This window comes from Muscardinus avellanarius (assembly GCF_963383645.1).
Source record: "Muscardinus avellanarius genome assembly, chromosome: 12".
Lineage (NCBI taxonomy): Eukaryota > Metazoa > Chordata > Mammalia > Rodentia > Gliridae > Muscardinus > Muscardinus avellanarius.
The window spans coordinates 56,721,817-56,793,905 of NC_137798.1; positions in this window are offsets into that span (position 1 = coordinate 56,721,817).

Below are 72,089 nucleotides of genomic sequence, written 5' to 3' on the forward strand. Positions count from 1 at the left end.
CATTTTTTATTCTTTATTTTGAAACAGAGTCTCACTGAGTTGCAGAGGGCCTCACTAAGTAGCTGAGGCTGTCCGAGAACCGCCATCCTCCATTCTCAGCCTTCCAAATGCTGGGATTAAAAGCATGCACCACCACGCCCTGCTTGAAGCCAGTTTTAAAGAATTATTACAGACTTTGGGGTCTCCCGGTTTCATTGCCAAAAGTAATCCTCTAGCCTTTCCTATCCATAGTACATCCCTGCTGCTAACTCTAGCACTTTTCTCTTGGGAATATACAAGTGGCAGGCTTATTAGAAACCTATACCCCTTTTAATAATCCATCTTCATCACATATGTAGACAAACATACCACAAACACTCTGCAACTTGCTCTAACTCTCTGATTTTCCTATTCTAGTCCTTTCTTTCCCATTTGGGACAATCTTTATAAACAAACAAGCATTCCACAAATGCTTTACAACTTACTTTATCCCTCTGATTTTACTATCCTGGTCCTTTTGTTTCCCATTTGGGATAATAAACCTTACAATATGCTTTCTTAGTCCTCACAAATTTTCCTTTTGTTACAAAATAACTTTACACCAGCATACTCTTCATATCTGACTATTGTTGTTACATACAAGCAAACCAAAAACCATACCATTTAATAATGTTGTTTAGATACCAGCAATTTAAAAAACACATTTACAAGACTTAAGTGAAGACATTAGGGAAATATTACTAGCACTTTAAAACCTTAATTTTGCAGAAGGAATAAAATTAACGACAATGCATCACATTTGATCATATAACTTAAGAATTATGTACTAGATTACCACAGAAACTTTCCTAAAATATTAATTCTGTCAAAGAGAAAATAACAATTTAATCACATCTCACAGAAGTCTAATTGGACAGCATTTTAGGAGTTTACATTTTTGCTAAGACTGGTTGAAATAAAAAAAAAAACAAAACTTTGAGCAATAACTTTAGTGACACCAGCAAAAAGACAAAGTTGGTTTCCTGAGAGGAGCTGAAATATGTAGTTTAACTGAGAATGGGAGAATTGGAGGTCATCCTGAAAGCTGCAGGCTGCCAGCTGAGTATTGGGTAAAAAAAAAAAAAATTGGGGGGCTGGTCTGATCTGCCTTTCACCCTAGCTAAGCTTTTGGACCTTGGGCCTGGAAAGGAGGGTAACGCCTTACCTCTGGCCTTCTGAGATCTCACTGTGATCGCCTAAGGCTCTTTAGTCTTAACTCAAGTGGTGGGAGTTGGGGGGAAATCACCGGGAACCTAGGTCTGGGGACCCCAGTTCCCTCTGGAACTGGGGGCGCTCAGCAGTTTAATTGTTCCCCTTTGCCCTGTGAGCCAGGCCTTGGAAGGCCCTTTTTGGCCTCGTGGTTGAGGGCATTTACACCCCAGATGCCCTTACTCTCCCCTCTAAAACAGACTTGAGCCTAGGCTTCTGTGCTCAGCCAGAATTTTTTTTTCATGACTTTTGCCCGTCTGTCTTTCCCTTTTCAAGTCCCTGTTAAACCGAATTGGCAGCCTGCAGTAGTAGTCTTTGTCTTAAGGATGCCCTCCCTTCCATCGGATAAAAAAATTAACAAAGACTGCCAGCACCTGTTGTTTGAGTTGGTGATGTAGCCTTACATTCAACCCTTAAGAAAGAACTGCACATGGACAGATCGAACTCTAAACCCCCCTCTCCAGGTAGTATAAGAAAGCCTGTAGACAAAACCAATTGGAGGCCAATCTGGCGGCACTAAAACCCTGAGGATCCCAGGCCACTGAAGCTAAGCCTGGGATGCTCCGGCTTTACTGTGGCCGGGCTTGAGTGCCGAAAACCCTGTTCATTTTGGGATCAAACTTTTCTCCATTTTTGGAGAATTGCATGTGAGTGGAAATCTGGCTTTCACGTTGGATTGCTGGGATCCCATTTGAGAGAGAAAGGGTGGGGTTTTAGTGGCCTGTCTGGGCAAGGTCACCCTTCCTCTCCAGAGCTTCCCAATCTAAAACCAATAACCCTAGCATTTAGGATATTGCTGGAATCTCATCTTAAGACAGAAAGAGGTCTGCATGCCCTTTCTCTGTCCAGATGAGGTTCCCTGCAGCCCTAAAGCTAGGAGCCCAGCTGGGGCATCCAGCTGGGATGACATGGAGCAGTTAAAGTGGCTTCACCTTCCGCCAGAAAGCCAGTGCAAGCTTGAAGTTTAGCCACCTCCCTTCTGTCTTGCAGCTGAGCTTTCACCCGCCTGTCCCTTCTCTCAGTGAGGTTTTCTAGCTGAAAATATTGCCATTTTCAAAAAAAAAAAATGATCTTATTAATTTTCTTCCCTGAGAATATCTTCCAATTTCTGAAGGGGTCTAAGGATCCTGAGCCACCAGCGGTCTAGAGCATGGCCTCCTCCTGTGCTTTTTCCCCTGAGGGCTTTCTTATGCAAATGGATCTGTAACTGCCTGCTGAATGCCTGACAATGCCTCCTGGGTTCGGGCCTTCACCAAGCAGGCCTGCCTGTTATCTGGTTGAAACTTTTGACTTGGGCTTTTTCTGAGCTCTTGGAGAAGCTTACCCATTCAGGCTTCCAATAGCTGCTGGGGACTACAAACTGCCATCGTTCACAGACCAGGAGTGTGCACGTGGCCGCAGTTGCTAATGGCCATGCTTCCTAGATGCTGCTGCCAAAAGCAAGCTAGCTTATCTCCCGAGAACCTGTTTCCAACTACTGAAAAAAACCTCACTACCATTTTAGAAATGGGTGCTGGCTGGCTTCTCCTGTTTGGGGAGCTTTCTGAAGGTGGGCCATGGGCATTTCTTTTTAGATTTAACTTTGTATAGGGCTTTTAAAAGTGTCCCATTTGTGATGTGGGCAGAATGAGTGGGCAATCATTGGGCCTATCAAGCCTACGCTATTTAATGGGGAATTTTCCCCTCCCCTGGAGATTCTGCCATAGCTAGTCCGTGGCAGGGGGCTTTCCACAGTTCCAGAAAGCCCGTTGGTGCAGGCAATCCATTCATCCGCCAGGATCTGGTCCCATTTGGGGGAGGGTTACTGACCTTCAGATGCAGTGGGGCCACGCTGAAGTCACCTTTGGCTAGAAAGATAGCCCCACGTGGGCACCAAAAATGTTATGGTTTTGTGAAGATGCTATGGTTTTGGGGATTGTCCCTGAGGGCCCCTGTTAGCGATCTGGACACAGTTTCCCTCAAAACACACACACACACACACACACACACACACACACACACGTACCCCAAAACAGAAAAACTGTGGGTTCTTGTCCTGAGCTAAGGATAAATACACATTAGCCCGGACTCTTGCTGAAGATTTAAAGAAGTTTATTAAAAAGGTAGAAATACAGAAGACAGTTAAAGCCTCATGCCATTCAGAAATGGTATGGGGTGGGGGGGGGGATTCGAGCGAATTCACCCACACTTGGTGTCTTATTTGGGAACCACACTCTTAATAGGACAGGGAGAACTTTTAAGCTGGATTTTTTTTATATATATAATTTCAATGACCCTACCATTACCTATAATTTTCTCTCCCTCTCTTATTTTCTCCTGCCACAAGGGATGGATGGAGCTTCTCTCTATGTCAACATGTAGAGGCTACTTTGTGAATCTGATGATGGAGAATAGTCACATGAATTAATATTATTTTAACAAGTGACGTAATTTTGTCTGATAGCTGCAAGACATATGGCTTTTTGGGTCAAATTATTCTGAAATCACTCATTAAGAGAAGTCTGACAGTTTTAAGACAAAGTGTGTTACTTAGTTTGTCTGAAACTCTATAATGCTCCTCTTTATTTAAAGCTTAGGTATAATTTCTTCTGTCTAATGTGGTTAATGGGTGTAGGACACAAAGTAGATCAATTAAAATTAATGCTTCAAGGTAAGGTGAAGACAGGTTATGAAGAGGTACACCCAATTTGGTAGGTAGTAGAGAGCCATTGGAGGTTCTTGAATAAGTGGGGTGACATTCTTAGAGTGGTACTTTAACAGCAGGGGAAATTAAACGAAAGAAATAGACACAAAAGCCTGCTGAAAGTGAAACCCATAGTACCAGGAGACCAGGGAAGGAAGAGGATCCCAGATGCCTCCGGGTCAGAGCACAGGGCTATGCTAGTGTTCCAAAAGAACAGGATGGCCAAATGTTGTTGGGGAGAAATAGAATCAACTCCATCGTAAACATAGAGAATTGAAGGTCAAAGGAAGCACCTTGAGAAAAAAATATGAGTACTATTCTATAATAAAATAATAATAGCATTTTTAAAGCATAAGGCAAGTATTTCTGTACCATTTCAGAAAGAGACAGAGCGTTCTTTGTCATGAAAATAATCTTTAGGTCTGAGAGGAAGGACCTCTGGGCAGTTGGGGAATAGGTGTCAGGCTTATTTTTCAGACTGGGCACAGGACAGAAGGCAGCCAAGAAAGGAATAAAAGTCCCATTAAGAATAGGCACAAGTCCAAAAAAAAAAAAAAAAAAAAAAAAAACAGAAAAAGGCTCCCCCTCCCACTACTGGAGTTTGAACCCAGGATATCATACAGATCAGGCAAGCGCTCTATCACAGAGGTACATCGTCTGCCCAAATGAGAGGAAGTTCAAGACATGGCCATTGGTGTCAGATGCAGTGAAGGACATGCCAACGGGGAGGGGAGGACTCAGCAAGGCCGTAACACTTGGCCAAAGGAGGGAAGTAATGGCGTCACAGAGGCGGCGTGGGAGGGCGAAGCTTGCCCTCAGAATGCAAAATCTCAACTGTGATGTTAGAGGGGAAATAGTAACACCAATAATAACAACAAAAAGCAATAACTCTCACACTTATTTCTTTCAAAATTGCCTTCCGATAGAATTTGCTATACCTCGGGGGATCGTTTCCAGTCTTCCTTGTGCACATGAATAAAGTCCAATTAAAAAAAGTCACAGTATGTTAAAGAATAGATAGTTGGCACCATCACTCTCCATATCTGTGGATTTTGCAAAGGGAAATTCCACCAACTGTGGGTTGAAGTTATGTAGAAAAAAATCTGCATCTGTACTGAACATGCACCAACTTTTTTCTATCATTATTGCGCCTGACCAATGTAGTATAAGTAGTTACATAGTATTGGCATTGTAGTGTGTATGGTGAATAATCTAAGGATGATATCAAGTATATGGAGGATGTGTAGTAGGTTATATACAAATACAGGACCATTTTATATGGGAGACCTAAGCATCCACAGATTTTGGAGGGGTGTCCAGTAACAAATCCCCTATGGATACCAAGGGAGGGCTGTATTTATAATACTAAGTAGTATGTTTGCTTTCTCTTAGAAAATTTAATAGGAATTTTCCCAAAGGAAGTACTCCAATTGTCAAGTCTATCCTGAATGGCATATTATCACACCTAGAAACTGTGTTGGTAAACATTGAAGAATATTTACTTAATGTACAACTTGCTAAATATCATGCTATATTATGCCCTACTATAATACTTATACTAGGTATAAATCAGTGATTTAATTATATATGTATATATGTGTATGAGATATTGGGGTTTAAACCAAGAGATGTTCTATCTTTGAACCATACTCCCAGCCCTTTTTATATTTTCATTTTTGAAGCATGGTCTGTATCACCTGCTACATTGCACACACACAAAAAATACATATTCATTAATTTTTAAACAGTGCTAAAAATAAAAGTAATCAGGTGTGATTGATAAAAATATAAAGGCAATATTCCTTAATATTCCTTAGTATTTTGTACCTACAGTATCAATTTATTTTCTTTCCATTAAAATTGTACTTTCTTTCAGTTAAAAACACAGGAGAATGGAAGGTGTGAGAAAAGAGACTGAACACGGAAGGTCACAAGCCTAGCTTTTGCTCCCTAGTGTTGTGACCTGTCCCTGTATCCCTCTTGCTCTGGTGCATTGGCTCATGAGCAAGGAACAGAAACCAAGTACAGCAAAAAAAAGCAGTGGAGAAGAGAAGGGAGAAAGCTCAGAGATGGGTTATAGGAATTGCTCATGAATCCAAGCAGAGGATGAAGCTGGGCCAGAAGAAGAGAGTCAGGGCTGAGCTTTTCAGGAATACCTCCTCCCTCTCAGTTTCCATCTCTGTTTCTATTGCAATGTCAGCTTAGTTCTTTTACTCATGGGCTTTCAGGAATGGATCCAATATGTGGGGGAAAGAACTAACCAGCCGAGCTTAGGAGAAGAAGCTACCCATGGACTGGCCGGCTGTAGCTATGTGGGCAAAGATTCCATAGTGTGGGGACATGGCATTTTCTGCTACACCAATCTGGGTGATGACTGAGCAGATAGAAGCAGTTCTTAGGAAAGAGGTGCTGGTGAACAAATTAAAAGTGTGTCTACAGCCGGGCGTGGTGATGCACACTTGTAATCCCCGCGCTTGGGAGGCGGAGACAGGAGGATCGCAGAGGTTCAAAGTCAGCCGCGCTGGCTTAAGAGACCCTGTTTCAAAATAAAATAATATAAAATAGGTCTGGGAGTGTAGCCCGGAGGTAGAAGGGCTTCCAGAAACCCCAGTACCACCAAAAAAAAAAAAAAAATAGTGTGTCTATATACCTGTTGTTTGATTTTCCTTTGTGCCAGCTAACTGTGACTTAAAACTAATGGTACTTGAGAAAATATGCATGTTATGTAATCTCTTTGTCTATGATCAAATAATGTATTATAAATGCCTATGTGTTTTATTGTCTACATATATCTTTCTATAAAAGCATGTCTTCAATTGTGTTTATGAGAAATTTCTAGAGGAAAAAAAGTGGTGTTCTCTGGTCGCATAAGTTCTAGAAGCACTGAGCTCTACAAAGGTTTGCAGTTTTTGTATTGAATGACTCCCCGGGGTCTTTAGTGTGCTAACAGGCATCGCACATCTCTAGAGGGATAGAGAAGAAGAGACAGACCATTAGAGTTTCCTCATATACATATACACGCATATATACAAATTTAAATTTGATGAATATGTGCAAACACCTATGTTATCTGGAATGCAATTTTGCAAATGCTGGCTAGGGTTTAAATATAAATATGAATTTTTCGCTTTGGAAAAGGGTGTTGTGGGCAAGATCATAAAACATTATTAATATAAAAGCCCAAGAGAAAAGGAAACTGGAGGACATGTGTACATAAGGGAGAGAGTCACCCAGGGGAGAGGCTAGATTCAGCCCTTGAGTTTCCTGTGAGCCTGTGAAGCCCTTGGGTGAGCTGCACACCCCGCTTCTCTACTGTAAAATGTCAGCGTTCATGGTGTATACTTCTGGGTCACCAGCTGTACTTTTTATGTTTCTTTTTTATTTATGAAATACTTTGCCTCAGAATCTCAGCCTTTGGAGTGTGTTTCTATATTAGTGTACAATCCACATATTGTTTGGAAACAGCAATAGGTCTCTATTCCTGTCTTCAATTGAAATTGTTATGTCATTGTAAGTGGAAACCGGATGTTTCAGCCTCCTCATTTCCCTTTCTCTTTCTCTGTGGTACAGTCTTTGCTTTTCACACATCAAGAAAAGGTGTGATTTTTTTTAAACCTGCTGGCCTAGTGATAAATTACCTGTCTACAACCTGAAGCCTTTGCTCTTAATGTCCTGTGAGGTCAGCCGACAATGGCTATAAAGAAATTGTAGCCCGCTTTATTACACCTTAGCAGAGTTTGTCTCTCCTCACTATACAATTCTCCATTCAACCACTATTTGTGACGCCTTATTACAGGCCTGGCTCTGTTTTAAGTGTGAGGAGTGTGGCCGTGGACAAGGCCAAGCACCACCCTCGCAGAACTTCTATCTGAGTGTGGGTGTGTGTGTAGGCTGAGTAAAAGAATAAAATATAAGGTAATGCCAAGCATATAACTACTGATAAGAAAAATAAAGTAGGCTAAAGGAAATAAGAGTGACTGAGGTGCTGTTTTGGACAAGGTGGTCCAGGAAGGTGTCTGTGTTTGGGTAAAGTTGTAGAACTCACCTGGGCTAGGTGGGGGAGTAAGTCACCAAGCTAAGCTTGGTGCAAGACTCGGGGCACTGACCTGCTGGGTGTGTTTTAGTAACAACAGGAGGCTTTGGAGCTGGAACCAGGTGAGCAATGGAGGAGAGAGGGAAAAGGAGTGAGTGCTGTGGTGGGTGAGGGTGTGTGTGTTCACAGGGATTAGGTGGGATCCCCAAGAGTCCTGTGGACTACAGGAAAAAAAAATTTTCTTTTATTTTTTTCTTTTATTCTAAGTTTCATGGGATATAATAACCAGCATAAAAATTATCGGCAGCAACAGCAATATCACCCACATTTTATTTTTTATTACTCTTTCATCTCTCAATCACTCAAAAAGCTCTTATGTAAAAGGACAAGAAACCCACGTACTATCTGGCAAGCGCTTAGGTGAAGGCCCTGGGGTACAGCAGTCCTGCGTGTGTGAGGGTCGTGATGTAAGGGCCCTGAGTGGGATGGGCATGGATGCTGATCTAGGGTTCAATTTGCTGTCTATAAATATCACTGCTAATAAAAGCTACTGGCTTGGTGACTCTATGAAGAAAGGCAAGTAGCGCCAGGTTGCCACTGCTGGATGGTGAGTCAGAATAGTTCTGTTCTCACCTGCGTGCCTCAACTGAGTGGAAAGCTCTGTAGGTGTACGGAGGCATGCTGGGGCAAGCTGGGAAGGAGCATAGATCAAGTGACATTCAAGACTTATGGTGTCAGGAGCAGAGAGAGCTTTTACTGCACCCTCAGTACCCTCAGAAATCCATTCAGATACAGAGATTAGGTCTGAGGAAGTACACAGCCCTCTGTCTTCCTGGTAACACACCTATTACAGTGAGTTCTAAGCAGGTTGCTCAGACCTAACTCCTGGGAACAACTTTCTAATGATACTTAGAAGTGGTAACATGTTCCCGGTGCCGGGGTCTGGTGATGTGCTTCCCTGGTTTCTGAATTTGAAAAAGTCAGAGAAATTTGAAATTTGAAATATTCTTTAAAAATTTCCCAGTTCTAAATTCTACCCCTGCCTTGCTCCTGGGTGACTCATTTCTATGTGTGAGTTATACTGTTTTTTTTTTAATCCCCCTCCCCTTTACTGTCTCAGATATTGAGACCAGAAAAAATCTAGGATCCAATTTTAGCTTCAAAACTCAGGAACCAGGTATCCTGATTAGCAAGTAGATGACTTCTCAGAGCCTTGGTTTCCCCATTTGCAAGGCGGGAACATTAGTGTGTACCTGTTGTAAAGTGCCCAGCAAAGAACTTGGGATTCATAAAGCACTTGGGAAATGCAGCAGAAAGGAATCTGAACCTCCTGGAATTATCACTTGGTGATGGGTTGACTTAAGGGTAGTTTTTAACATATTGTTGGTATTTGAAAAAATAAAACTTTTGTATAAAATATATACTGTCCATATTTACTCTTCAACTCAACACTCTTTCCACTCTTCCCATCCTTACAGTCTTGCCAAACCCCAGAACGGGAGAGGAACCAAGGCTGGGGTAAAAACATTTTAATATATTTTCTCGTATTATAACAATTGATTGATTGATTGATTCGTTGATTTATTTATTTGGATTGAATCCAGGGGTATTCTACCTTTGAGATATACCCCTAGTCCTACTTTTTATTTTTTTTTAACTTTGAAACAAGGTCTCGTCAAGTTGCTGACAGCCTTCCTAAGTTGCTGAGGCTGGCCTTGAATCTGCAATCCTCCTGCCATAGCTTCCCAAGTAGTAGAATTACAGGTGTGCACCACCACACCTGGCTCCTCACAATATTTTAAAGGGCTAGGAGTGTAGTTCAGTAGTAGAGCACTTACCTAGCATGTGTGAAACCCTAGGTTTGGGCCCTAGTACCAGGAAAAGAAAGAAAGAGAAAAAACTGTTAACATTTAAAGTTGTGAGTTGCTAATTTCATCCAAGGATTGAGAAAATAGGGCTCTGAAAACCTAAGAACTAAGAATTTAGCAGTGGTAAATAGAAGTGGCAGAGGCAGAGTGCCAACCGAGGTCTGCTCGAATCCCAAACCTGAATTCCTTCAGGGATCCACTGTGGTCTACTAAAGATGAATTACTATGAGCAAACATTCAGTGTTGCACTGAAAGAATGACCTGCAAATAAAACAACAAGGGGCTCAGAGGCAGGGGATTTTACTCACCTAGCCTAGTCTCTTAATCTTGTTGTACTCTGAATAATTCATGTCCTAGAATTGGGGCCAGTCCTATTACTGGTAGAGTATAAATCTATTCTTGGGCAATACTGAATAAAGATTCTTCCACTGTTTTTTAAAATCAACTCCTTCTCTGGCAATCTGTTCTGGAGTTTTACACTCCCTGTTAGATGTCCTCATGTTGAGCCTCAGATTCCCTCAAGGGAGCTGCAACCACTCCTATAACAGGTCTACCCAGGCACAAAGACAGATCTAAAATCCCACTGTACACGTCTCTTTTATTAAATAAATAGACCTAGTTCTTTTAGAGTCCTCATAAGGCCCATTTACTTTGCCTTTTAATGAATTTCACAATTCTTTTCTGGACATTTTTCAAACTTTCTACTACTTGCCAAAGTTACTGAGTCCAGAACTGGACACTTAAATCTAATAGAGCTCTATGTCTGGAACCTGATAGAGGAAGGCCCTGTAGTTCTCCATTCCCACTGTCTATTTCTGCACCCAGGGGTGTGCTCCATGGTTTGCTGCAGCACTAAAGTACTGGATCATTTTCCTTACTGGGAAGAAATGCCAACTCTGAAAAAAAAAAAAAAAAAAAAAAAAAAAAAAAAAAAAAAACAAGTGAGAATGCCAGGGCTTTTAACAGTGTCTAATAGAGCTACTGACACTAGCATCTTAATGAATTATGTCTATACATAGTCCTCGGAATGAGCACATACATAAAAAGAGCATTTCCCCACTAGAATCAAGAATTGACAAAGGATGCCAAACGGATCAATTAAATGCGCCTAATTTCTGGCCCAAGAGGGACAAAAATCCATGGTTAATAAACAATTGGGGCCAGATATGGTGGTTCATGCCTATAATCCCAGTACTTAAGAGGCTGAGACAGGATGGCAGGTTCAAAGCCAGTGTGTGGTAACTTATTGAGGCCCTCAGCAACTTAGTGACACATTATTTCAAAATAAAAAATAAAATAGGGCTAGGAGTATATTTCAGTGGTACAATAGAATGCCCTGTGTTCAATACCAGTAAACACACACACACACACACACACACACACACACACACACACACACAACCAAAAACAATTGGGAAGATACTAACAGGAAATAAGCAAATAAGCTAAGATAAAGACTTTACAGCTCAAACTATTTCAGTTTTTAAAGTAACAAGATTTGGTTTTTATTTCTAACTTTGGAGAGCTTTAGAAAGGATTACTTGGAATAAAGAAACAAGCGGCTTATTGCCTTAAAAATACAGTCTCACATACATTTAGTCAGAGGAAAACATGTTCATAACTTGATAGTTACAGGTTTAGTATTTTATTTGGTTAATTATTTTTAGAGTTATCATCACCATTACATTTAAAATATCTTTTAATTTATCTTGAGGATTAGAAGAGCTTTTAAAATTCTTACATGTGATGTTTTTGTTGCATCTTGGATCATTTTTTTTGTGTGTGTGTGTGTGTTCCCTTTGAGATTACATTTTCCAGTTTTATAGAGTCAATGGATAAATAGATTCTTCATTTATAGAAATGTTTTATTCAACAAATTGAATCAAAACAAGCAGACAGATTTGGCTACAAATCATGTCTCCCACATTGATAGGCAGTCTGACATTGGGAAAATGATTTAACTCTCTATTAAGTTTTCTGCAAATATTAATGTACATGCAGTTCTTAATATGGGCTGGAAACATGGCAACAGCTCAACATTAAAGGCCTTGAAATCTGTGCCAATTCTTTTACTTGTTTAGCTAATGTGAATTCTAATCCAGTCCTTCAAAGTATCAGTCATCTCACCATTTTAACAATCTCACCACTGAAAAAAGCCTAATATATTATTTGAACTAAATAAACCTTTTGAAACTCCATTTGAAATGATGCTTTCAAAATAAAACTATTCTCAGATGCTTTTTTGTTTTGACTTTACCTGAAGAAACCTCTATGATTTTTTTCCATGAACCTTCTTAACCTGTGACATTTCTACTCTTTAGGGCATTACGTGCATCTGTCAATGTGCTTTCAGTCACAGAGCATGCCATGGGTTCCATTTGTGACATGAGCATCCTCCAATCACATATGCCCCCTTGTTTCCCTATGGCTCCACGATAATTGTTGTTTGTATAAAAACTTCTATTTTCCTGATTTTATTTACCCATAGTATTTTTTCCTCTCACAGAGCTCGTTTTCTTCTAATAATATTCTTAAGCTAAGTGAAAACTTAAAAAATGCTGGTGTTAAGTTTGATACAAAACATGGAAGTGGGGAAATAATACCAATTCTCAATGGTAACAAAAACTGTCAGGTTCTGTGATCGACTGCTATTATAATGACCCCAGTGAGCCACAGTTCCTGGGGTTTAGACCCTGTCTAGTCTCCTCCCACATTGACTTTGAACTTGGTGGTGAAACCATCATTGGCCAAGGAGGCATGAGCATGTATGATGCAAGTGAAGCTTGATAAGTATTTGTATATTGGGGCTGGTTTTCTTGGAATGTGTGTTCTTGGGATCTGACTGACACTGTGAGATAGCCCAGGAAGCCACATGAACAGGTCTATGGGAAGCAAGACTGGTCTCTGGTCAACAGCTCTTGTTGAGGTCCCAGCTGACAGCCAGCATGAGCCCGCCAGCCTTGTGGGACAATCATGTTGAAAGTGGGACCTCCAGCTCCAGCTGAGAGGTGCCAACTGACATATGAAACAGCAACAAGCTGTCACTGCTGACCAAATTACAGAATTGTGTGCAATTAAATGATTGCTGTTGTTTTAAGCCTGGGTTTGGAGATGGTTTGTATGTTGCAACAGCTCATTGAAACACAGTCATTCTCATTCCCGACTATAAATGCAAAATCAAGAGGCACTGCAAATTGACTGAATAGTGTGTTGATGCAAGATCAACGTGAATCTTTTCCACCTAAGGCATAATTAGATATTGAGCGCAAGGCAGGGCCTGAGGCTCAGATGAGCATCAGATGGCATTTTTTTTTTCTAGTGGGGAGCAATAGTTTTATCCCTCCTCTTTCTTCTCTTTCTCCTTTTTACTTTTTGACACATATTCATGTAGTACTCACAGTCAACAAAAGAAATAGCAAGCTCTGATGGAGCTAGTTCATCTTCCTACTACTTTAATTCCTTACCAGATGTCATAACCTTTGATAGATTGAAGTCTGACTGACTTTCTTGTCCCCTACACAATGCTGGATTGTTGAAAATGGCCAGTCGTAGGCCAAGGAGGAGGAGCCACTGGGACTTTAGCCCATCTTCAAAGACAATGGTTGACACAGATGATAGGAACGGTGCTTTATATGTGCTGCCTTCATACTGAACCCATCAGTTCTCCTACAAAGATATCATTTGAACATCCAAAAGCTCTGCAGCCTCCTTTTCTCAGGCAGTGTTATCTCACACTTGAGTCTCCAGCTTTCCCTGCAGAGCAATTTCTGGCACCTTCCTGCTGAGGGCGTGGTTCTCTTCTGTACCCATCAAATTCTTGATGCCTCTCCAGATACCATGAACTCCTTGGTATGTGAGACAGTGGGTAGATTTTAGTAGCATGTAAGTCTGAAGGAATGAGACAGCTCTTGCCTTCCAGCTAAACAGCAAATAAAATGGGTGGAAGCTCCCAATTCCTTCTGTTAGGGTTTGGATAAGGAACGTCCCCAGAAAGGCTCATGTGTTGGCAACGCAGAAATGCTCAGCGTAAAAGGATGGAATCAGGGCTCTAACTCACCACTGGATAAGTTCAGAAATGGATTAATAATTTGAGTGGACTTACTGGGTGGTAACTGTAGGCTGGTAGGCGATGACTGAAAGAGGTAGGCCACTGGGAGTGTGGCCTTGGGGACCATATCTGTCCTTAGTCCCTTCCTATCTTGCTGCTTTCTGGCTGCCATGAGTAGATTTTCTCTGCCATGCCCTGCTGCCATGATATTTTTGCCTCAGAGTCCATTGACTCCGGACTGAACCTCTGAAACTGTAAGCCAAAATAGTATTTCCCCCTCCTAAATTGTCCTTGTCAGGTGTTTTGTAACAGAGATGATAAAAGCCAACTAGTTAGTATTAGCTAACTAGCTAATTGCACCTTCTATGTCAAGTAGCTAACAAAAGGAGAGGCTTTGGCAGTCCTGGGAAAAAAAAAAAGGAGAAAGTGAAAAAGAGTTTGTTACACTATAAATACAGATGGTTCCCAACTTAGGATGGTTTCAATTACTTTTTTTTACTTTATGATGATGTGAAAGTGTTAGGAATTCAGTAGAAATTGTATTTCACAGTTCGAGTTTTGATCTTTTTCTGGGCCAGTGAAATGTGGTACCTACTCTCTTGTGATGCTGCCCAACAACAGTGAGCCGTCCCTCTCAGTCATAGGCTAACAACCAGTATGGAGCATCATTGATTTCATTATTGCTCCAGAGCAGAGAGATTTCTGGTCATTTCATCAGACAGTTGAAAACCAGGCCTTTTCCTTTTAGATCTATAGAAAGACTGTGCAATGTAGTAGTTGTAATAACAGGCACTGGCGTCAGAGTGCTTGAGGTCTTAGTTATTTTCTGCCACTTACTAACCCTACAAACTTTGGTAAAATGTTTACTATCACAAATCCTCAACTGCCTAAGTCTATGAGAGGGGGAAAGTAATAGTATCTACCTAATGAGTTGCTGAAAAGAGCAAATGGACTTAGTGAATATTCAATAAGTATTACCCATTAGTATTGGCTATTAATTCTCTCCTCAAACACTTTGTATTTTCCATCCGTTAATTGAGCATATTTTTAACTGTTCAATGCAGAAAGGATCATGTTAGTTATTCCACAAGCAAACATTTTTGGAGGCGTGCCATATTTTGGAGTTCTTGCTATAAATCTAAAATCTTCTAGCTTTGGAAAACTTTTATTTGATCTAAAATATATAATAAAGCCACATCTCATGAGCTTTTTCATTTGTAAGCCTTTAAATGATCTGTGTCGTCAGGATTTTAAAGTAGTTCCTATTCCTCTCAACTCATGACAGTATGTAAGTAGGGTTTATGAGACAGCTTTGAGTCATCTCTGCCCATGGAAAGTTTTTGATCATTTATCCTTTGAAAAACACCATTCACTAGGGAGCAGTAGGATTACTGCTATTACTCTGAATCCTCAAAGTTCCATGTGAGGGTCTTTATTGTGAAGCCAGACGAGTTTATCCATATGCCTGTGAGTGAGTGTATCAACAGAGATGGACAAATACTGCACTTCTGTTCTTACCTTTCCTTTCTTAAAAATTAGTAAAAACAGTCAACATGGAGTATGGTCTTCCCAGTTAAAGTGAAAAATACAATACTGTTAAATATAATCATGCTGTTATACTGCATATCTATCTCTAAAAGTTATCTATATAGAAATTTAAGCTGGGCATGGTGGCACACTTTTTGTTGTTGTTGTTGTTGTGGGTCTGGGGATGGAACTCAGGGGCATTCGACCTCTGAGCTACACCCCCTGCCCTATTTTTTATTCTTTATTTTGAAACACGGTCTCACTAATTTGCGGAGGGCCTCACTAAGTAGTCGAGGCTGTCTGCAAACCGAGATCCTTCCGTCTCAGCCTCCCGAATGCTGGGATTATAAGCGTGCGACACCACGCCCGGCTGTGGCACACGCTTTTAATCCTAGCATTTGGGAGGCAGAGACAGGAGAATAGTGGTTCATGGATAGCCTCAGCTACTTACCGAGACCCTTTGCAACTTGGTGAGACCCTGTTTCAAAATAAAGAATTGCTGAGTGTGGTGGCGCACGCTTGTAATCCCCGCGCTTGGGAGGCGGAGACAGGAGGATCGTGCTGGCCTTGCTGGTTTAAGAGACCCTGTTTCCAAACAAAAAATATAAAATAGGTCTGGGAGTGTAACCCGGAGGTAGGAGGGTTTCCAGGAATCCCAGTAACACACACACACACACACACACACACACACACACACACACACGGGCTGTGGGAGTATCTTGAAGGTAGAATGCCTCTGGGTTCCATCCCCAGTAATGCAAAAAAAAAAAAAAAATTATACTCACTGAATAGCAACTCCCCATTTCCTCCTCCTGAAAACCATCATTTGACTCTATTTCTGAGTTTGCTTACTGTAGACACTATATATAAGTGGATTTATATCGTTTTTATTTTTCTGTGACTGACTTATTTCACTTAACAAAATGCCCTTGATTCATCCACATTTACACATATGGTGAGATTTTCTTTTCCTTTTTAAAGGTGGAATGATATCCATTATGTGTATACGCACATTTTCCTTGCCCATTCATTCATCCATTGTTGGGCATTTAGGTTATTTCCACATCTTGGTTATTGTGAATTGCAGTAAAAATGGGAATGCAGATATCGCTTTAAAATCCTGATTTCAAATTTTTGAATACATAATTTAGAAGTGGGATTGCTGTATCATATGTGAGTTCTACTTTTAACTTTGAAATCTTCATACTCTTTTTATGGAAATGTACCATTTTATATTCTACCAACAACATACAAGGGTTCCAGTTTGTCTACATCTTTTTGAATGCATCTATCTATCTCTCTATCTAATCTATCATCTATCTAACAGATGTGGGGCAGTATTTCATTCTGAATGTATTTTGCATTTTTCTGATGGTTAGTGATGTAGAGCATCTTTTCATATAATATACCATTTTATATTTTTTGTGGCATTGGAGATTGAACCTAAGGGTATTCTGATAAGTAAAATAAAAAATTAAATGCGAGTAAAATAAAAATAAGTGAGTACGGCGGAGTGTGAAAAACACGAGAGAGGTCCGGTACACGTGGCATGTAAAGTTTTAATGGCACGGCTCTCCCGGGGATCAGGGCGAGGCACTGTGGGGCCCGCGCGCCTGTCCGAAGCTTGAGGACGCGGGCTCTCCTTTTCAAGGTATGCATCTCGCGAGATGGGGGTTTACTCGTGGGAACACCCAATTCTCGCGGGGTTTCAGCCCCTCCCTTGCCCTGCAGAGGTCATGTGACACAAAGTCACATGAGTGCAGGACCCAACTTAACATTCCGGCCTTTTGATGGTAGGGATAATGGATGATGTTGGACCCTCTAGCTTCTTCCTGCTGTCAAGGGGCATCGTCAGGGGCCCCAGGCCGGGAGGGGTTGGGAGTCCAGTCCCCCAGAAGGGGGTGTAGGTGGGTGCATAGCTGCAGTGCGAATTGGAGGTTACCCTGGACAGCTTAGTGATGTGCGCTTGAGGAGGCTTGAACAGACAAGGGCCTTTTCCAAGGGCATTGTTCCAGTGGCCCTCCTGGCCACACGCCGAGCAGTCTGATTGGTAGGCGTGGCTTTGCCCCACTTGAGGCAGGCTCCTGGAGGTAGTTGTTGTTGCAGTCCTCCACACCTAGGTGGCGCTCCAGGGGGCTGAGCTGCCACCGCCAGCCGAAGGGCAGCTACCAGGGATCTGCTTTTTGGCAAAGTCGGAGTGTACGCTCCATTTCCGCCTGTTTCTCTCTGGAATTAAAACTTAGATGCCATGTTAAGGTTCTGTCAGCTGTGACGGATCTACACTCACACACAAAGAGCACGTCCCAGGGCGGGTGTCCGGCAAGAATGGCAACGCAGACTCCCCATAGGCAGACAGAGGGTGTCACCCCATCCCCGGCGTTTCCCACAGCACCTAGGGCGCGCCCACGCAGGCCGCCCAGCAAAATTGCAGTCTGGCGCGGGCCAAGATGGCGACTGTGACATCACCAGGCAGTGACTATGCGCCATCACAAAATGGCAGCTGGCGGGAAAATAAATGGAAGCTGATGGGGGAGAGCATTTGTAGGGATACCAGACCACTTAGAAAAGTTCCTAACTGTTCCTGGGCCACCGCAACCTATTTCCCAACTCGTATCAAGGCAGACAGGCTCTCAGGGCATCTGCTAGTATAAAGGTTCGACTCCCCATAATTGGTTCGCGGGCGGAAACGAAGAACAGGAAATGGGCATCCCCGATTTCCCTGCTCAATCGTTCGGAAACGGAGGTTAAGAGATAGGGAAGAACGTCTTCATTCCTTCTCAAAACCGGAGGATGACCTGGTCATCCACAGCGTGGTCCCAGTGGACCATGGGACAATGGGTCACCAAGCGCTTGGATTTTGGGGTCCCAGTGGACCAGAAGACCCAAGTCCGGAACCCGCTAACCAAGGGAAGGAGGCAGTTTACCGGAGTAAAGTGTTGCCAGCCAGCGCTGGCTGCGACAGAAGCGCTGAGAAGCTGCTGGGAGCGTGGTGGAGCTGGGGCGCGTGGATGCCGGTGGCTGGTGTGGACGGCACTGGCGGCTGGCGCAGGCAGGATCAGTGGGGGTGCGCAGGCGGCATGGCTTGCCGGGCCCGTGGCGTGGAGACAAAATGGCTTCCAGGCACGTGGCAGTCGCTGAGGCTGAGCCCCGAGGAGCACCGCCAGTGAGCCTGGCTTGGGCGGGTGAAACGGAGTAGCAGCAGCAAGTAGAGCTACGCCTGGCGCGGGTGACTGTGGCGGACACCGAAGCCGGCTGTGCGCCGCCCAATGAGCCTGGCTCGGGGCGGGCGGGGTAATCGGCCAGAGGTCCTGGTGGTGACTGGAGCGCCGAGCTGGAACGGCGGTTTTAGGAGGTCCAAGCGGCAGGCAGAGGTCCTGGCCCGTGCAGGAGGTCGGCAAGCAGAACAGGTGCCAGCATTACCCAAGGAGCCTGGCTCCGGGCGGGTGGAACTGGCAGCCTGGTGGCCGGCGGAGCCTGCACGCCCCGGCGGTGGTGGCTGCGGCCGCGGTGGCAGTGGAAGATGGCCTCCGGTGCTCCAGAAGAGAGCACATGGGCGGGAAAAGATGGCCACCGGCTCTCAGCAGAGCGCGGGGCCGAAAAGATGGCTGCGGACTCTCAGCAGAGCGCGGGGCTGAAAAGATGGCCGCGAGCTCTCAGCAGAGCTCGGGGCTGGAAAGATGGCCACCGGCTCTCAGCAGAGCTCGGGGCCGAAAAGATGGCCGTGAGCTCTCAGCAGAGCTCGTGGCTGGAACGATGGCCGCGGACTCTCAGCAGAGCCTGGGGCGGGAAGAAGGCCGCCGGCTCTCCCGGAGAGCGCGGGGCTGGGGAAGAAGGCTTACGGTCCGGGCAGGCACGGGGCAGCAGCGGCGGCAGTGGTGGGAGCAACGCCTGCAAGCGGAGTGCTGGTGTGGGACCTCACAGTCGAGCTGCTGGCGGGTCGGAGAGTCCAGGGCTCAAAAAGAGAGTAAAAATAAAAAGAGAAAAAAGGAAAAAAAAGAAAAAAAATGGGGAGGGACCCATGGTTCTCCCGGTTCGGCACCAAATGATAAGTAAAATAAAAAATTAAATGCGAGTAAAATAAAAATAATGTGCGTACAGCGGAGTGTGAAAAACATGAGAGAGGTCCGGTACACATGGCATGTAAAGTTTTATGGCACGGCTCTCCCGGGGATCAGGGCGAGGCACTGTGGGGCCCGCGCGCCTGTCCGAAGCTTGAGGACGCGGGCTCTCCTTTTCAAGGTATGCATCTCGCGAGATGGGGGTTTACTCGTGGGAACACCCAATTCTCGCGGGGTTTCAGCCCCTCCCTTGCCCTGCAGAGGTCATGTGACACAAAGTCACATGAGTGCAGGACCCAACTTAACATATTCTACCTCTTAGCTACCTCCCTCAGTCCTTTCATTTTTAATTTGAAACAGGGTCTTGATAAGTTCCTGAGGGTCTGGCTTAGTCACTTAGGCTGATCTTGAACCTGACATACTCATACCTCAACATCCCAACTGCTGGGATTACAGGTGAACTACCATTCCTGGATTATATATGTTGGATAGTAATCCCTCATCAGATGTATGATTTGCAAATATTAATTTTCATTCTATATAATGCCTTTGTATTCAGTTAAGTGTTTCTTTTTCTGTTGGGAAGCTTTGATTTTCTTTCCCATGACCTCTCTCTCTCCTTTCCCCTCCCTCCCTTCATTCCTGCCTTTTCTTCTCCACCTTCTTCTCTCTCCCTTCCTCTCATTGAGTTTTGCCTCCTTTTCCTCCTGGTATACTTTGGGGCATTAGGGCTTCTTTTGTGATTATAGAATAAATAAAAATGAAAATTAATCATGTAATCTTTAAAACTTACCCCATGCAATGAAAACTCACTCCATTAGAGCCATGTTGTAAACACTGGGGTTGAACTTTCTGGATATGTTCAATCTTGCTTTCTTTTTTAATTTAGATTATGGCACATAATAGAGCTGGTTTACTTACTTAACTTGATCTATCATAAATCTGTTTGGGAGACTTCACACCCATTGGCATGACTGCTATCCTAAAAACAAACTAAGTGCTGGTAAGGACACAGATAAATTGAAACACATAGCATTATTGGTGGGATTGTAAAATGGTGCAGCTGTTAGGAAAACAGTATGGTAATTCCTTAAAAAATTAAAAGTAGAATTGTTATAGGGTCCAGATATTCCACTTCTTGATATATACCTAAAAGAACAGGGGATCTCCAAGAGATATGTGTATATTCATATTCATAGAAGCGTCAGTCACCAAAGCTAAAGGTGGAAGCAACCCAAGTGTCCACAGAGAGATGAACGAATAAATAAAATATGTACATACAATAGAATATTATTTGACCCTAAAATGGAAGATAATTCTAACACACACTTGTAAACCTTGAAGATGCTGGGCTCTGTGAATAAGCCAGTCATAAAAGGGCAAACATATGATTCTACTTTATGAAGTATTTAGGACAGTCAACTTTATAAAAACACAAAGTAGAATGGTAGTTATGAGGAGGTGATGAGAGGGAGAATGGTGAGTTCATGTTTATTGGATACAGAGTTTTGGTTCGAGAAGATAAAAGAAGTTCTAGATATGGATGGTGTGATGGTCATACAACAGTGCTAGTGGACTTAATATAACCAAATTGAACTGTACGTTTAAATATGGTTAAGATAAGGACTGGGGATATAGCTCAGGGATATAACACTTGTTAAGCATGCATGAGATTTGGGTTCAGTTTCTATGAAAAAAGGTTAAGATGGTGAATTATATTTCATGTGTATTTTACCACATATTTAAACATTTTAAAGATAAAACTTTTTTATGGTACTGGGAATTTAACCCAGAGGCATCCTATCTCTGAACTATGTCCCCAGCTTAATTTTATTTCTTATTTGGAAACAGGAGTCTCACTATGTTGTGGAAGGCCTCACTAATTGACGAGACTGGCTTCGAACCTGTGATCCTCCTGTCTCAGCCTCCCAGGTACTGGAATTACAGTGTGCACCACCATGCCCAGCTGATAAAAACATTTTTTGAAAACCCTTTTTGGAGCCAGGCATGGTCTTGCATGCTTATAATCTCAGTACTTGCGAGGCTGAGACAAGAGGATCGTAGTTTCGTGGCCAGTCTTAGCTGTTTAGGCCCTCTGCAACCTAGTGAGACCCTATTTCTAAATAAAAAATAAAATATAGGGCTGGAGATGTAGCTTGAAGGCAGAATGCCCCCAAGTTCCATCCCTCGTACTTAAAAAACAAAAACAAAAACAAAAAAAACTAACAACCCCCTTTTTGGAAGGCCTGTTGTACTCTATTTTTCACTGGCTAGGAAATTCTGTAATCTTAGTACTCAAGTTTGACAATGTTTGTTAGTAGCTGACATAGAATGAATACTTACTTATATCATTTCATTTCATTTACTCAGCAAATTATGAAGCAGGTAATACAATTATCTTCATTTTAAAGATAAGTGTAATGTTCTTAAAAGCCCAGCCATTATATTGTTTTCTTGAGCATTCTTAAGAGAGGCATAAAGTATTGCATTTTCCTGTCAATTAGAGATATTGAACATCTTTTAATATAATATACTTGGTGACTATGTGTCTTATTTGTCTTATTTAGAGAAATATCTATTCAAATCTTTTGCCCTTTTTATTTATTTATTTATTTTTTTTTTTTGGTGGTACTGAGGTTCCTGGAAACCCTTCTACCTCTGGGCTACACTCCCAGGCCTATTTTTATATTTTTATTTAGAAACAGTGTCTCTCTTAAACCAGTGAGGCTGGCTTCGAACCTGCTCAATCCTCCTGTCTCTGCCTCCTAAGCACGGGGATTACAAGCATGCACCACCATGCCCGGCTCTTTTGCCCATTTTTAACTGGAATTTTTTCTATTAATTTTAGTCCAATGAAGTAGAGGGGACACAGGCATCTACTTCTATATACCTATAAAGTTTTAGAATAAGTTGGTCCTAAGTATAGCTGTATATTGTCTCATTAGAAATAAATAAATAGAAATAAAAATAGAAATAAAAATAAAATTTGAAAAACAAATGTCACTCAGATATTTTCCCCATCCAGTTGGTGTTGAACACCATAGGTCTAACTCAGAACCTGGAACCATTCTGGGATCAGAGAATTGAATGAGAAGCATGCTTTAGTTTCTCTCTCCTCTCCCTCTCTCTCCTCCCATAGACTCCGTAATTAGTTTGCCTTTTAGTTCTCTGATCTCAATGTTTCCAGTCCTATTACTTCTAAGAATAGGCCCAGTTTGGGTGCCACATAATCAAAACTTCATATCTTCAAATCAACATCAAAACTTCAAATTCTTCCTAAAGGGCACACATTCATATGTTTCTGCACAAGTCTGCTCAGAGTACCACACCAAGTCGTGTGTGAGGGAGCTGGGTCTTTCTGGTTTCCAGGCTTGAAGGGTTTCCTGTTATTAGCAATAATCCTGAGTTATAGAATCTGGAAAAGTGCTAGATGACTTCAGTAAGTGGGTGAGAAATGGTCAATTGATGACTCTGGAAGGTGACAAAGTTAAATTACTTCCATGATGGCTTAGAGCAGTACTTAACAGCAATATGCCATGGCTCATTGGCTGGGAAGAACATGGTAAGATAATGGGTTCTTTTTAACTATCTAATCTCCTATTAATTTCTCCCCAACACGAACTGTGTCTTACTCCTCCCTGTGTCCAGCCCAGCATTTGGCACAGTGTCCTGACAGCAAGTGGGCACAGAACTGATTGCCTGAATGAATGCATGCTCTGTTCAAAGCTTTATCAGTTACCATCTAATAAATGTAATCATTTCTGTAGTGAAGACTCCTACGTCCTGACATTGTCAGAAACCACACTGCCAAAGTAAATCCATGGAGTTCCCTTTGGAGTGACATAAGGTTCAACCCATCCGTGTCTCTCTGCTCCCCTATGGTCCAGTGGAATGTTGTCCTGGAGTATGGAAACCTAGGTTTCTTGGATATGGCCAAGTTTAGAGGAAGGCATGGTAAAGGACACTGGGGAAGGTGGGAGAAGCACTCTAGGGTTCCAAAGCCAGCTGGCTGGGGTGTAGGTCAGTGGTAGAACACCTGCTAACATGCCGGAGTCCCTGGGTTCAATCCCCAGTACAGAGAGGAAGGAAGGAAGGCCTTGGAAAATTCTCCCTTACTATGCATGTTCCCTACTACAAGGCTGTATATATGGTGGAAGAGAAAGAGACTGAAGAAACTTGCACTTGGATCTTGTATGACTCCAAAGCTAATCTGTGATTGGCATTTGTGGGAAGGAAAAGCAAAGAACTTCCTCATTTCTTCCAGGACACCTTCAGGGGAGGAAATGGAGTAGTTCTGAGCTCTTCTCCGTTTCTTTCATTTGTACATAGTTTAGCCTTATCATTGTATAGAAGAGAAGACTAAGGACCAGGGTGGCAAAGTGACTACTTGGTTACCTCATTAGCACTGTCCTGGAACAAAGATCCAGGCCTTTCGACTCACTAGGCGACAACTCCTACCACTAACTACCCCTCTATCTAATACCAGACCCCTCTCTCAGAGCCCCCTTCTGTTAGCCTCCCACACCATCAAAAAAACAACAGTCGACGGGACATTCCATGTCCCAGGCACAGGGCATTATTCATGTATTTTATTTAATCCTAACAACTTTCTAAAGTCAATACAATCATAATCGCTGCATCATAGATGAGCCTGCTGAAGTTGAGAGAGGCTGAAGAGCGTACCTGAGGCTCGCAGCGAGTGTTGATTGGAAGCCCACCTTCTCACTGTGCCCTGGCGCCCGGCATGGTCTCCATTCCTCAGCTCTGCAGAGGCACGGAGCTTGCTCTTTCCTATCAGTCATTCATGTTCAAGTGCAAATAGCCTGTATCTTAGCTTAAGCACCATGGACCAGGTGGTTTAAATAACAGAATCTTCACATAACCCTAGAGGCTAGAAGTCTGAGATCATGGTGTCTAGTGAATTGGTTTCTTCTGAGGCTCCTCCCTTCCCTTGCAGGTGGCTACTCCCTGGGTCTCCTCACTAGGCTCCCTTCTGTACATCTGAGTCCTAATCCCCCATTCTCTCTCTTTCTCTCTCTCTCTCTCTTTTTTTGGTGGTACTGGTGCTCCTGGAAGCCCTTCTACCTCCAGGCTACACTCCCAGACCTATTTTTACATTTCTATTTTGGAAACAGGGTCTCCTAAGCCAGCGTGTGCGCCTGGCTTCGAACCTGCACTATCTTCCTGTCTCTGCCTCCTAAGCATGGGGATTATAAGCGTGTTCCACCACACCCGGCTCCCCTTCTTTTACATTATTATTATTATTATTATTATTATTATTATTATTATTATTATTATCTGGTGGCATAGGGGTAGAACCCAGGGGCTTTCTACCTCTGGCCAGTACTTGTCTACTTTTTTGTGTGTGTGTGGTACTGGGGTGGAACCCAGAGGCTTTCTACCTCTGGGCTATACTCCCAGACCTATTTTTATATTTTATTTGGAAACAGGGTCTCACTAAGTTGCTGAGAGCCTCACTAAGTAGCTGAGGCTGGCTTCGAAACTGTGCGATCCTCCTGTCTCAGCCTCCCAAGCACAGGGATTATAAGCATGTGCCACCATGCCCAGCTCCCCTTCTTTTAATGACACTCATCATAGTAGATTAAGGGAACACATTAATGACCTGGTTTTCACTTAATTACCTCTACAATGGCTTATCTTCTAATACTCTCACATTCAGAGATTCTGGGGTTGGGACTTCAGCATATGAATTTGAATGGGGGAAGGGCAGAATTCGGCCCATAACAGCCTGATCTGTTTTCCTTTTCAAGCATATTTTTATTTTGAAAGAAGTATGATAGAAAAATGCCTTAGGCTAAAAGGATCACCTAAAGTAAGTGTTTAAGCACTAGACCAATGTAGTATGTTTAAGGAGAGGTGGGGAGAAGACAGGTTGAATATTGTTTTTAACTTCACATCCAACAATATTAGCCAATCCTCATTCACATGTGTGGATTCTCAGGTCATTTTAAGGTACTTAGATTATAGGATAAAAACAATCCAAACTAGTGATGCTGGTTCCCTGGAACTTCATTGGCACCACACATTTCTAATGATCATTCTTTCTGGAAGAATCGGGAACTCCCACTATTTAATATGATCAACACCAGTTTTCAAATTCCAGAGGTGCCTTGGGTCAATTCTCAGAGCCAATGAAGAACACAACTCCAGAACCATTTACTGTGAGCTTAGGAGCTATTTGCTTGGTGTGCAAATAATTTCCCCGCTCCTGATTGAAGAGTGGCCAATTTCTCTTTTTTAGGAAGGTCCTCAGTTCTGTTTATAAAACCTCTTTTGTCATAAAATCGAGACCTAGCGAGCCTCTAGGTGCACTCTGGCTATTTCCTGGAATGATGTAAAAATCAAAGGCAGGATGTAGGGGCAGTTTGTGTCCGGGGACCTCAAGCACTGCCCACCTGGAGCCCCTCCAATGCAGAGTCCATGAGGGAATGAGGAAGAAACTGCAAAAACTGTGGTCACAAAGCTGGGGGCCGCCTGGGTTTCCCCTCCTGGGTTTTGTGGAATCTGCACAAAGGCCCCATTGTTCAGAACAGAAAGAAGTGCCAAGCCCTTGTCCTGAAAAAGAGTAGGCACCTCTCCCTGTCTCTTCCCCCTCCTCCAGCCAACCTGGCGTTTGAACCTGCAGGTCAGGTCAAGCGAGTTGGTGTGCACAGCGCGTTATTCTACTTGACAAGAGCCCCATCAAATGGGTGTCTACTTAGTAACTGATAAATAATGCCTGGTGCTTCCCTTTCTTCCATCCTTGCTGCCCCCAAAACCCAGGCTTTATTTTCTCTTAAAGAATAGTCAAATCTAGATTAAACCAATCCACAAGATGGCAAAACATTAAAACCGAGGTCCCTATACTTGGTGTCTAATGCAGCTTGTCTGCTAACTCAGCGCGATCCATGTGAGTAGCTCACCTTATTTGTCTTGCTGTGAAGTCATTTCTAAGTTCCCTGCTAGTTCGCCCTATGGCCCTCACAGGACATGAACCTACCAGTGTGTAGCCAATCATGAAGCGGAGGGCTGGGTGACCCAGCCAGGCCATCCTCACCTTGTGTGTGAGGGATGGCAGGGGTGACTGGTTCTGCCTTCGGCTGGGCGAGGAGGCAGGGTGCTGCAGGCTGGGGGCTGTAGTCTCCCTCCCAGAGGGCCCTCCTTGGAACATGTCTGGGCTTCACCCCGAGCGCTGGATAGAACAGGTCAGGGCCCGAGCCAGAGGGCGGTATGAGGGAGGGATGGCTCCACACATTTGTTTTTGATCCTCAGAGCACATCAGATGGACTTAGGATAACTTGGGATCTCAGAGTGAGCATTCTTGTCTGGAGGCCAGAGGACAGTGCCAGAACCTTCTCTGCTAGGTTGAGCCAAAGGGTGGCGCTTCCCCTCCAAGGGTGGGGAGGCTGAAGGCCGGCTTCCTGCTGCAAGTAGAGGCAGATGAGGCTATTTTTCCTGTTCAGAGGCCTTAGGCACTGTGGCTAGCAAAGAACCTTTCTAACCCTTTCCTTTTTCTTTTTCTTCTGTCCTTCCTTTTCTTTTCCTCTCTTCCACAAAAGCATTTGTTTTGTCTTTTCAAAGCCATAACAAAACTGTTAGCTGTTTCTAAATAAGAGGATGAGACCACACTGAAGATCAATTCCTGCCTCATGAAACATCCTCTCACTAGTAAGGTGGTCTGTTTGGAAGACTGAATAATCTTTCTTGGGTCATCAAGAACTGTTTATTACACATTGTTCAGAAAACCTGAAAAGGTTGACATTATAATGTTAGATCTTTTCCCACACACTTGATAAATACATTCCATGTCCTAGAAATTTCTTAGACACATACATCAAGCCACTCATGTGCTGCTAGTTTGTAAATAACCCGAAATTTTTCTTCATGGAGGTGGAAGGGGTTTTTTCACATGATTCATCACCATCTGGTCAAATAGCAGGAAATTAGATGTTTGGCAAATTTCTTTCCTTTTTTTTTTTTTGGCCAATGGATTCTCTTTTTCCCGAAGAAGTGAAACATGTGCTCCATGGCCTCTGACCTGCAAGAGGTCTCACACTCTTTATTGTTGCAATCTGGGAACTCGGTGTGTCCGTACCGCCATAGAGCTGTGGGCCGCAGGGCACAGCTGCTTGGGGTTAACGACTCGGTGCCACCATCTGTACTGAGTCGTGTCCCTGGTGTCCACCACACAGACACTTGCTGAGGCCAGGTTGGTGCTCACAACCCCAAGTCAGCATCCTGCTCATCAGAGCAGCTTCCCAGGGAGAAAGGCCAGTTTTCTGAGCATTAAAGCATTCAGGTGAGTCAGGCTCTGTATCTGGGGAGTCTGCAGACCATATTAGTCAGCCAGCCAGTGTGACACTTTGGACGCCCATATGGGCGCCTGACTAATCAGTTGGGTTGAACAGCTTCCTTTTCTGCAGACAGATCCGATGGTCCAGTGGCGGTGGTTGTGCAGAGGGGCTGCTGTAGCCAGGGCTCGGTGTTCTCGTGTCAGGCGGAGGAGCCAGGAGCCCTTGTTCTTTGCTGTGACTGTTTTTAACTCACCCAGTGTGAACTGACACAGAGGCTGGGCTGCAGCCGGGCAACCTGGCCAGGGATCTATCTGGTCCTTGGGTTGGTCAGTGGGGCTGAAGGTCTGAGAGGTAGAATTTCAGATGTGTAAGAGGAGACCGGGACACGTCCACACAGGGTACGCAGGGCGTTCTCATCCCAACAAATGTGGGCAGAGGGGTGTGCTCGCCATGTATGAATCAGGAAGAAAACTTTGGGAAAAAAGAGAACCCAAGCAGAGTGAGGCTTTACAGAGACAGCGACAGCCCCTTGTTATGGGATGCCGTCAGCTTATGCCACGGTGGGGAAGGAAATGCTAAGATCAACACGTTAGCACAGATGCCTTCCCTCAAACCCCATGATACCCTGGGACAAGTGATGAGCTTGAGGCAGGAGAAGTTTCCAGAAGTTCAGAAGCTCCTACACAGTACATGCTGTGGGTAATAAGGATGATTTGTGGGGCACAGAACTGACATTTACCTAGTGATTCTTTTTGCCTTTATTCAAAAGTTTGAGGCATAGATGTGTTATACTCCATGTTTGTTTCGTTAATATATTGGTTGTGTTTGATATGTCTTAAAAGTGTGAGGCCCTGGGAGAAAGTTTAGAATCGATAGGGCACAGTATTTTTCTTCTAGGATAAAAGAGAAAATGTCCTTAGGAAAAAGTTGCAATGTTTATATATACTTGGATATACTGTAAGAATTCTAAAAGTGGTCATTTCTCAGTTTTAAAACTGATTTGGTGCGTATCTTAAAACGTATTATTAAGAGATTTGGCCTGTTTCCTGGCTTATGACATGGAAAAGTTTGTATATTATGTCTAAGTTAGCAGGGCCGTCTTAAGACAACAACCATCTAATGGTTTCTTTCTACCCACGTTCCCCTGCCCTGCGCACCTGGGCAGGCTGCTAGTCATTTCTGCACACGTGTTCCATGGTCTGTAGACAAGAGGAGCTCACTTTATTTACTTCTATTTTGGGTGGTGGAATGCTCTTAGCATCTTGCTTAAGAATGATAGATATGCATTAATGGCAATTCTCCAAAGAACATTTTCTCATTATCTGTATAAAAAAGCACATTAATGTCACAAACAAAATCAGTTAAAATGACTGATATGTATAAGCTAAGCAAACTTAAAATTTTTTGCATATTTGACGATCTCACTAGAGGTTCTTAGATTATGAAAGGGCACTAAGAAAAATTTCTAAGGACCAGCCTTTTGGAACTAAGAAATAATGACAAACCCAATTTGTTAGTTTTCCAAACTCAAATAAACGCATCCTGATATGCTTATCGTCCTCTCTGAAGACAGCAGGGAACTTGGAAGGCTGGAAAGAAGAGGCTCCTCTGGGAACTGGGGGTCCCCAAACCTGCTCACTGGTCTCCATGTTTTATCAGTCTACTGCTGCAGAAGACAGTGCCCCAAACCTGGATGCACTTGTTCCTTGGCTCAGAAAACACCGGAGCCCCAAGCCCAAGCTCCCAGAACGGCTGCAAGTCTCTGGTCTGTTTCCCACACACTCACTGTCCCCACCCGTGTAGGCACACCCTGGACTCACAGCAAAGGGGTCCCCGCCCCCCGCCAAGCCCTTTTCCCCTGTGTGTGCCATTGCTCATGAGCTGGCAGCTGCTGCTGTGCCCTGCAGCCCCGCATTTGGAAATCTTACCTTCTCTTCATTCCCTGAGCCAGGCAGGAGTCCCCACGCCCTCCTTTGCCTTCCTCCCACTTGACAGTAGCTCTTCCTTCTCCTTGGTATTCAACTATCACACGCATTTTCCGCACTAGTCTCCCAGGCTACTGCATCAGAGACTCTTAGAAGTTAATCTTTCATCCCTTACAGTTACTTGAAAATACGTGTTCAGACTCCCTTATCTGAAATGTTTGGGAGCAGAAGTGTATGGATTTCACAGTTGTTTTTTTCTAGACTTTGGAATATTTGCATACACATAATGAGGTGTTTTGGACTTCACAGTTTTTTTCTAGGCCTTGGAATATTTGCATACACACAGCCGCTTGGGAGAGCCCAGGTAGTAAGGTAGTGCTGACCAGCCCATGGGGACTGAGCAAAGTACTGCGAGAGATAAGACAGAAAACTCAGTCTCTCGGATGGAATCCCAGTCTGAACACAGAATTCATTTGTTTCATATATGCTTTATCCACACATAGCCTGAGACTTTTTTTTTTGGTGTAGTTTTAGTGCACTGTGTTTCAAGTGTGAACTGTCACGTGAGGTCAAGAGTGGAATTTTCCACTTGTGACATATTGACATATTGAAGTTCATAAAGTTTCAGATTTTGGAGCATTTTGAATTCAGGGTTTATTAAGTACAAAGGGCTTAATAAACTTTAAATTTACTATTTTCCTTTTAAAGTATATATTAGCCACCATTTGGGTGTGCTAAATCTTTAAGGAGACACATGAAGGTCAGCAAAACATCACTAATATAGATTAAATGTGAGATACTTGTCCGGATTGGAAGAGATGTCTTTTCATTAGAATATTGTTTCTAAGCCAGGCGTGGTGTTGCACGCTTGTAATCCTAGGATTTGGGAGGCTGAGACAGGAGGATTGAGGTACGCTTCAGCTACTTAAATGAGGCCCTTTGCAACTCAGCGAGACTCTATTTCAAAATAAAGAATTAAAAAAAAAAAAGGTCTTGGGGGTGTAGCTCAAAGGTTCCATCCCCAGTACCACACACACACACACACACACGCACACACAAAAAACAACAGAATATTGTTTCCAAATTATGAATGACCTGAGTGGGGCTGTCACGTGTCGTTCTGCCTTTCATTGATCCAGGCAAATGATTTGAAATGACGGTATCACAAGAGCTTTAGCAGAGTCTCCTCTGTGTCTCAAATCCAGCCAAATTCTGAAAATGTAAGTAGATGCTCCCAGAATCTCCTCTACCTAAAAGAGCTTTTTTTCTTTCCTACATTTATTCCAGTTATATTCATATTATTGATTGACTCTGACAGAATAAACTGTAGCCTAGCTCTTGTCAAAATTAGTGAAACTGATGAATTGATTTTATTAAAAATGAGAGGTTTTACCAGGCGTGGTGGTGCACGCTTGTAATCTCCGCGCTTGGGAGGCGGAGACAGGAGGATTGCGCAGGTTCAAAGCCAGCCGTGCTGGCTTAAGAGACCCTGTTTCCAAATAAAAAAAAATATATAAAATAGGTCTGGGAGTGTAGCCCGGAGGTAGAAGGGCTTCCAGGAACCCCAGTACCACCAAAAATTAAAAAAAGAGAGAGGTTTTATTTTATAAGGCAAAATATGAAGGTGAAAATTTTTGAATTTTTTTCTTGCTTTTTATGCCTCACATGTGCAGGGAAATTCAGAATAATTGCTTAGTTAGCAATTATTCTTTGATTAAAGACCTTTAGTAACTTAAGCAGGTTTCACAAAGTTTTGCAGCAGGGTAACATTTATGCTCGCTTCAATAGCGATATCTAATAGATAACCAAGGTAAAAAAAAATGTGACATTTTAGGATGAAGTAAAGTGAACAGCTACTTTTAAATCTTCACTTTTTTTTTACTGTAATTAGTAAATAGAATTTAGTTATTTTCAGAAGCCAGTTTATATGAAATGTATAAAGCAGATGTCTGTCCTTTCAGTGCTAGTACAAGTCTAACTAACAGAAACTAACATTTAGTAAATGCTTACTCTGTGCTAGGCACTCCTCTAACTTTTTTACATATATTAAATAATTTAATTCTATAAGACAGCATAATCCTTGGAGAATTTAGGAGACATTACAGAATCATCATTTTATCTTAGAGATGAAGTAATAGGCACAGAAAGGTTAAGCAGCCTGCCTGAGCCACACAGCTGGGAGGTGGTAGAGTAAGGGCACTAAGGCAGGGCCGTCCAACCAGTAGGGACGGAGTGAAGCCCCAAAGGCGATAAGAAGTCTCAGTCTGTGCCGCCACGATGCTGCGGCCTAATACAGAAGCCACGCACACAGTTCCAAGGGGTGCAAGAGACAGAGGACAGCAGAGGGGTTCAGAGAAAAGGCTGGAGGAGGTCTGCAGAGGGAGAGCGCTGTGGGCGGAGTTGCTGAGGAAGGCCTGAGGGGCGGTGTGGGTCGTGGGAGCGGGGAAGGCAGCGGTCAGCTTTGTTGCAGCCCAGAGGGGCTTGCTGATGCTCTGGTGCATGAGCAAAAATGTGAAGGTGGGAAAGCTGCTGGGGTCACACTGCAGAGACACGCGCACTTTCCTGGAGAAGAGACAAGAAGCTACAGGGGGAAAGGGGAGCTACTGTGGGGATGGAAAGCAACTCCAGGAAACAGCTATTTAAGAAGATAACTCTGCCAGTCCTTGGGAGGCTGAGATAAGAGGATCGAAGTTTGAGGCCAGTTGCAGCCACTTAGTGAGACTCAGCAATGTAGTGAAGCCCTGTTTCCAAACAAAAAATAAAAAGGGCTGGGATAGAACTTGGAAGTAGAACCCAGCTACGTGCAACCCCCAGTACCAATAATAACTTGAGCTGCTGTCTTCAGAGTGGATGGAGACAGAGATCCAGGACAGGAAAGCCTGGTGGGGACAGGCGAAGGGAGCCCAGGCAGGTGGGAGCAGAGCGGTGGACTCCGGGCTTTTACAGCCAGCCTGGCTCTCTAACTGTGCACCCTCCGGTGACTCCTTCACCTTCTCTGTGAGCTGGAAACAGGGAAGTGGCCCCTCCTTTGTGGCACTGGTGGTAAATGATGATTGTAAAAACTCAAGCACCCTGTGTGCCCATAGCAGGTGCTCAGTTACGGGCACTGAGGACCATCGCTGCCATTACTGATGTCACAAGTGATAGGGTTAGAGAGAGCAGAGGCCCTTGGAGGAAGCACTGAGGGCTCACGAAACTCTGTTAGGAAAGGCGAGGATGGCTTTAGTAGAAATAAGAACAACTTGCCGGGCGTGGTGGCGCACGCTTGTAATCCCCACGCTTGGGAGGCTGAGACAGGAGGATCGCACGGGTTCGAAGCCAGCCTCAGCTACTTAGGCTCTCAGCAACTTAGTGTGACCCAGTTTCCAAATAAAATATAAAATAGGTCTGGGAGTATAGCCCAGAGGTAGAAAGCCTCTGGGTTCCACCACAGTACCACCAAAAAAAAAAAAAAAAAAAAAAAGAAAGAAGGAAATAAGAACAACTTGAGCAAGGAAAGAGGAGCGGAGTTTTACACAGCACAGAAGCCTGGCCTTGTAGGTAGTCCAGGAGCTCCGCAGGGTGGGAAGATTGGGCAGAGGCTTGCAATTAGCGGTCACCTAAAAGGAGATTGTGCTTAACCGGCTTAGGAGAGTAAGTTGGGGCTCCTTGCCAGGAGCACAGCTCTGCAGGCCTTGCGCAATGTTCGTGCACCCTGGTGGGCCATAATTTTTATTAGCTTTAATTAGCAGGTTGCAGGCACAGTTGGATTGAACCTCATTCTGCACGGGACAACATGCATGGTGGACAGAGTTAACAGGCGGGGTAACAGATCCGATCCGGCGTGGTTGCCTCGACAGGCTTGGGAGGGACCAGGGTGGGAATACCGCAAAGCTCCTCTACACCCACAGGAGGGAGAACAAGCAAGCCCCCTCCCTGGGCATTGTTTACCCTAGAGAACAAAAGAGAAAAAAGGGGAATCTCTGATATCCCCAAACCCTGACACCAGTGGCCCTGAAAAAAGACCTTTTTGATGATGGGGTAGGAAGAAGAAGGGAGGAAGGATGAGGGAAGAGGGAAAACCTGGCCGCTGTGTCCCCAACTGCAGAGGTGACCTTGAACCAGTCATTTGCTTCTCTGGTACCTATTTTTTTCTCTTATATTGTCAAGGTCAGACTGGAATCATAACTAAAAACTGAATCATAGTACTCCTCCCATCATGATGGCGGCACCCTTAGGAAGTGGCTTTCAATGGGGATGTGCAAGGTAAAGGGGGACTGGGTAACTTCAAGAAGCACTAATGCCATTTTTTCATCTCCCCTTACATCTTCTGAAAGAAAATTGCCCAATTTCTTCTTGTTCTAGCAATTTATGGGTTTATGATGGGTTAGAAAAAAGCCTGCCATTTTGATACAGAGAACAGAAACTCTGATTCTGCATAGATGGTGTTAACTTTTACTTTCAAAGTTTCTTGTGCACGACATACACTTATACATTTTTTCTGCTTGCTTTTTTTGTAATTGGCCAACAATGATTTAATGCCCACTATAAGTCTGGTAGGACTTTAAGCACAGTTCAAATAAAACAGGATCATCCAAAACATAGAAACCGAAACATTTTCATACTGGAAGGGATTTTAGAGGTTATCTGTTCTGCAACCCCTCCAGGTTACAGAGCGAGGGAGGTCGGGATGCCTGCTCAAGGTCACAGAGCAGACTGAAGTAGAGCTGGGCGCAGAACTCAGCTCCGTGGTATTTGTGTCGGAGTCACGGGGAGGGGAAGCAAAGCAGCATTGACCTCACACTCCCACTGGCACGATGGTTGGGCAGCAGGTGTCCCCACTGGTACCGCAGAGTCCCTGGAGGTGCCGGGAGACCCGCAGACTCTTGGGTCTCTACCTAGAAAGGGGATTCAATAATCTGAGAATCAGCATTTTAAGACATTCCCCAAGTTATTCTGACAGAGAATCCCCAAGGACAACTTTAAAAAAAAATTGAATTCTGTTGGTATATTATATCCTTACTGAGGTTTGAATTTGGGGTCAGTTAGGCCCAATTCATGCTGAGCACAGTGGGCCCCAACCAGAGACACAGGGCAACATGCTTGTCCACCCGTGCAGTGAGTAAAATGTTAGCACCACGCAAGGATCTGAGGCTCTGGTCAGCACCTCATCCAGTCTCAACAAGGCCTAGGTGAAGGTCTCATGCTGCTGGGACAGCCCTGCTGGCTCTTCCAGACTCTGAGATCACTAACTCTACACCGTCTCAGCTGGATTCCCAGTCGGATTCAACATGAACACTGAAGAGGGAATGGACAACGAGCCTTTCCAGTTATCCACCACATCGTTTTTTCTTGTTATAATTTTCTGTGTGTGAGACTGGGGGTTGAACCCAGAGGTAGTCTACTACTGAGCTACACCCCAGCCCTTTTTATTTATTATTTTGAAACAAGGTCAAAATTGCCCACGCTGACCTTGAATTTGGCAATCCTTCTGCCTGAGCCTTCCGGATACTGGGATTACAAGAATGTTCCATTGCACCAGCTTTTCATCTCATGTTTTTTTGTTTTGTTTTTGGTTTTGGTATTTTTGGTGGTACTGGGTTTCCTGGAAACCCTTCTACCTCTGGGCTACACTCCCAGAGCTATTTTATATTTTTGTTTGGAAACAGAGTCTCTTAAACCAGCACAGCTGGCTTCGAACCTGCGCGATCCTCCTGTCTCCACCTCCCAAGCGCGGGGATTACAAACGTGCGCAACCATGCCCGGTGCTTATTCTTTATTTTGAAACAGGGTCTCACTAAGTTGCAGAGGGCCTCACTAAGTAGCTGAGGCTGGCTACGAATCTGCAATCCTCCTGTATCAGCCGCCCAAGTACTGGGATTACAAGCGTGCATCACCATGCCTGGCTTTATTTTTTATTTGGAAAAAGGGCTCACTTTTTCCAAATTATAATCATATGCCACTGCATCTGTACTGATTTTTAGTAGTCCGTCCTTCCTTCCTTCTTTCCTTCCTTCCTTCCTTCCTTCCTTCCTTCCTTCCTTCCTTCCTTTTATACTAGGAATTGAACCCAGGAGCATTCCACCTCCAAGATACACCCCTAGCCCAATCCAATTTAATGTGTGTGTGTGTGTGTGTGTGTGTGTGTGTGTGTGTGTGTGTGTGTGGTACTGGGGATGGAACCACAGGTTTTCTACCTCTGAGCTATACCTCCAGCCTACTTTTTTATTTTATTTATTTATTTTTTGGTAGTACTGGGGATGGAACCCTTCTACCTCCAGGCTACACTCCCAGACCTATTTTATATTTTATTTGGAAACTGGGTCTCTTAAGCCAGAGAGGCTGGCTTCGAACCCGCGCGATCCTCCTGCCTCCTACTCCCAAGCTCGGGGATTACAAGTGTGCACTACCACGCCCGGCTCATCACATGGTTTTGATGGCATTTGGATTCCAATGACATTAACAAAAACTCGAAGACATTTTTTGCACACCTGGATAAGATAACCCAAATTTTAGGGAAGTGTGTGAGCTCAATTATTTTAGAAAGTTATTCTATTTATTAGCTGTTTGTGTTTTTTTTTAATTATTTGCTACTGTAAGAGAAAATTAACTTAAGAACTCTAGCTAAAATAAAAATGAGGAATTAATATTATGGATAGCTTGGAGAACCATGGCTAGGAATCTTCCCAGGCCTCTAAAATACTGAGCTGGTTACTAGGAAACAAAAATGGCAGCAGGAAGCAGATTTTAGCCTCTTTGCATCTCCTGTCTTTCACACTTCTCTGCTTTATGCGCCCCCCTCTGGCCCTATGGACATGCTGTGTTTCACAGGATACCCCGTAGCCAAGCCATGGAGTCCCCTAAACCTCAATCAGAGAACAACACTGAAAAAAAACCTCAGACTATACCCTTCTAGGGTTTTTCTTATGCATAAGAATATACTTTAAAAAAAATCAGGGTCATATCTTATGTATTCTTCTATTGCTATTTGTCTTATAGTAATTGTGCCAGAAACATCTTTCCAGTTCATCATTTATTTGTCTGCATAATGATTTTGAGAGCTCACTGGGAATCTATCATGTGGATGTCCAGTAGAATTCTTCAGGTCCAACATCATCAGAGTATCTTGAGACATTATTCTGAACTGAAAATATATCACAAAACATTAATTTTAGATGAAAACATATAAATCAACTTTCCCTTACTTGTCTGGAGAAAAGGCTTCGACATCATTCCTGTTATATTTGACTGCTGGTTTCCTTTGTTGTTGTGGCAGTGGTTCCAACTTGACTTCAATCTTAGTTTTTAAAGAAATTAAAATCTCAGCTAGGCATGGTAGCACATGCCTGTAATGCCAGTACTTGGGAGACTGAGACCAGAGGAACACAGGTTTGAGGCCAGCCTCAGCAGCTTAATGAGACCCTGTTTCAAAAGAATAAATATTTAAAAGGGCTGGGAGTGTAGCTCTGAGACAGAGTGCCCCTCGGCTTAATCCCCAGTATCAAAAAGAAAAAGAAGAAAGAAAAGAGAAATGAAAATCTCTTTTGTAATTTTATTGGTGTACATATTACTTAATTAAATTATGCAATTATAATAAAAAGCTATCGCAACATAAACAGGTTTGGTTACAAGCACAACTGATTCCCGGTGAGTGGCTAGAGGAGCTGGTGGGAGGGTAAGTGTGTGGGTTACCTACAGAGAGTAAAGAGAGCCTGGAGGCCCTGACACTCAGCTCCAGTGCTGGGGTATCAGAAGTGACATTTACATGGAGAACAATGGAGAGGTATGGTTAATCCAGAGGCCTCTCTAGGTTTTAAAGGGCACCTCTACTCTGCAGTAATTTATGTAACCAATTTCCTATGTTGGACATCTAAACATTTTTTTCTGCCCTCATTGTTAAAAAAATAAAGTAGTATTAAATACCTTTGCAGATAAATCTCCATGCCTCTCATAATTATTCCCAGAATTAGAACTGCTGGGTAAAATTATACACATTTTAAAGACTTTTAAATAACCCCTTTTCAAGTTGTTCTCCTGTAAGGTTTCCCTGGATTTGATATTTTAAAATTCAATTTAAAGTAATAAAAGACCTTTTTAATCGACAGTCTAATTAAGCAACCAACTCTGTTTTTCCTGCATGTGGTAGGAATTTAAGTCCTTTATCCTAAAACAATGACTTCACTTCTTTTAAGCCATGGCAGAAAAACACCTTCTTTTTGTTTTCTGTGACAATAGCAACAGTTCCCACGGATGGAATTTCTTTTTCATCTAGTAATTCAGTCCATTTGGTTTTAGGATGTGGCTGGGGAAAATGAGCCAAAGATGCGAGATTTAGGCGACTTGATTTTGATGCTGTGCCGTGGCCGGCGTGGGGCTCGGCCAGGACAGTTTCCATGGTTTGGGAGTTTCTGTTGTAGCAACGAGTTCCTCGGGCATCAGTCTGTAAAATGCAAGGTCCCTCTGTGGGGAACATTTTGAACCCTGAGCGTAAAAGGATCGGATCAGGTGGTGTCTTGGATGAGCTCGCTGGAATGCCCATCCTGCCCCAAGCTTCAGCCAGAAGTAAAACAGTCATCCATTTCTCCCAAGAGGTTTTCCATTGTTTGGAACTTCTCAGTGGGAGTATTCAACTTACTCATGTTAACGGGGGCGCTGGCAGAGTACATGATTTTAATATGAAATCACGATGTTGTGATGGGTTGGGAGTAACTGCTCCTCTCTGACCTCCACCCCAAGTAATTGAGCTGAGGAGGTGGGTACCTGAGAGCTGGATTTACTTGCCCCAAGGGGATTTGTTGGTGGAGATCCTGGCTTGAGAGTGGATATTGGGAAAGAGGCTCTGGAGAAAGCACTGAAAAGAAAGCCAAAATCCCAGCTCTACCAGGACGCCCCTCCTGGGCAAATAGCAAGGGCCAAGGAACCGGGCCAAAGTGAGGGAGTCCAGGACGCGGGAGAGCCCTGGGCCAGTGCAGTGGATGAGGTCTGAGAAGTTCAGTCAAGAGTGGACAGCGCTACCCTTGAGAGTTTTTTTATAAATCTTGGTGACCAGGCTTGGTGGTACACGCCTGTAATCCCAGTACTTGGGAGGCTGAGACAAGAGGATTATAGGTTTGAGGCCAGTGTATAGGAACTTAGCAAAACCCTTCAAAACAAAAATAAAAAGAACTGGGGGTATAGAATGCTCCTGAATTCAATTTCCTGTAACACACACACACACACATACACACACACACACACACAACACACACACATACACACACAACACACACAACAGACACACATACACACACATATACACACGCATGAACAAAAATAAGAGGAAAAGGGAGAGAGAGAGAGAGGGAGAAGACAGGGAAATTGGACAAGTAGCTGGTCCTCTTAACCCTAGATTGAGGGCAGAAGTGTTCCTGAATTCCCTCTTCAGTCTCCCCCCTCTTAGGCTGATAACAGCTTTGAATTCCCCAGTAGAAACTCACAATCGGAGGAGCACGCACTATTAGAAAGCATTTTCAAAATAGAAGGTCCAAAGTAGATCAATAAAACATGTGTAAAGTAAAATAAATAATAATACTATCTACCTGACTTAAGAAAAATAGTTTGTCATTATATTTGAAGTCCTTTTTAGGCTCTCCTTCCTTCAGAGACAATGGTTATACTGACTTTTCTCATCGGTGCATTGTGATTGTAGGTCATAGTGAGGCTCCTAGTGATAGAACATACATGCTCACAGCACAGATGTTTCCCTCTGCTCACCCCGTCCCCTCCCCCACCCCCACACATAATGTTGAAGTTCGTGTCGATAACCTCACATATGAACATAGCATTATTTAAACTGCTTCCAGATTTTTGTGCTAACCATCACCTAGTATTTCTATAAGATCTTACCTTTTAACTGTATTTTCTGTAAAACATATTGCTTAGTTTTACCTATATTTGAATTGTATGTGAGTAGAATCAGACCACTTTTTTAAAAATTAATTTTATGTCTGGGGATTAATCCATGTTCGTGTACCTATTCATAATTTTTGTTTTACTGCTAAATAAAATTAAATTGAATGAATGAATATACCACAAATTTGTTTTATTTTATAATTAAAGGACACTTGGATAATTTGGATTTCTACATGCAAAGGTCTCTCTAGGTTTATTCCTAGGGATGTGGAATCATAGGGTCTACGCGTCTTCAAATTTTAAATTGGTACAACTAAGCCGGGCGTGGTGGCGCACGCTTGTAATCCCTGCGCTTGGGAGGCTGAGACAGGAGGATCGCGCAGGTTCGAAGCCAGCCTCAGCTACTTAGTGAGACCCTGTTTCCAAAAAAAAAAGTCTGGGAGTATAGCCCGGAGGTAGAAAGCCTTTGGGTTCTACCCCCAGTACCACCAAAATAAATAAATAAATAAATAAATAAATAAATAAATAAATAAATAGGTAAAACTACTGTGGAGATCAGTATGTAGGTCCTCAAAAGACTAGGAAGAGTGAGACATCCATACCCTTGTTTATAGCAGCACAAATCACAATAGCCAAACTATGGAACCGATCTAGGTGTCAGTCAACAGATGAGTGAATAAAGAAAATGTGATCCATGCACACAATGGAATTTTGCTCAAGCCACAAAGAACAAAATTATGACATTGGCAAGAAAGTGAATTAAACTGAGAATATTATACTGAGATCAGCCAATCTCTGAAATTCAAGAGATATGTGTTTTCTCTCTTATGTGCAAGCTAGAGAGAAAATAGAAAACAATAGGAACTTCAGATAAAGGAGAAAAGAGATCAGCTGAATAGTGGAAGGAGATTGGGGGTGGAAGGTGGAGAGAGAAAAAAAGAGATTGACGAAGGACACAGTTCAAATAACGTTATGTCCATATATGAAGGTATCACTACCGAGCTCACTCAGTGTATGAGGAGAGGGGTGGTAGAGAGGGAAATACTCACGTGATATGTATATGTGCCCTTGAATGACTCTGCCCCACTATGATGTGTAATTACCATGCACCAATAAAGGTATAGAAATGTCAGTTCAAAAGTCTCAAACTTATTTTAAAATCCTTAATTATTTTCAAAGGGTTGCACCAATCATAACTTCTATTAGTTATGTACAATAATTAAAATCATCACAAATTCTTCTTATTTTTAAATATTTGCTTTTCTAAGAGGCATGAAATACTATTGCATTGTAGTTTTGATTTACATTTTTCCTTAATACTAATTAAGCTGATATGTTTATGTTTATTGGTGTATTTCCTATTTTGTAATATGGTTCAAGCGTTGATCATTTTCCTTTGGCTTTATTTTTATAAATTTTCTTCATATGGTCTGAATACTAAACTTTGTCAGTTGTATTTATTGCCTTTTTACTCTATGATGTTTTTCTGTATTCATAAATGCTTTTAATATAGTTGACATTTACCAATGTTTTCCTCTGTGTTTTAGGCATTTATGTCTCTCTCTCTCTTTTTTTTTTTTTTTTTTGCGGGTCTGTCTGGGAATGGAACCCAGGGACATTTGACCTCCAAGCTATAACCCCTTCCTTATTTTTTATTCTTTATTTTGAAACAGGCTCTCACTAAGTTGCGAAGGGCCTCACGAAGTAGCTAAGGCTGTCCGCGAACCTCGATCCTTCTGTCTCAGCCTCCCAAATGCTAGGATTACAAACATGTGCCACAATGCCTGGTTAATGTCTTATTTTGAAAATGTTTTCTTGGCAGCACATGCTTGTAATCCCAGCATTTGAGAGGCTGAGACAGGAGGGTTTGTGGCCAGCCTCAGCTTCTTAGAAAGGCCCTCCCCAACTTAGTAAAACCCTGTTTCAACAAAAAAAGGGGGGGGGGTGGCGCACCCTTGTAATCCCTGCGCTTGGGAGGCTGAGACAGGAGGATCACGCAGGTTCGAAGCCAGCCTCAGCTGGTTTAAGAGACCCTGTTTTTAAATAAAATATGAAATAGGCCTGGGAGTATAGCCCAGAGGTAGAAGGGCACTGGGTTCCATCCCCAGTACCACCAAAAAAAAAAAAAAAAAAAAGAATAAGCCGGGCATGGTGGCGCACACTTGTAATCCCCGCGGAGACAGGAGGATCATGCAGGTTAGAAGCCAGCCTCGCTGGCTTAAGATACCCTGTTTCCAAATAAAAATATAAAAATGGGTCTGGGAGTGTAGCCTGGCAGTAGAAGGGTTTCCAGGAACCCCAGTACCACACACACACACACACAAAAAGACTAAAAAATAGGGTTGTGAGTGTAGCTCGAAGGTAGAATGCCTTTGGGTTTCATCCCTAGTAACACACACACACACACACACACACACACACACACACACACACACACACACACACACGTTTTCCTAGCTAGGTGTGGTGGCACACACCTGCAATACCAGTACTTGACAATGCAGGGTTGCAAATTCAAACCTAGCCTAAGCAGTTTAGCAATGCTCTGCTTCAAAATGGACGGGGGGCGGGGTGTGTGGCTCAGAGGTAAAATGCTCCTGGATTCAATTCTCAGTACCAAAAAATAAAAAATAAAAAAATAGAGCTTTTCTATCTGTTATTGAATTATTATTTTATATTTATTTTTTTAAATGTTAGTATTAGCCTTTCCCACTGTCTTTAATTCACCTAGAATTGCACTTTTTATATACTTTTATTGTTACATTGCAGTCTCAAATCATAATGTAGCTCATAGTGATGGTGGTGGACATGCACGCAGCTCTTGGAGCTTTCCCTTGGCGCCCTCCCCATTCCTCCTTTCCCCATACAGGGTACTGAGAAGCTGTCAGGTGGTGATCCGTTTGATTTATTTTCCTTGTGGATAACCAATTGTTCTAGTACCATCTTTAAAAAGTCCACCCTTTCTTTATGGTTCTGTAAGGCTCTCTCTGCCATAATCCACACAGGTGCTCTCTGTTCTGTTCCATCTCCAAATCACACTCTATTGCTTTAACTAACGTGCCATGTGATAATTCTTGACATCTAGATAGGTGATTCCTCCACCCTCAGCCTATCCTTCTGCAAGATTATCCTCAAGGCTTCCACATGCGACGTGAGCACAACTTGTCTCGTGTTCATAGCCACACACACCAAAGGGAAATCATTTTAAGAGAGCTCTTGGGGTTTTGATTTGCATTACATTCAACTTACATATTTTTGGAGACTTGGCAGCGTCATAATATTTAGTTAACCAATTCATACCAAAATCTAGCTCTACATTTATTTATTTATCTTTTAAATGATATTTTGATATTTTCTCTATGAAGGCCTTGCACATTTTTAGGTGTATTATATTTATGATGCTATTATACATGATATTTTAAAAGCCTCAGTTCAAGAATTCTTTATCATTGACATTAAGAAATATGATTGAAGCTGGGCATGGTAGCACATGCTTGTAATTCCGGTACTCTGGAGGCTGAGAAAGGAGGATTGCAGGTTCATGGCCAGCCTCAGCTACTTAGTAAGGCCCTCCTCAACTTAGTGAGACCCTGTTTCAAAATAAAGAGTAAAAAAAATAGGGCTGGGGGTGTAGCCCAGAAGTAGAATGCCCCTCAGCTCATTCCCCAATATGGCAGTAGAAAAAACAAAATAGAAATACAATTGATATTTATATCTAGAAAACTTGACAAACTAGTTCTGGTTTTGTTGTTGTTGTTGTTGTTGTTGTTGTTGTTGTTGTTTTAGTGGTACTGGGGTTCCTGGAAACCCTTCTACCTCTGGGCTACACTCCCAGACACCTATTTTTTATATTTTTATTTGGAAACAGGGTCTCTTTAAGCCAGCAAGGCTGGCTTCGAACCTCCGATCCTCCTGTCTCTGCCTCCCAAGCACAGGGATTACAAGGGTGTGCTAACACGCCCAGCTACAGAAAAATTTCCACTTTTCTTTTGTAGTATAAATATTTATGGTGGCTTTCTATATTTAGTAAGTAGAATTTTTAAAGATTGAGTTTTAGACGGGTGTGGTGGTGCATGCTTGTAATCCCAGTCCTTGGGAGGTAGAGACAGGAGGATCAAAGGTTCTAGGCCAGCCTCAGCTATTTGTGAAGCCCTTTGTAACTTAGTGAGACTCTGTTTCAAATAAAAGAATAAAAAATGGGGTTAGGGGTGTAGCTCAGACATAGAATGCCCCTGAATTCAATCCCCACTACCACACACACAAAAATTTTTTTTGAGAAAATTAAGTTTACAATATTTTCTAATTTCTATGTTGATTTCTTCTTTGGCCCATGAGTAATTTAGAAGTGTGTCTCTTAATTTCCAAACATGTGAATATCTTCTTAATTATAATATTATTGTTGGTATCTAATTTAATTACTTTGTTAAAGAACGTGTGATGTGATTTATAGTTTACTTAATTTGGTCAATTATCATAAATGCTTTATGTGTGCTTTGACAGTGTATTTAGTGAAGTTTTCTATTTTATCTAAGTTATCAAATTTATGGGCTTATATAAAGTTCATGCCCATATTATTCTTTTGAATGGAAGACTATGGCTGCTTTAATATGGCTCTTTATTATTTATGGAGTTCTGTCATCTGACTAACATGTTTCAATTTGTGGACCTTTGGAAACTTTAGGATTCATGAACATCCTGAATCTTCATATCGTCTTTTGTTCGAACTGGACAAGTCTCCACTATTAATTACTTCTTTACACTCGTTTTTCTCCCGTTTCCTCTTACTCCATTCCGGTCCTTAAGGAATACTGCTTTGGTTTATGTCAGCACCATCTTCGTCTATTTTACACAACTCTTAACTTTAAGTATCTAAATGATTGTTTCTATTTATTATATTCTGGATGATTTTTTCAAATCTCTCAGCATACGAATTCTCTTTTCAGCTCTGTCAAATCTACTGTTCTTAAATAAGCACGTTGCCTTTTACTCATATTGGAACCTTTTCCTTTTCTTTTTCCTCTAATCTTTTATCACTTCTCATATTTTCAAAGTTATCCTTTATTTCTTTGAATTTGTAAGGTGTTTCCATTGTGTATCCAGTAATTTTAACATCAAAATATTGCCCATGTCTGCTTTTTCAGTCCTTTATTTTCTGACTTTCTTTCATAAAAACTTGTCTTCTGACATTTGGGAAATTTTTAATGAGTTCATTTTTTTTTTTTTTGGTGGTACTGGGGTTCCTGGAAGCCCTTCTACCTCCGGGCTACACTCCTAGACCTATTTTTGCATTTTTATTTGGAAACAGGGTCTCCTAAGCCAGCGCGCGGGGCTAGCTTCGAACCTGCGCGATCCTCCTGTCTCTGCCTCCCAAGCGCGGGGATTACAAGCGTGCGCCACCACGCCCAGCTTATGAGTTCATTTTTAATATGAGTTCATATTTAGCAATTTGGGGCACATGGGTCAGAAAGGTTTCCATCAGAGAGGATTTTGCTTGCTTCTGTTTGGTTTTAGGCTATTAACTCCAAACACCTATAAATATTTGCTTTGAGGGTTTTTAGATGACCTAAGGTTGTATGAAACTACATGAGATATAGTTAGTGGTTAAGAACACTCAGGGAGAACTTTTCTCCCTCCCACGATCCCAATCATATGAGAGAGACAATTTTTCTTATATGCCACAGGGATGGGGCAGGTCTCTTCCTAATCCACCCCTAACTGAGCTTGCAGCCCTTGAAAGCTTTTATGAGGATCTGCTACCAGCCATCCCACACTCTGTGTCCCAGTCATTGTTCCTTCCTCCCTTTTGCATATGGAAACTGAAAATTCCACCTGGATTTGGCAAATCCCTGAGGGCTCACTCTGCTTACATTCTGGATTCCTGCTTTAATTTTTTTTTTCTCTGCCTCAGAGTTTGTCTTAGTTTCTGCACAGTTCATCAAATTGAAAAAGATGGTAAAAAAAAAAAAAAAAAAACCCAGTTCATTTGTGATTTTTAGTTGTTTCCAGCAGTAGAACTGACGAGGGTCTCTAGCTTATCATGTTATGAGAAATGGATATCCACATCACTCTTTTAACTTGAGGCTTTGATTCTTATTGAAATGCACATGCTCATGTTTAATACAACAAGATAGATGTCTCCCAGTGTTATCTTAAGACCATCTGCAGAAAAATCATCTGGCACGCTTGTTAAAATATCAGTCATGGGAACTGGGTGTAGTGGTGCAAACCTATGATCCCAATATCTGGGATGCTGAAACAGGTGAATCACAGGTTTGAGGTCAGCCTCAACTTAGTGAGACCTTGTTTCAAAATAAAAATATAAAAATGGCTGGGATGTAGCCCAGAGGTAGAATGCCCCTGGGTTCAATCCCCAGTACCAAAACAAAAATAAAAACAAAGATAAAAGTGAATCATGGGTCATATCAACCTCCCTGAATACTAATCATGGACTGGAGAGAGAAAGAATTTTTACCAAGGGTTCCAATGGAGAACTATTGTGTCAGGTTGTCATCTGTCCTTTATGATTTTGTATAAATTAGTTTCAGATCTTTTTCTGAAATAAATCTTTATAACAACAATAGCAATAAAAAAGATTCCCAGGAATATTTTTAATCTGAAGGAAAAAATTTCTCCTGATACTGGCATGAATATGGCTTTTCCTGCCCCCTGGGTTGGGGATATTTCCTCCCTTTCTCACTTTTAACTATGGTTATTTAGTCCAAAGCCAGTGAGCACCTTATGTTATTGAATTTCCTGGAGACTTTCCAGTTGTGAAGGAGATTCACTTTTCATTCATTCATTCACACACACACACACATACACACCCAAGATTAAGTAGCTTCTTTTTGTAGAGAGGGTAAAAAAAGTCTTCAAACTTTTTTTTTTTTTACAGAAGTATGTTTGAGTATAACTCCAATTATTCTGATAGAAGTCCTTTGAAATGGATTTTCTAGCTTGAAAGAGACACATACTTTAAGATTCCCTGTCTCAATAAAAATAGCTTTATTATCTGGATTTTTAAAAAATCAGTATATGTTCAATGTTGGATATTTGAAGATAAGTCAGAAAGATTTTTAAAAATTAATTATTCTGGACCTATCATCACCCAGAGAAAAGTATGGTCAAACACATTCATATGTTATATATTCTGTTAGATATTTTATTATGCATGAACACTTTTTTTCAGAAGCAGGATTATTTTGTACATGCTATTCGTTAATCTGATTTTTCATCAACATTATCTTGTGGCTCTCTTTCTATTTCGGTAATGGTGAATTTTATGGTGTGTGTTTGTGTGTGTGTGTGTGTGTGTGTGTGTGTGTGTGCGTGCGCGCGTGTTACTAGGGATTGAACCTAGAGGCATTCTACCTCTAAGCTAAACCTTCAGCCCTTTTATTTTTTTATTTTGAAACAGGGTCTTAGAGCAGAGCCCAGCACTGCTGATTAGATCCTACACAGAGAGAAATAAACTTCTATTAATAAAGCCAGTCAGCAGCTAACATCACATCAGTTGGTGTGAAGTAATGCAAGAAACGGTAAAGAAAGTGGAATGCTATAGTAATAAGATTTTAATGTAGTAGTCTTTATGTGTGTGTGTGTGTGTGTGTGTGTGTGTGTGTGTGTATGTGTGTGTGTATAGTACTGGGGATTGAATCCAGGGGCATTCTACCTCTGAGTCAACCCCCCTGCCCTATTTTATTTTATTTTATTTTGAAACAGGATCTCACTAAGTTGCTGCAGCTAGTGTCAAACCTATGATCCTCTTGTCTTTGCCTCCCAAGTACTAGGATTAAAGATGTTCACCACCACTCCCGGCTATAGTAAAATTTTAATAATTGGACTGTGAGCCACCAGGAAAGTGAGGTTGATGGCTAGGCAGTTGGAAACCCATGATTTCCAAAAAGAAAATATTTGGAGAAAATGTTGTTATTGGGATAGGGAGCAGCTCTGTGGTATAACACTTAGCCAGCATGCATGAGGCTCTGGGTTTGAGTCCCAGCACAGGAAAAGAATCATCACTGATAACTTTCAAGGTTGATAAAATGCCTAAAGATCTTGTAGTAAAAAATTTAATAAACAAGATGTTAGTATTGCATGGTAGTTGGCAGGGACACATTTTGCAAGGTTTTAAGAGAAAAAACTTATTCTGCAAGAACCATCTGGCTCAAATGCAGAAAGAAGAGGAAATAGAGTCCAGAAATTTGGGACTTGATAAGCAGGAAAAGCCGACTGCCTCTCTAGAGCACAAGTGGCAGGAGATAAAGCTGAAAAAGATTTTGAGGAGTTAGAGCCCTTGGAGACTCAGCCCCAAAGCAAGGCATTTGTTAAGGGTGTGGTATTCCTTCTAAAGTCCTCCCCGCACAGATCACAAACATTCAGTTGAAAAAGAGAGGAAAGGAGCCCAGTGAGAAAACAAACAAACAAACAAACAAACAAACAAACAAAATTCAGCTCAAGAATGATGTCTAAAAAAGAAATCTGGATGTGGATTTGCACATAGGAAACTTCCTGTCCTGAAAGCAAATAAATGAGAAGCCTTTAAGGGTTTTGAAAGAATTACATAGCCTAAGGACTATAGGAGTCTAGATGTGTTGGGGACTTTCTGATCTTAAAACACTGGTAGATGGAGGGGACACATCTGCAGCAGAATAGAGCAACCTGGGGAGAGTGGCCAGAGACTAGGGAGACTACTCCCAGGCGGTTTCTGCCCTGTGTTAGGTAAAGCTGCTGCAGGAGAGGTGAAGTTCTGAGCATGGTTTCCTCACACAGATGGAGGAGGCCCACAGCACGTGGGAGCAGGCCACACCTGCAGACTTGTCTTATCTCTGGCTGCACTTGGAGATTTGCTGACTTTCCCGTCCACTACTGTAATGGTCTGGATTTAGGATGTCCACAAACTGTCATGGAAACATGGTGGCAATGGTGGAAGCAGGGCTTGGTTGCTAGGTAGGGGTCCCTGGGATGTGGCCTTGGGGATCATATATCCTTCCTCCTCTCCCTGTGTGCGTGGTCTCTCTCTCTCTCTCTCTCTCTCTCTCTCTCTCTCTCTCTCTCTCTCTCTCTCCTTCTCACTGGCATGCCCTGAGCTTCATACTTGGGCATCACATGGACTGCTTTTGAAGAACCTGTGGCTTTTGGTATACCCTACTCTTCAGGGACCACCCCCCCTGGCATCCTGCTGGTAAACCCTTCCCTGAGTTTTATTGTCCAAAACAGCATTCCAAAGAGCCATTTTCGTCTCATTCTCGTAAGTATAAGAGTGTGTGCGTGTGATGTTGCTCTTCAGCAGCAATCCCCAAAGCTTGTAGGAAAAGAAAGTGTCCCCAAGAACGGGGAAGGGAAAGTGAGAAACAGCAGCTGGCATCCCGTTCCCGGCCTTAAGGAGCCATTGCTGTAGTTGTAGGTTTCTCCAGGACAACTCCCTTCCCCATCCCTGCTCCGCTCACTCCTGCAAGAACAAGAGGTCAGCATCTCCAGCCAGCGCCTCCTCTCCACAGCCATAGCCCGGCGTCCTTCCCCGCCCCCACCCCTCGCCCCGACCACCGGCTCCTCCTGCAAGCTCCCCTTCTCCTGCCCGCTGGAATTGGACCCTCCTCTCTCTGAGATCTCTGATTTCGACTTATACTTTCTAGTATCACATTACTTATTACCTTGTACTATAATTATTCACATACATACCATTTTCCTGAGCGGATGGCAAACTCTTACACAGATAGGACAATATTATATATGTATGTATATATAGTACGTGTGTATGTATACATATATAGTATATACTGTTTATGTGTCTATATTTGGATGATATGTATGTTCTTTACTCAGTGCCTAGAAAATTAAAATTCAATAAACATTTGCTGGATGCATACAAGTGATAACAATCCCCTAATGGGGGTTAATGCACCAAGCAGGGCAGGGGTGCCGGGTACTGTTGAAACATAGGAGTGGGTCAGCCGAGCATAGTTTAGGATCCCTATGGCTTCCTTGTCAGAGAGGGCTCGCCTACTGAGAACTTTCTCTTGATCTCTGAGGATTTTCTGTTATGTTCCTCCCTGGACCGTGAAGCCATAGGACCCTGGCTGCGAGGCTGGTGTAGTGACTGGGTGGGGTTGGTATCTGCCTTTGTGTCCTTTTGCTCCATTCCACTGTTTTATACATGACAGAGAAAAATTTCAGAAATCAAAGAAGTGACCACAAGAAAATCAGATCTGGATTGCATTAGCCTATAGGAGCATGGGACAATTGGCAGTTACCAATTTTTATTTAATTTTCTCCTCTCCTCTTCAGGCATTAGGGCCTAAGTTCCTGTTCAAATTATAAAATGTAATTTAAAAAAAATTAGAGCTGGGCGTGATGGTGCACACTTGTAATCCCTGTGCTTGGGAGGCGGAGATAGGAGGATCACGCAGGTTCTAAGCCAGCCTCTCTGGCTTAAGAGACCCTGTTTCCAAATAATAATATAAAATAGGTCTGGGAGTGTAGCCCAGAGGAAGAAGGGTTCCATCCCCAGTACCACCAAAAAAAAAAAAAAAATTAGAAAAGTTTAAAAAATTGCTTTCTGCTAGGCATGGTGGCGCACGCTTGTAATCCCAGCATTTGGGAGGCTGAGACGGGGGTTGGGGTGGGGATCACGGTTCGATGATAGCCTCAACTACTACTTAATGAGGCCCTTTAGAATTCAGTGAGACCCTGTTTCAAAATAAAAAATAAAAATAGGGCTGGGGGTGTAGCGCGGAGGTAGAATGCCCCTGGGTTCTATCCCCAGTACTGAAAAAAAAAAAAAAGAAAAGAAAAAGAATTGCTTTCTTAGAGCTGGTTAGTATAGTGTGTGTGTGTGTGTGTGTGTGTGTGTGTGTGTGTGTGTGTGTGTTTCCCTTTATCAGGAGAGTTCATAGCAGGTTGGAAAATAGATTTATCTCATGTGCTAGTTTCAGTTGGGTGATAGAGGCCCTTGAGGCCCCATCATCTTGTAGCCAAGCATCATGATTTGTTACTAATTTCTGCCATGGGTGCAGAAAAGATGTGGGGAGGTATATTATTTTATTTGGTCAACATATGGGTATTAGGCACTTACTGTATTCTAGGCACTTGATTATGATGTGGGGAGGTATATTATTTTATTTGGTCAACATATGGGTAGTAGGCATTTACTGTATTCTAGGCACTTGCTTATGACTGGGGATATGGATACAAAAGAGAAAGAAACCATTTGTCTTCTTTTAGCTCACAGTTTTACAAAAGCACATAATACTCTAGGAATACACAATTGAGAAGAAACGGGGATGCCAAGTGTGGTGGTACAGGCCTTTAATCTCAGTACTTAGGAGGCTGAGATAGGACACACAGTTTTCACAGTTTTGAAGGTAGCTTTAGCAACTTAGAGAGGCCCTCAGCAGCTTAGCCAGATCCTGTTTCAAAATAAGAAAAATTAAATAGGGGTAGGGGTGTAGCTTGGAGATAGAACATCCCTGGATTCAATCCCCTGTAGCAAAAAGAAGAGAGGAGGACTTGATCTCAGGAAATGATATTATTATTATTTGTATCCCCATTATATTTGTGTGAAGACTGAGACAGAAAACTAGCTTAAGAGTCACACATTGTAAGTAGATTGTAATTAGAGTTCTTAGCCCACATAGTCTTTCCTCAAAGTTCCCGATCCTCTGTTCTTACTGTAAATTTTCTCTTATATCAGATATGAGTAGAAACTAACATACAATGAAGTGCTATTTAGCTTGTGCTATCTCATAAGAGGCAATGGAGTATTTTCAAAGTTTTCATTTGTTTATTTATTTGATGTGGTGCTAAGCAGGACATAAGCCATGGCTGGAGTAGGTACATCACAGAAATTCTCATCTGCTCTAAGTCAAACGTTTTTCTTTTCCAAAGAACTGTTTATCAAACATTCACCAACATATCACTGGATGTAAAATAGTATGACATGCTCTAAAAATTTACAAAATGTAGTTGGGTTTTCACGAAGGAGTACAGGAGAACTGAACTTTTAACAGCACCAGAATCGTATGGGGCTTGTTAAGAGGGATTTGGGTTTGGGAGGTCTGATGGTTAATCTTGAGAGCCAATTTGTTTGGATTTAGGGACCCCTAGGGAATGGGTGAAGCACATTTCTAGGTATGGCTGGGAGGGTGTTTCCAGAGAGGATTGGCATGTGGGTCAGCCAACCCAGGTGGGAAGACCCACCCTGAATGTGGGCCGCATTGTCCAATAAGCTGGGGGTCCAGGTGCAACAATCCCTGGAAGGAGGAGGAGGCTTCACAGTGCGAGCAAGCTGGGTTCTTCCTGAGTGGCTGCTCCAGTTGCTGCTCCTGTTACCTGCAGACCCCAGCAACGCAGACCCCAGCTTCTTCAGCCTTCGGAGGCGACTCGCAAGTGAGGCTGCAGCATTCTCTGGACCCTCCTGTTCTGAGGCCTCCAGCTTCTTGGACCGAGCAGCTACCACTTTCTTTAGCCCTCCGGAGTGCAGACGGCCATCGTGAGCCCATCCAACCTCTGGTCATGTAAGCCAGCCTAACAAGTCCCTTTTAAAATTATACATACAAGCCGGGCGTGGTGGTGCACGCTTGTAATCCCAGCATTTGGGAGGCTGAGACCAGAGGATCATGTTTCACGGACAGCCTCAACTACTTAGTGAGGCCCTCTGCAACTCAGTGAGACCTGGTTTCAAAGTAAAAAGAAAAATAGGGCAGGGGGTATAGCTCAGAGGTCGAATGCCCTTGGGTTCCATCCCCAGACCCGCAAAAAAAAATTTTTTTTAATTATACATACAAGTATAGATGTGTAGTGTGTGTGTGTGTGTGTGTGTGTGTGTGTGTGTGTGTGTGTACATCATACATATTCTCTTCCTTTCTTCCGAACTCAGAGGGGCTGGGACGAGAGAAATATATTTATATTTTTAAAAAGATCCAAAATAAAATGAGAATATGCCTCGGACATACTCAAACTTTTTAATCATTTTATTTTCTTCTTGTTTTTAAACTTTAAAGGTGTCAGGTATATTCTCTAGTTCAGTGGTTCCAACACTGGCCACACATTACAATCATCTGAGAAGCCAGGCGTGGCTGCATACACCTGTAATCCTAGTACTTGGGAGGCCGAGACAGGAGGATCACAGGTTTGGGAACAGCTTTAGCAATTTAGCAAGACTCTCATCAACTTAGTGAGACCTGTTTCAACATTAAAAAATAAAATTTTAAAAAAGGGCTGGGGGTATAGCTTGGGATTGGACTGCATTTATTTATCTTAGTGTGAGTATTATATATTAGATATATGGGGGAGACAATATGGCTGTTTAGTTTACAGGTTTTCAGATTGAGAGGCACCGTAATTAAAGACTCATACCCGATTAGCCTAATCTGCACCTGGATAGGATTTGAAGGCAAGAACGCAGAGCTCTAATTTGGGGCTCTTGCTGTACTGAATTGAAGTTCTCTGGGGTTGTAGGGGGGAGGGAGTATATTTTGCATGTGAAAGTAATAGATAATTAGTGGCTTCAAGCTATACTGTGGTAAGTTAAAGATAGCCATGAATTATTTGATACTTCTCTCACTAAGAGGTGGAATTATCCTCTTTATGGATCTAGGGAACCTGAGAGTACAGGCCCATGGGGAATGGCAGAAGTAACATTGGATCAGTAGAGCCTTAGTCTTTAAAAGGAATGGCAGGCTTGGAAATGTAGCTCAGTGCAGAGTGCTTGCCTAACACCGTAAGGCCCTGAGTTCTGTTCCCAGCATTGCTAAATAAATAAATAAATGGATTGGCAATTTCTAAGTTATTGAGCCTTGAGCTAGCACATAAGCAGCCTGCCATATATACAGACTGTGCAGATATTCAGAAGCAACATGGGGAGGAGAGCCCAGGTAAACACAGGCTTCTGTTTCCCCCTATTGAGGCCCCAAGCATATGAGTGAAACCATCTTGGGTACCCCAGTCCAACCCAGTTCCACTTATATAGCACTCAGTAAATGGATATAACTTGGAGCAGAAGAATTGCCTGGTTCCCCTTGCCTAAATTCCGGCCCCCAAAACTGTAAGATCTCAAAACTGTAAGATCTCAAAAGCTACTAGTTTTACAGTGGTTGTTACATAGCCATAGACGACCCCCTTGTGTCCCCAGGTGAGTGTAACCTGTAGCCTGGCTGCTCAGAAATCATTTTGCCTGGACAGACATAAATATTTTTTCTGGTTAGCCTTTTATCCACATATTACTCAATCAGTTCCTTAGTTTCCCACCTAAGTAAACTATTTTTATGTGCATTTAGAGGAAATAACCCATGACCCTCATTTACCACTCAATAAAGTATTGTGGACTTTTAATGAGATCAAGTATTGGATAAAGAGTTGGAAAAACTTGACTTTTGTCTCAGATTTAACATCAGTTCATCCATGACCTTGAGCGAGTCATCTATTTTTTTCCCAGTCTTATTTTTTGGCATTTGCAAAAGGAGGAAGTTAGAATACTTTGTCTTTAAATTCCCTTTCACTTGTGGACTTCTGTGACTGTATAATGATAAGTTGAATAGTAACTACAAAAGGGTAGGGGTTATTTTCATAGAAAACACACAGCTCATCAGTCACCTCTTGATCACTACTGACTCAGTCCAGATTCACACCCACCAGCCAGGGGTGAAGAGCTTTGTTTCTACATCACTAGTGAGTTCCTCAGGCACTTTTAACTTCCTGAGCATGCATGCATATTTAAAATGCACAGTGCTCAAGGAGAAAGAAGAAAAGCAACTAATAAAGCTCAGCATCCATTCTTTCACTGCATAAAATTCTGCGGAGGCTTTGTTTTTGGCGTGATTATGCTGGGCAAAGGATGCTCAGTGCCATGGGCTATTCCGGTGGAGTGCGAGATACAGTAATAAAATTCGTGACATGTAAGTTTGGATTTATAATTTAGCAACAGATCAGTCTATGAGTCTTTCAGAATTTATCCACTTCACTTTAGTGATATGTCGAAGGCAGAAAGAAAGCATTCTTTGTGTGGAAAGCTGAAATATGCGCCATCCCGGGACTGTAAATATAGTTGCTCACTTCCTGAAGCTCCAGTTAATCCTGCTGACCTTTCCCAAAGAGTTTTTTTCTGACCTCCATTAATAGCAGCAGACCTAACCCACTGCTTTTAACAATGCACATTACAGTGTCTCAAAAGCTTGGAAGTGGCAGCTCTGTGCGATTCAATTTGTTTTTTTCAGTTATTTTTAAAATCCAGACATAACCTTGTGTGGAAGTTTATGTGTTCCTGGTGGTTAAAAGTCAAAGTCAAACTCTTAACATTGTCACAGAGAATCATCAAAAGACTGTTGCCCCTCGAGCAGACCAAACGAGTTCTCCAGTAGGAACATTTTCTCTCATTTTCCCCTTGGTACAAAAGCAGCAGAACAAAATATGAACTGCCTGGCGTTTGCTACCCCCGGGGGTGGGGGGGGGCAGCTGCTAGAATACAACGCTGCTGCCACTTGTATTCAAGGGATCTTTTATTCCCAGCTGCGTGAGCCAAGCCACAGGGCTCCCAAGAATGCTTGGGATGCTTCCTGTGAATTTAGGACACAAAGAATCTGTGGTGTGCCTCTGAAATAGGAACCATCAGAGAGAAAAGAGCTGAAAGGGACATTTATTATGTTAGGAAGGGCATTGCTCTTCAAGTATGGAGTATATGTTCACACAGGAGACAGTATATGTATATTTTTGAGGATATGTGTATGCTGACTTTGTCCTCTTTTTTATGGAACAATTGAAGTTATTGTTTTCAAAATATAACCTAGTGTCAGAATGGCTTAGTGGGCACTGAGCCGTCCTACCTGTGGTTGGCCAAGTTCAATGAGAGAATTGCAGAATTAGAAGGAGTCTATGTTTTTCTTATTAATGGTTAAGCCATTGTCTCTGATAAGAGATTTTCAAAGTTTGCAAATAGGAAACTGGTCACTCAAGCTGGAAATTATTCCAAAATAAACTCTCTATTTCACTAAGTATTGAGCAGTTTCGATATGCTTAAGTAAAAACTCTAACAGAAGCTGTTTTCCACAAAACATTCAAAATTGATATGTTTCCAACTCATTCTAACTGTCCTAAAAAGCTGTGGAAAAGTCACTTGTAATATCACCTGGCACAAAAAGAAAGATTTGAAACATTTTTGTCGATATTTGAGTCAGGGGAGCCTCCACATACACCAAAGGTCTTTTGAGGTAATCCATGCCTGCACTGATAGCACCTCTTTCCTAACCAAGGTTGCAGGGAAAAGTGAACTTGAGTTTATAGTCCATGATCCTCAGTTGAAACATCATGGATTTATATAGGTGTACACAGATATAGTTGGAAATGCAAAAAGGACCTTGAATTTCACTGGGTATCAGTGATAGACTTTCTTTAACTACTTTCTCCCTTATGTATTTTTTCCAAATGAACTTATGAGCATTTTAGGGCATGGGGGACCCAAATATAGGTCAATTTTCCTTAATTCTAATTAAGTAATAGATAGAAGTCACATAAAAGAGTGATTTTTAGGTGGCAGGCTAGAATTCTTGTCCATGTGAGATCGCTGGTGTGGGTAGGAATCATAGCTTTAGAGATGCTGTCTTTGTGAGGCTGTGGTTTACACTGAGATCTAAATAAGGCTTATGCTGAACCACTTCCCTTCCAAGCCCTGAAGACTATAAACAAAGAAAGATATTTCATTCTTTAATTTGGTAATGGTAGTAAATGAAACAAACAAATAACAATAGCCTCTTTAGAGAAAGAATGAAGACAATATGTGGCAGAAAGTTGAAATTAAGCCAGGCGTGGTGGCGCACGCTTGTAATCTCAGTACTTGGGAGGCTGAGACAAGAGGATGTCTGGTTTATGGGCAGCCTCAGCTACTTAGGCCTTCTACAACTTAGTGAGACCTTGTTTCAAAATAAAGGATAAAAATTAGGGCTGGGGGTATAGCCCTTAGGTAGAATACCCCTGGGTTCAATCCCTAGTATCAAAAAAAAAAAAAGTTGAAATTAAGATACAGTACTTACCTGTTGTTCAAATTGACCCAGTTATTACTGTTCTGGTATTGAAAACTCTGAGAGTGGCAGAAATGTTGTCTTGGCTGAAGGTTTTGCCTCAATGGACCAAATCCAGCTCTATTTGTGGCCTGACTACATGCACTTAGATCAGGCCCGATATGTGGGTCCCCAGGTAGTACTTGGAATTTACAGGATTGATTTTTTTCCCCTCTGAAGAGCTATTAAATGTGATTCATTCAAATGAAACCCAGGAAAAGTCCCTTTTCCTTTTGTAACCCGAAAGTTTGAAGAATTCACAATTATCTGGAACATACAGTCACCAGTCACGAGGTCATTAGGGTTTGACCTTTGCAGAATGGTGAGTTGAATGACTTTTCCTACTATAAGACATGGGGGATAAAGTCTGAAACTCAAAAGCAAAGAGACTCAGGGCTCATGTTAATTGTTAACTTCATGATTTGTACATCAAACACAGGACTTATTCTTAAGCATCTGCAAAAATGGTTTTATTGACACAGGAAGCCTAAAAATAACCATGGCCTTGAATACTTAAATCACAGAGCCTGTCAGGATACCAACCAACCTGCAGGGTTGAGGTCATGAACAGCCTTCGGAAGGAACAGGATTCTGTCCACCCAGTATGCTGGATCTGTGGATAGGGCTGAGAAAGCACATGTGTCTGTGGTCTGCAGGTCTGGATTTCTTAATTCAGGAGACAGGGTCCACCCTGGGAGCCAGATCTGAAAGTTTCTTGACCATTTCTTTTGCTAGGTTTTGCATTCATAAACAGGAAAATTCACAACAAATTATATAAAAGAATTCCTTACACATATGAAAGATATTACATTTATATTTAAAGAAACACAATAAAAACAACACTAAGATACCATTTATTATCTCTTGAATTAGCAAAAAATGAATAGTTTTTGTAATACATTCTATTGGTGAAGGTATATGTGAATAAAAATTCACATAAATTGCTGGTAAAAAGTTAAACTGGCACAACTTTTCTAGAGTGAAATTTGGCAGTGACTTGTAAAGCTGCACCTGCACTTACTATTTGAACCAGCAATCCTATTTTACAGATTCAAGCTAAAATACATTCCCAATGATGGGAAAGTACATATGCACATTGAAGCATTATTTATAATTGCAAAACATTAGGGAGAATCTAAATGCCATTAAAGAGTGACTGAATTAACTATGCTTTATCCACCCATGGAGCACTGTGTATCTGTAAAAATAAAAATAAAAGAAATGGAATGCTAGGTAGTGATTTTCTAGGATATACAAAAAAGCAAAGTGCATAGAATATTTATCATTACCCTGCATATATGAAAGCATGAGAGGTTTTTTTTTTTTAATACTAGAGGTTGAACTCAGAGGTGTTCTGCCCCTGAGCTACATCCCTAGCCCTATTTTATTTTTTATTTTGAAACAGAGTCTCATTAAGATACAGATGGGCCTCGCTGTGTGGCTGAGGCTGTCCTTGAACATGTCATCCTCATGTCTCAGCTTCCTGAGTACTAGGATTACAGGTGTGGGCTGCCATGCCTCGTTCTGAAAACATGAGATATTAAAATCATTTATCTATATCTGTTCATTTGTTCATAAGTCAGATAAAATAAACCAGAAGGGAATGTGATTGGTTACCTATGGGGCGGGTAGGAGGAAACAGGGTGGAAAGAATGGGAAGGAGACCAGAGTGGTAAGGAGGAGGTGCGGATAGCATGGTGAAGAGATCTGACTTGAGACGTGGACATCCCATGAGCATTTCATATGTTCCTCCTCTTCCCAGTAATTAATTAGCTTCTAACAGAATGCTGTTAGAACCCCAAATACGACACAGCAGTGAGAAAAGAGCCTAAATAATATTGGAAAACAGCATTTGGACAATATTCTATAACGCTAAACTCCAGAGTAGAAAAATCCTGCAAAAAGACCTGTGTACAGATATCAAGATCCAGTTGGCAAATTTGTTTCTCGTGGGGATGAGGTGCAGCAGTTCTGAAGCTGTTTTATGTGTCTACCAGGATTGAACAAATGAGTATAAACAGTGTGAATAGTGAGAGCCATATCTCTTAAGTAGAAGAAAGAAGCTACAGAGAGGGGAGAGGGAAAAAGCTGGATGAACCCCATGGTGATAGAATCGGGGGTATCCGCATAACTCCTGATTATAATTGTTATTTCACATTTAATAAATACTTTCAGTGTATTATAACTATACACCATAGTGAGATCCAAAATGATACATTCATATACACAAAACATCACTCGGTGCATTTTCCTCTGCACCCCATCCCCTCCCCCTGCCTCCCTCTCTGTCCAGGCCAGTGAGATTGGCAGTGATGCCTCCATATACAATAACGTTATTTGGACTATTTTCTCCCTCAAGTCTTTTTTCCCTCCCCTCCTCCCTCTGCCAATCTCCTTCCACTTTTCTACTGGTCTCTCGATCTTCATTTTCATGAAGTTCTCTTTCTTTCCTATTTTCTCTCTAACTTCCACAAATGAAAGAAACCATATGATCCTTGATTTTCTGAGACTAGCTGATCTCACTTACCATGGTAGTCTCTAGTTCCATCCATTACATAATAATGCAAATTACATAATAAAGAAGTAAAGAGGTGGTGTATGCACGTGTGATAAACATACACACATTTTCTTTATGCATCATCAAAATAGCAATGAGCTCACCTAGCACCTGTACCTCGGTTCCTAAATACTATTCTTCAATAAATAGAGCCAGGGTTCCTTGTAGAACTGGAGGACTCTAGGACTAAACTGAGAAAATGTAAGCTTAATCTGGAATGCCCTATAGTGCCAGAAAGTAAGGAGGAACTCAAATTCTGATGAAGACATATTGAAAGGGCACAAAAGACTTGAAAAAGGTCTATCTGGTAATAACTGGAATAATCTGAGCAACAACAAAAATATGGTGATAATGGATTTTACTCCATAGAGTAAGATGTCTGTAAATCAAAGTAGAAAGAAGTAGTTGAATAAATTAAAATTAAGAGGGCAAAAAGCACCAGTCTTTCAGTAGGATTCCAATTAATAAATGTAGAAAATGTTATAAATAACTCTTCATCAAATAACAAATTGTTTGGAAACAACAGAGGGCACCAAAATTAATGGGTGAAAGTATAAGGAGCAGGATTATTTCTATAGTCTCAAATGGTCTCTCACATATTACCAAGGGAAAAATGAAAAGCTAGGAGTGGTAGTACATGATTGTAAGCCAAGTAATTTGTGGCTGAGACAGGAAGATCATAGGTCCAAGGATGGCCTCAGTAATTTAGCAAGGCCTTAGCAAGACCCTGTTTGCAAACAAAAATTAAAATAGGACTAGGAGTGTCACTTGAAGGTTGAATACCCCTGGGTTCTACCACCAGCACCACAAAAACAAAATAAAACAATCAAACAATAACAAAACCCAAAGGGAACACACGTTATTCAAGTTAACATCACCAATAATAAAACATGTGGATATTGTGTGTCCCTTGATATGGGACACTGAGAAGGGTAAAGCATAGTATCTGGGGTATTCTTGCAAAAACAAACAACCCCAGTATATTTATGAGAAATCATCAGAAAATCCAAAGTTGAGGGGTATTCTACAAAGTAACTGGCTTCAAAAGTGTCAAAGACAGGAGAATCACAGTTTGTGGACAGCCTTAGCTACTTAGTGAGGCCCTCCACAACTTAGTGAGACCCTGTTTCAAAATAAAGAATACAAAATAGGGCAGGGGGTGTAACTCAGAGGTCGAATGCCCCTGGGTTCCATCCCCAGACCCACGCACACACAAAAAAAATTCCAAGTCTTGAAATTTTTTAACAGCTGAAGAAGTTTCTGGCTACATAGAATCATGTTGCTTTAACCAAACCTAAACTCAAAAGCACTTATACTAAGAGAATACTCACAAGACATGACCCTAAAAGATCAACTAGTGTGTCCTCACCTGATGAAACACAGCTAGAAATAAGAAACAAGCCAAAGAGATACAGGATACATGTCTCCAATTCCATGCACACAAGTATCTACACTTGACCAAGGAGATGCCCTCAGTCACCATTCAGAGCCCGTTCACTCTTCCTTCTACACAGCTCTGTCAGGGTTGGCTCTAGCTCTCTTGCTCATAATAAGTGAAGAGAGTCGCACTGTATCAGACCATGCAGAGGCAGGTCCAGGGTGAAGGATCCCAGACTGGGGTTCACCAGGTCATGAGGTTTTTTTGTTTGTTTTTGCGGTACTGGGGATGGAACCCAGGGGTGTTCTACCTCCGAGCTACAGCCCCAGCCCTATTTTGTTTTTATTCTTCATTTATAAACAGGGTCTAACTGAGTTGCGAAGTGTCTCACTAAGTAGTAGCTGAGGCAGTCTGCGCACGGCAATCCTCTTATTTCAGCCTCCCAAATGCTGGGATTCCAAGCGTGCACCACCACGCCCAGCTCATGAGGTTTTTAAAACAGCAAAGCTGTTTCAATCACAGTTGGCTTTGACCACCGGGTGCCACTCGACTTGCCCTTCAGCACAAATCACCTCTCATCAGATGGCAGAGGAGAGGCTGCAGGCATTTTCGAGCTCCAGCTAAGTAGAAATTAATTAGGATTTATTGGGATGTTTGCATATTTTATAGTTGCTTCTGTGTATTCTTACATCAGTTCTCGCTTAACCAGACTGGGAATGTCTTCCAGGAATATTCCCACTGTACATGTAATTTTGTCTTTGTAATGTATTCTTTTTTTTTTTTTCTGGTGGTACTGAGGATGGAACCCAGGGGCCTTCTACCTCCGGGCTACACTCCCAGACCTATTTTATATTTTTATTTGGAAACAGGGTCTCTTAAGCCAGCAAAGCTGGCTTCGAACCTGCGCGATCCTCCTGTCTCTGCCTCCCAAGTACAGGGATTACAATCGTGCACCACTACGCTTGGCTATGTATTCTTTTTTAAAGAGCACCTCTACCTCTACAACCAAGTTTAAACAACCTTTATAAGCTTCAGGCTCCTAAAATCTTTAATCCACCCTTGGTCTTTCACTAATGTTTGAGGGGAGAGCTAGTTTAAAATATTATAACAAGATGCAAGACAGGATAAAAAAAAAACCCTCCTAGTTAATGTAAACAAAAGAGCAAAAGCACAAGTGGTCCAGAGGCTATCTAGTGTGTGGATTAAGATTTTGAGAAGATCCTATACGATATATACTATGTGTATACATGTGATTATATACCAACGTCAATCTGGGTACTCCGTATAGGGAGGGAGGGAAGTGGGGAGGGGGCATTAAGAGGGTGTGCATGTATGTCACTGTAAATGTGATTTACATTATGATGTGAGACTATAATGGATAAATACATGCACAAAAAAGGAAAGAATCTTTAAAAGAATGATGGTGCTTACGCATCTAAATCTCCAAAAACCGAAAAAAGATATACCTAAGAAGAAGAGCTAATTACCTAAAGGTTAAGATGGCCTGGGCTTTACTCTAATTTGGTTAGGTAAAACTGGAATGATGGATTATAATCCTTAATCTAAAAATCATAATGATTCATTGGACCAATTAGTTGAATCAGACTTTCTGGGCCATAACTTGATTCCTTCCTATATGTTTTTAGCACTTTTCTCAGAGGATGTTACCAGTGGGGCAGACATTCAAAGTGCTAGAGAACTAAAGTTTTTGCTAAAGATGATTTGTTGAGGCAGATTGGTATCGAGGATGGGCCATAGAGCCAAACAGATGCACTTGTACCTTTTAAAGAGGTAGAGAAGAGAAACGATTGCCAGCATGTGTTCAGTACAATTTTTCAGGCCCTGTGCAAAACATTACTTCCTATTATAACAAATATGATTTAACCAGCACAACAACTCAATACAGAAAGTAGGTATGTGTTGGCTTTATTATTCATTTGAGTAAACTGAGGTCCAGAAAGGTTAATTAATGTGTTTAAGGTCAGAGATCTTCTCACCTCTGGCACTATGAACATTTTGAGCTAGATCATCCTTTCTTGTAAGGATGTCTGTTTCTATTAAATGTATAGAGTGTCTTTGGCCTCTACCTACTGGGGTGAGTCCTCAACTCAGGAACTCAGGATCTTCAGGGTCTTTGGCTAAGTTGACAGAAAAGAATTTCAGCACTTGTCAGTCAGAGACATGGGCAGAGATTTATTTGGGCAAAGAGAAGAAATATACATTTAGAGAGAATGTGGGCCACCTCAAGATGAGAAAGGAATTTGGGGGAGTGCAGGGCTTTTTTCTTATGGGGGACTTTCGTGAGGGGTGTGCTAGAGAAGGTCCTTGAGGATGATCTCAGTCGGATAGTCTAGTCCTCCCGAGGCGGTTCCTGGTGGTCTGGTAGTCTGGTCAGCTTTAGGGAGGATGATCTCAGTCGGGTAGTCCTGAGGCACTTCCTGGTGGTCTGGTCAACCTTAGGGTCCTCAGGCTGATTGGTGTCTTCATTATCTGATTGACAGATAACTAAAGAGTGTCCTAAATTATAGGTTTCTTAAAATATCCTACCTGGCTTGTTATCAGTAGACAGGGCAATTATAATTTTTTTTTAATGAACTCTAGGATCTCTGGGATTTCCCAGGAATTTGGGAGAGTTGGGCCTGGGAAAGAGAACTGGTTTGGGGAGTAAAGACTGAAGGAATCACTTAAGCTCCAGGTTCTTATATTAAAGTTATATTTTACTTTTCCTTCCTGTCTATCTCCTTTCTACCTACTTATTACTTATTTTTTTCCCATCCTACATCAAACCCACTTGATTCCAGTTGTGACAGCCTACCCCCAGCTGTCACAATGAAAAATAGCCTTAAATATTGCCAGCGTTCCTTGGGGGCATCATGTTTGCTAGAGAACCTTGCTCACAGCAGGCGCCGACTCTGCTGCAACAAACCCACGTCCAGTCACGCTCCTTTTGCCTCTGGGTTTCCTCTCTCCTACGCCTCTTGCAGATGTGTTCATATTCTCAGCATTAAGTTGGCCTTGCACCAGCTGGGAGGAGGACGTAGGGGATTTTGAGCCCTGCCCATGTTTCTAGGCCTGACAGCCAGTCAGCAGTGGCTAATATATGTCTCATCAAAGAGCCATAGAGGTACGCGCCTCCTCTTTTTGTTTGTTTGTGGTGGTGCTAGGGATTAAACCTGGGGGTATTCTGCCTCTGAGCATACCTCCAGCTCTATTTTTTTTTTAAATAGGGTCTTACAAATTTGCAGAGGACCTCACTAAATTGCTGAGGCTGGTCACGAACTTGTGATCCTCTTGTCTCAGTTTCCCATGGACTGGGATTACAGGCCTGTGCCAGCACTCCTGGCTTCATGTCTATTCTTACGTCTCCCCTCAGTTAGGTCTCGGTTTCACTTTCCTTCACATTGATTCTTCAGGTGCTGGGGTTTGGAGTTGTGGCTGCCTCCTAGTCTAATGGAAGATGCTGGAGTGTTTGTTTTTGGTACTGGGGACTAAACCCAAGGTTACATTTGAGCTAAACCCCCAGCCCTTTTTGCTTTTTATTTTGAAATAGAATCTCACTAAGTTGCTGAAGGTCTCACTAAATTGTTAAGGTTGGCCTCTGACCTGTGATCCTCCTGTTTTAAAGACTAGGATTACAGATGTGGAACACCATGCCTAACAATGGTGGAGTTTTATTTTTCTATTTTCCGTTTTTCTTAAATTTTGTTTGGCTTTAAGAAAGGAAAATGAATCAAGATACCTCTATTCTATTATCTGCATCTAGGGACGTGGGTCCATTTTTATTTTCTGTGTCACAATACTTTGAGAGAGACAGAAACAGAGAGGAAATAGAAGTATCTAAATATAAGCCAGTGTGCTAAGAGCTTTGAGCTTATCCAACCCTCCTCCTATATTGATGGTGGAATGAACTAAAGAGTATTCATACAACTCTTCTTAGAACTATAGAATTTCATACTGGTTGTGGACGTACACACCTGTAATCCCAGCACTTGAGAGGTGGAGACAGGAGGATCGCAAGTTCAAGGCCATCCTGGACAAGTTGGTGAGACCCACACACACTTGTACTCATTCTCTCTCTCTCTCTCTCTCTCTCTCTCTCTCTCTCTCTCTCTCCCTCCCTCCCTCCCTCCCTCCCTCCCTCTCTCTCTCGCCAGAATTTCAGAAACACGCATAAAAAAACCTTGTGAGAATAATGTAATGATGTAAAATCGCCTTGAAAATTACCATAAATATACAGTGATATTACATATGCTTGATAATTATATACTACTTAATGAAATAATTAATCTTTCCTATCTCTAGCCAGGCAGATGAGTACAGAAACATACTTCCTTTTCTCTTTGAGCTCCTAGAAAGTCAAGCTCTCAGGGCCTGCCCTGAAGCAGGCTTGTCACTGTCTATTTGTGTGTGCTCAAGACTTCCCACCAACAGACAGCCCACGAGGAGCCACAGGTCTGTATAAGGTTCACTTCTATTTAGCTTGTTTTGTGAAGCACATTAAATGTTTTCCATGTATTTAAATATATTTAAAGAATTTGTGAATGATGCAACTTCAACAGTTCTGATACTGGTAGAACATGCTTAGTGGTTTCTATGGAGATAGGGTGTGGGTCTAAGTTGGGGATCTTTCTCTGCCTTCCATGTTTCTCCCCTCTGCTCCTCTTTCTTGTCCTTTTCTCTTCCCAGTCCTCCCTTCTTCTCTTTTTCCTTCCTCTTTCTCCCTTTTCTTTCTCCTTTTTGTTCCCTTAACACACACACACACACACACACACACACACACACACACACCCCTCCTTTTTCAAAGCCTGGTCAAAAATTTTAGTGCTGTGCACAGGTATGCGTCTATGACCCTGAACCTCACTGTGATATAAAATTATAATGCATCAACAAAATAATTTAAATTCTGTACCTTGAGAAATAATAATTTTAGTAACCTCCCAGAACTGTGCTAATTGAATTAGATCTTCAGAGGGACAGCTAACCTTGAGACTTCCACAGAGTAAACTCAATGGCCCTGTGAGTTTTTCTCTCTCGGATTTCACTCTGGGAAACTCCTAGAAGCATCCCCCCCCCTTGTTTGCCTTTAGTTTTACTATCTTCTAATTGCTAAATGTTTATCTTTTAACACCCCCTCTCATCAAAGATTAGAAGCTCCTCAGGGCAAGGACTATGCCATTTAAATTTATAATATTCTAGTGATTGCTTAGAAATTTTTTGTGGACACATTTGACATGTTGACTCTCCCAGGTCACCTAAACTCCATAGCTTGTAACTGACCATTGCCGGTCATTTCTTTCTCCTCTATGCCAGCCTTCTTCTGAGTAATTGTAGGCTACATCTCTTCAGTGTAACCCTTTTAGTATAAAAACCTGCTGGGACTTTATGTTCCACCTCAAAAGAACAGCAAATAAAACAAAACAAACAATCCCCCTAAAACCAACAAACTAATGCATATTTTTGTGAAGAAGCTCTGGAATGCAAAATCTTGGCAAGTCCTTCAGGGTCTGGCCATGTGTTCTGGTGCTTTCTAAACCAGAGGAATACCTGCATGGGGCTGGCTTCCCCCTGCTAACCAGGTCCTGAAGGTGCAGACGGAAGAACCTGTGGGAATTCCACCTGATGCCCACTGCCTGTGTGGCGGGCTCTCCCCTGGCCTAGGATGCACACTCGATGCTAAGGAATAGAACGGGATTCTTCTCTATCCATCAACGAAGCGTCCCATCAACTACATGAAAGATAGTGGTCTGAGCAAAGGCTCGTCGGCCTTTGCCTCGTGTTGTGTTTTATCATAAGCAAGATGGCTAAGGAATACAGCACCCACTACTAAGAAGAACTCAGAAAGTCTGAGACGTCTTAGATTTCTTACTTCTGCTCCCCAGATCTTTCTATTTATATTCTCTAAGTGTCAAAATGGATGTGACTCAGCTGTGATACACAAAAGATTAGGCAGTATGTAATTCAACCCCCACCCCAGCATATGGCAAGGTCTACGGCTGCCAAACACCCGGGCTCTTGCCTCCAAATACGGATGAACAGAACTTCTTGTGCTTCACAAATCCAATGGGCACCGGAGATGAAGTCCTTCGGGTGCAGCCAGGCTGAAGCTTAATCTCCTTATAGGACCAGGAGTTGGTTTCCTTTGTGGTCTACCCTGAGCTATATAATCTTTGTCTCATCTTTCTTTTTTTCTTTTCTTTTTTTGGGGAGTACTCAGGATTGAACCCAGAGACATTCTACCTCCAAGCCACACCCCCCCAGGAATATTTATTATTTTATTTTGAAACAGGATCTCCTTAAGATGCTGAGAGTTTTGCTATATTGAGCAGGCTGGCCTCAAACCTGTGATTTTCCTTGTCTTAGGTTACCAAGTACCAGGATTACAGATGTATGTCACTGCAATAGCTTCTGAAGAAACTATGCAAAGATCTCTCTCCCTGATTCCAATTGTAGCAACCTCCCCTTTAAAAAATAAACAGGGACACATCTCCTCAGTATTCTCCAGGAATGCCAGAACCGGGCTTGGCTCCCACTAACACAGAAGATCGCAGCAAAGATGATTGCTTCTCATGAGAAAATTTTGTGCATATGTTTGGGGTGGTGTGGAAAGAACAAATTATCCCCTTCGAGTTGTGAGTGTTGATCTGACTGATTTCCGCCCCCTCCTCGCTGAGCGCTGGCACCACTGGCAAAAGACACGATGTTAATTTCATGGCTCTCAGACCCTGAACTTAGTTCCTGAGATTCACCCCTGAGGCTGAAAAGTACAGCTGCGTGCTGGCTCGTGGACACATCAGGAGTCCTTGCCACATGGTCGCCATAGTATGAAATTGGGATTGTGCTTTAATTCGGTTTTTCCTCTTCTGTTTTTCCCAAGCGATCTGCGGCAATGCAATTATTAGTAATATAGATGGTGGTCATTTAGTAAAATGACAGCCCATGCCTGCTGGCTGATGAAACATAGGAGCGAAGAAGGGCATCTGTACTCAAGATCTATATGCAAAGGCCCTTCCAGCTTTGAGCGTCTGTGGTGCGGGGCGAGAGCCAGCTCCTGGGCCTGGCAGAGTCACCGTGCCCAACTCTCTTCGCGTTGTGTTCTTCAGATTTCTAATCTGGTTCCTTCGATTGCTTTGGCAGGCAACCCCTGTGCACCTGCTAGGATGTGGAGGCATCTTTGCTTGAGAGTCCCTGCTTGTCAAATGTTGCTTTCTATAGAATCCGAGTCCAGATTCATTTCCATCTGGCTCAAGATGAAGCATCTCCATGCAGAGATGCTCCTAACAAGTACTTCCCTCCTGTCCTCATGCACCGTGCTCAAACACTTTGTTTTCAGAGAAAACAAAATGGCCATCGGAAGAGTGTAGGATATAACTGATCAACTGTTCATTTCTTTCTTTGTTCAATGGATGGGGAAAATTGTGAAGGTCCATCCAGCTGGCCACCAAGGGCTTGGTCAGCTCGGCGTGGGTTCGCTCCCTCCTGAGGAAAGGTGGACTGGTGTCCCAGTCAGCGAGGGGCTGGAAGTTACCTCCACTTAGGTCCCAGCCTGAAGCTGGCGCTTTGCCCTGTTGGAGGCTGTGGTGGGGGTGCGGCCGTGCTCAGCAGTGTCTGGGGGAGTCGTGTGCCAACTCCCCAGATCCCTTCCTTCCACTCCACTATCAACAAAGCCAGTGGCTGAGGCTGACTGTGGGGTCTGGGATCTTGTGACCTCAAAAATGGGCCCCCTCAGGAGCTTTCCTACTTCATAAAAAGGCGAGTTGCAGAAAAGCTGCTGAAACAGAAGTGAGAAATTTTACAAACAACTTAATCCCCATGATTATAAACTCATACAATTTTAGAGCTAGCAGGAGCTTTAAAGGTCAACTAGCCAAACCACCTGGCTTTTCAGCTAAAGAAAATAAGCCCTGAGAATATTAACAGACATAGTTATAGAAAAAATCTTTGACATATACTAACATCTTATTAGAGACACCTTATGGCATTAAATATAGGGAAGAGGAGATAAAGTATTTTGATGACATATTTTTCCATGTCATGTAAATGCTGTGATTTGATAAGAAAAAGTGCATACCTAGCAAAGGATTTCCCAGTCTTGTGATTTATTTTATTTATCTGTAATTAGTTCAACAAATATTTGTTAAATAATTGTAATGATAGCTGACAATTCTTGCATTTACTACATACCAGGAATTTTACTGCACACCAAGTAGTTGATCCTCAGAGCAGCCGTTACACAGTAGTTAACCTCATGCTCTCCATTTTGTTTTACTTTTTTATCTTATTTATTTTGGTACTGGGGATTGAACCCAGGGGAATTCTACCTCTAAGCTTTTTAAATTTTGAAACAAAGCCTCACTAAATTGCTGAGAGTCTTCCCAAGTTGCTGAGGCAGGTATTGAACCTGTGATTTTCCCAGCCTCCCATGTATTGGGATTATAGGTATGTGCTACCCAGCACAATCTACCTTTTAGATGTGAGGGAGGCAAAGAATGAAGAGGTTTGGTACTTACCCACTGTCAGAGCTGAGAAATTTCAGGTTAAGAGGGGGTGACTGGTTCTAGAGTCCATTGTTAACTTTGACACTGGACACTGTCAGCTATGGCCCTAGCACTGTGCTGAGAGTTGTAGAAGATAGTCAGTTTTCTCAAGAAGGTGATGTTTTGTGGGTAAAACACCCAGTCTAAACAGCAGCAGAGCTCTGAGTTGGGCCATGGGAGAAGAGGGACCACGGGAGTGACAGGGATGGGTTTCCTTAGCTCAGGTTTCTCATTTTCATCTTTGGGAAAATTCACCCTATGATTGAAGAGAGAGTAAGAATGGGATTGAAGATGGATACGAGCTTGCTGCTGCCAAGGGAGAATAGGAGGGGAAACCTGGGGACACACTGTGACCGCAGAGGAAGGTAGCCCTTCTCCCTTAGGTGCATGTGACCTGTGGACGTTGGGCTGCATTGGGCCCTGGGTTTCATATTTTTCTGAGTCTGTAGGACATCCAAAGGAAAATGAGCTTAGGAACCATGCACTAGGGTTATCATTTGTTTTGTTCTTTCAGAAATAACTTGGTGAGCCTCTCTCACTTTGGGGTGGCCCACGTTCTCCCTTGAATGTGTATTTCCTGCTTTACAAAAAAAATCTTTATGCCTCTGAACAAAAAAGTAAAAACTTAGTGAATGTCTATTAATCATACATCCATTGATAATCCTAGTGTCTTGGTATTAACAATTGTCTTAGTTAGCATTCTCACGACTATAATCCAAAGACCTGACCACATAATTTAGGGGAAGGAAAACTTATTTTCTCATGGTTTGGAGATTTTGAGTTCAGTCCATAGAAAGCCAGGGGCTGCAAGTCTCAGGGCATGGTGGTGAGAAGTGGAGAAAGGGAGAACATAGACTTTGCTCTCACATCATGGAGGCCTAAAGCAAGAGAGCAAGGGAAGAGGAACCATATATAATCCCCAAGCTGCAGCCCCTGGGAATCACATTCTACAGCCACACCCTACCAGCCCAGGCTACCACCCAGATCCACCACTGAGATTACAACTCTCATGATAGAACTGTATCAACCTTGAATATTAATAAATGCGCTCTTTAGGGAACATTCTATAACAATGATTGCAAGCAATTGTCCTTATCATCAAGGTACTCTATTGAGGAACTAGTGAAAGGGGTTATGGCATAGCAAAACAGACTTTGGTTGGCACAGTGCTAAATCCCAACAATATTAAGATGACTAAGAAGCACTGCCTTGTTGGGTGAGGTGGTGCACACCTGTAATCCTGGCACTTGGGAGGTTGAGACAGGAAGATTGCAGGCTTGATTCTCTGCAATTTAGAGATGTCCTCAGCAACTTAGGCCCTAAGGGCTAAGAGTATAGTTGGAGGTAGACTACCCCCGGGTCCAATTGCTAGTATCACACATACACAGTGAATGTCATAAGGGAAAGACTGAGGTTCTTTGCCTGGGAAAGGACAGACATGGGGAAGAAAGGGAAATCAGGATAGTTTCCAGCTTGCAGAGGAGGTCATCATGGGGAAGCAGGTCCCGAGCCTCTGGTTCTTGGAAGAGAGTGGGTAGGAGTGGGTGACATTGTTCACAGATGTTGGATAGGACATTCCATACTGGCTGCGAGGAAACACTAACTTCATGACCTTAAAGGGTTTTGGCTCCTCCGATATTTTTAAATACTCTGTCTCCAAATGAGTGGACAAACAAGGGTAGAGATGTAGCATTCATAAGGGATCCTTTATAACTTATAACTGCTAGCATTTCCCATGATATAGAGGGAGATGTAGAAATGAACAGAGATTTCTAGCAGCCGTAGGGAGCCACAGCAGTGCCATACTGGGGATGGGGAGAGGGGGAGGGACTTGTTACTCTTGGAGCACCTCTGCTCTTGATGCTCCCAGTGAGCTTACTCATTGCACTGCCTCTTCTGCTCACAAAATACCTATCCTTCTAGAAGGTCCACAGCACGAGCTGAGGGCCAGGAGGAGGCTGCACTTCCTGGAGACAGATGCTAGAGATGATCTATTGTCTGAGCATCCCACAGAACTCAATGTGTGTCTCTAGGCTGCTGTGTTTGTTTCTACTGCCCTCTTTTGAGGGCATGCCCATGGGGCAGAGGGACCTAGCTGTGCACAATGCACCTGCTTACGGCCCCAAGCCAAGAAGCCAGGTAGGCTGGCATCCCTCTCACAGCACACTGGGCCCTTGAGAGCTACTACATCGCAAAGGGACCCTGTAGCCTTGGCTGCAGCCCTGCTTCCCGACTCCCAGCCACCTAAGTCCTGCTCACTTGCTCCTTCATGACCCTCAACACACCCACCCGGGCACAATTAATTGCTCCTTTCTTCGCCTTCTTATAGCACCTTGCTTATAACTCTGTTACCATGTTTGTCACAGCCTAAATTGTTTTATTATTGCTTTATGCCCATACAATGCTAGCTTGGCGGTTATGTGCTTCTTCAACATTATTTCCCTCTCTTTTCTGGATTTCAGTATTGTCCTGGAGAAGCCAGTGTTATTCTCTTGTTATTCCTTTGTAGGTCTTTCCTCTGTGGATGGTTTTAAAGTGATCTCTCCATCTTTGATGTTCATAGCCTCACCATGATGGACTATTTGCAAATTTTCTTTATTTAAGCTCTTTTGAGATTTTTTGGAATGCATGATGCTTAGAAAATCCTCAATTATCCTTGTGCACTTGCGCTCTTCTCTCTCTCTCTCTCTCTCTCTCTCTCTCTCTCTCTCTCTCTCTCTCCTCTCTCCCTCTCTCCCTCCCTCTCCCTCTCTCTCTCCCTCTCCCGTACTGTGGATGGAACCCAGGGTCATTCTACCTCTAAGCTACACCCCCAACCATGTTTTTTATTCTTTATTTTGAAAAAAGGTCTCACTAAGTTGTGGAGGACCTCACTAAGTAGCTGAGGTTGCCTCCGAACCATCAATCTTCCTGTCTCAGACTCCTAAGTACTGGGATTAAAAGCATGGGCCACACCCAGCATCATCTCTTTCAATATTGCTCCTGCATCATGTCCTTTATAATCTCTTTCTAGATTGCCAATCAGATACAGGGTGAATGTTC